This window comes from Rousettus aegyptiacus, unplaced genomic scaffold, assembly GCF_014176215.1.
Source record: "Rousettus aegyptiacus isolate mRouAeg1 unplaced genomic scaffold, mRouAeg1.p scaffold_m13_p_5, whole genome shotgun sequence".
NCBI classification, from domain to species: domain Eukaryota; kingdom Metazoa; phylum Chordata; class Mammalia; order Chiroptera; family Pteropodidae; genus Rousettus; species Rousettus aegyptiacus.
Genome location: NW_023416308.1, coordinates 41,711,935 through 41,783,433, shown reverse-complemented (window position 1 = coordinate 41,783,433; position 71,499 = coordinate 41,711,935). Strand labels below are relative to the sequence as shown.

Below are 71,499 nucleotides of genomic sequence, written 5' to 3'. Positions count from 1 at the left end.
CTTTTGGGTTTATGGGAACACATGCACATTTGATAAGAAAAAAAGTCCACAGCTAGAATGTTTCCTGACCCCAGAAAGCTTGAGATTTACTATCTGGAAGCTCCATTCACCCTTCCACCCCACTCATGACAGATAGCTCAAGTTCAGTGCTTTGTAACTCAGTGTGAATTTTGCCCTTTCAAAGCCCACTTGACAAGATTCCTCCTGCCTGGCCCAACACCTACGTGAATTTCAGGAACATGGGGCTTTGCCCCCTAAATCACCTCAATATCGTAGACTGGTAGTTCCCTTCCCCTGGCCCTGGCCTTAGTACAAGGTGCAGCCTCATCGGTCCACCAGGAGCTTATAGTGCAAGCTACGAGCAGCCAGGGAAAAATATGTCCTCTGTTTCGGTTCCTTCCCACCTTCTCTCTTTCAAAAGAGGGCCTTCTAGTGCATGGCCTGCCAGGCTCTGGGGGATCCCCATGGTGAGGACAGTAGATGCCACATGCATGCTGTGACCATTAGAGGTTAGAGGAGAGCCTCTGGTTACAGCAGCTGGAACAGGGAACCATGGTGAAAGTGGGGGTACCATGGAATCCTGGAGATAACATCTTTAAAAAAGATTCCATGAGACTGTTTGATTTAGCCAGTCATTCAAAAAATCATTTCGGTAGTATCTCCACTGTGCCTGGCATTGGCGACAGACGGACAGATGGACATAGCCCATCGGGTTGGTATATTTGTGATTCCCAGCTGATGTCAGAAGGGTTAATGACTTGTTTAAGGTCAAACAGCTGGTAAGCAAAGGAAGGGAACTAGGTAAGACGCAAGCACCTTGTCTTCTTAGTTTGGTTCAAGAGTTCACGGCACACGCCCACGTCCAGTAGCCCCAAATGTGACTCAGCAGGTCAGTCTCTGCCTCCTACTCTAGATGTAGCAAGTGACTGGGAGGGCTGCCTGGGAGTGGACAGACCCTAGAGTTACAGGTCTCTGTTCTGCCTGAGGCACATAGAGGGCTCCTGGCAGAGGAGGGTGAAAGAGAAGCCGAGAAGCCACAGCCCGTGCATGCAAATGAGGCAGCTGCATAATTAATCAACATCAAACAGTTTCATTAAGAGATGGAGCTTTGCGGCTGTTTGTCTTGAAAAAAGAAAAACTGAAACAGCAGGAAGGGGACAAGAGAAGGGAGGCTCAGACTGTTTAGTTCCAACTCGGAAGCTAATGATTCTGCCTGCTGGAGGAGACCAAGGATCTGGGGATGGCGACAAGAACTGTTGGGAGAGAAAGCCGATGGCTCCAGGATGGCTTTAGCCCCAAATCTTCATCTTGGGCTCCCTGGAGGTCATCTTATCTCTTCTGGACAGGGATGGTGTCCCTCAGCTATCAGCCCACTAAGAACTGTGCCAGCCACCTCCACTTCCTTCCGGGAACTGGGGTTTGGAGAAGGAAGGTGAGCATTGCCGGCCTGAGTTCAGGGACCAATCCCAGAGCGGGAAGACATGCTGCTTCTTAGAACAGAGACTCCTGGCTTCTGAGCAAGGGCTTTCCAGGGAAAAAGCAGAAGCCCTACACACACCAGGACTCATTGCCCAAAGTCTCCAAAGTGGTCTCAAATCACATGGGACAGAGAGAAGCCACTTGGAGAAACCGAAACAGAGGACATATTTTTCCCTAAACCTCCACCCTTAAATCCCCCACCCCGTGCCCTACACTCCTTCGTGTACTCTAAAACAGAAAGAGGAGGGCAGGGGAATGGGGAGCTCCCTGCCAAGCCTTCTGGGAGCTAATACCACAGGGCTGGCACCTCCCTAGACACCAAGCTGTGGAGTGCAGCCCCAGTTGCCCTGGCTAAGCTCCCATGGGAAGTCACCTCTCAGAAGAAACCCTACCAACTCTCCACGGTCTGGCTCTGCTTCTCTTTCCAGCCACCTTCTTGTCCTTATATTCACCCTGTGTTCCATCCATAGCAAAGCACTTCCCATTCTCCCAGCGCCCGGGCCTCTCATACTTCCATGCCCTTCCTTCGGCTGAAATGGCCTTCATCCTCTCGGTGTTACCTGCTTAATGAACGCCTCCTCTTCTATCTGTCAACGCCCGGTTCGAATGTCATCTCCTGTGAAAGCCTTCCATGACTACCATACCCTACGAAGTTAGATACTTTCTTCCCTGGGCTCTGTGTAATTTGTGTTGTAATTATTTGTTTACTTGACAGACTCTGGCCATGAAACAATGAGCTCCTGGAGAACACGGACCATATCTTTCTTCATTTTTATATCACTAAGACTTGGGCTACACTTTAAAAGTTTGCCAATTGAAGAAATTTTTTGAACTGAAAAGATCACAGATACTTACCTCATCTAGAAGCCTGACTCTTAAAAAATGTCTAAATTATCTTGAATGAGAAGTTTATTCTCTTCCTGAATATATGTCAAATCCCTGAGAAGTGACCCTCACACAGGAGGTGGGGTTTCTAGGATCATGGGACCGAGGATAAGCGACAGGTCCTAATAGATAAGATGCCTCAGGCTGAGCTCTGGACTACAGTGAAGGCCTAGTGTGCTGGGCCTGAGGTGACTTCATGTGACATGGGGCGTTTGTCAGGAATGTGGTGGGGCTGAAGGGGTTCCAGCGCTCCTGGACTTCCACAGAGAGCCCCCACCATCGGGAGCTTCTTCTGTGGGCCTGGAACTCTGGCGGGGAAGCAGGTGGGACAAACAGTTGTAGCTCTGCCCTACACCCGGGTCCTGTGCCCTCCCTTCTGCCTGCCCCATGTCCCCTTTCCTCCAGACCTGTTGATTCCTTGTGACTTAAGTCTTCCTCAAGATGACCAGAAGGGAGTGGATCTGTTTTAAATGAACAAGATTACTAGCAGTTAATTACCTGATGTATCATTGTAATTGAAAAGAAAAAGGGGAAAGAGGCTCATAAACATTCCTTGCTGCCCATTCTCTCCGTCACTGGGGTAGGTCGAAGGTGGGGGAAGGGAGCAGGGCCCCTCCCTCTCACTGGGCCTGCCCAGACCACTGGCTTTTCCTCCTCTCAGTATTCTTCCACATGCTCCACTCATTTTCACAGGGATATTGGTAGGGGAAACCAGACCCAATGAGCTGCCTGCCCCACAGACACTTCGGAGTTGCTGAGCAATGCTCAGCTGAAGCCATAAAGACATGGAGAGATTTATTTCACATCGAGGGCATTCAGAAAGGAGGCACAAATCTGAGGTTTGAGATCAATATTTTTAGTGATTTTTATCTCGGATTGTCCTCAAGTTAGCATGGCTGGCATATGTCATCATCATTGATTTCTAGTCCCAACTTCACTGCCACCAGAGCTACCACTGTGGTCAGGAATAATCTCCCTTCCTCTCCCCCTCAGCTCCCCTGCCCCTACCAGGGATAAAGGCTTCATGAAGAGGGAGGGGCATAGAGGGGACACCAGAGAAGCCCCCGCCCTCCAGCTGGCCGTGCTAACCCTAGCTCCTGCCCACTAACTAGATCCTAAGGCAGAGATGTCACACTCCAAAGTTTCTTAGGGAAAGGCTGTCTCCTACAGAAAACTCACCAAAGGCCGTCCTGTCCCTAATACCTCACAAAAGAAGCCGCAGACCCACAGACTCCTTGAAGCGGCTCACCCTGTGGGGAGACCCTTCATGACAGTCTTCCATTCTCACCAAATTGTTCCCTGTTTAAGGTAAACCAGTAAGAGGAGCATAACCTGAAATAGCTATGAATACCCCAAAACCCCTCCGGAGGCAAATGCAAATGTCCCTCAGTCCCTGGCCAGGGCCTTAAATGGGGCCCTGCTGGGTCTCCATGTGGAGAGCAGGGTGTGGGCACTAGCGGGGTAAACAGGTGGGCATGGGCTGGAAGGCAGCCTCTCGACTGCGTTAGGCCTCTGCTCCCTTGAGATACCCTGGGACTCCTATCACAGCCTCCTGTCCTCCTTCCCTTCCCTCAGCAAGGCTCTGTCTCCCCTGCCCCAAGCTAATCCCTCTCCCTTCTGTACCTGACACCCCTGAGCAGCATTCCCTGAGTAGCCAGAGTGGTGAGGAGCAGACTCCTCACTTCCCACCCAATCTTCGGGAGGCAATAACAACGAAGAGTGATAAGGTGGGGGTGGTAGGCAGGGCACATAGAAAGCCCACACAAAGTCACATGTGTATGCAAATATGATTGTATGAAGTATAACATACATACCGAAAAGTGCATATATGATTAGGGTTTTGAACACTTACTATGTAACAGGCAAATAACATTATTAGCCTCATTTTATGAATGGAGAAGTTGGGGTTCAGAGACTAGAAGTAGTACATCCAAGGTCATGCAGCTAGTATGTGATAGAGAGAAATATGAATCCAGATAGTCTGTCTCTAAACTGCCTAAACCCTAAACCCTCCGTTATGTGCCTTTCAGTGATGTCTGCCATGGTGGGTTTGGGGTAGGGAGGAAATAGTTGAAGAGCTGAGATGTATTAAAACTTTCCTCTCACCGTTCCACGTGGGAAGGCTGCTGCCCAGCCCAGGACCAGAGTCCTCCTCTCTTCCCCACCCCCAGGCAAGAGCAAGGGGTCAGAGCTCTTGGTGAGGGGACAGACTCCCCCACATAGAACCCTCAACCTCTGGCTCTCTGCCCTCCCATCCGTGCTCCCAAGGGCAGAGGGACCCAGCTGGGTCAGGGAGGGAAAGACCCATTCTAGTCCCTGTCTGCCTTTCCACCTCGCCGCCAGTACCCCTACCCCCACAGGGCTGTTCCCATCCCCCTCTCGCTGAGTCTGCACTGCCAAAGTCACCTTGTTAATGTTTCGAGTGCCAGGGAAAGCAGCCAGTGGGAGAGAAGCAGATGGGCGGCTGACGTGGGCAGCATGGAGGGAGCATGTACAGCTTGCTCGGGATGAGGGTGGGGCGGCTGATGCACGACCTGGAACCTGGTATTTGTGGCTGTGACCAGGGCTAAGGGCAGGCCCAGGGATGAGCCCAGAACCTTAGGCTGGCCCTGGAACTAGGTTCATCAGGACCAGTTTGGGAGTCTGGTGGGCGACTGGTTGTAAAATCTGGAACCCGAATGAACGTGTGAAAACTAGGGCCTGGACCTCACACCTGCAGCCACCTGAGAGCCACCACATTCCCAGGAACCAGCACTTCATTCCAGAGAAAGCTTAACCAGTCTTAACTCCTTTCCTTTCTTTCCTGGGAACTGATGAAACAAAGTAGCGGGGAAAGGAAGGCACCCGGGGCCCACCGCCTCCCTTCTGTATGATGGGACCTGCCTTCCTGGTTCTCTGCAGGCCCTGGACAGGCAGAGTGTAGTGGGAACCAACAGACCCGCCTTACCACTTACTGACCCCAGAAAAATCACTTCTCTGAGTAAGAGCTTCTATAACATGGGGTTTCTGTGAGTCTCTATAACCCACCTTGTGGTTTTGCACAAACAAAATGCCGGAGATGTAGTTGCCACTCAACAAATGTAGTTTCCACTCTCTTTCCCTTCCCTACCACCTTCCACTGGGGAACCTCTTTCCCTTCCCTGTGGCCAGGCCCAGGGAGCAGACGGACAGCAGATCCTCCTCTAGGCACCATCCCTAGCTGGCATTGGCGAGGGGTGAGGGGGCACTTTGGGAACTGATAGAATCTCTTAGAAATCCTGCAGGAACAATGCGATGTTGGTGCCATGTGCTGGTGCATTCTTGGGAACATGCTGGAATGTTCTTGCGGGAACACCAAGAGGCCATGGGCACTACCAGGAGCTCACAGGCAGTTTCAGAGTGCTGCCGGGTGCCATGGAAGTGGCCACAAGCCCCAGGGGCCTTACAGGAGAGACACTGGGGCACAATGAGAATGCAGGGAGAGTTGCTGGGGATATACTGGAAGATTACTGGGAATTCTCTGGGATGTCACTGGGAGCAGAAGACCATGCCTGGGTATAGGGCACTTTGGAATTACAAAGGACATAATGTCAACTGGGGCCCTTTGGGGATCATTAAAGGCTCCCTGTGGGGGCACTCATAGGTTTCGCCAAGTGCCACACTCTAGGCTGCTCTAGTTTTGACAAGGAGCATGGGTGGGTAGGGGTGCAGTCTGTCCAGAAAAGCCAGAAGCAGGGCCACACTGCCCTGGAAGAGGCAGTAAGCAACTGGCCTGACTGAGTAGCAACCACCCATTTGTCCCTCCCAGGCATGGTAGCAGCTTCAGGAAATGTGCAGTCTGATTTGGAAAATCATCCCTGAAGAGAGGAACAGCTCTGTCTGAACTCAGTACCCCCCCCCCCGCCCCCACCAAATCAGGCCCCAGGCCCTACCTTTGCCCCCAGGGTGAGGGGGACAGCCTGGGCACTGGGCAGGAAGGACTGTTGTCAAGAAGGACCCTCTCAGGGCTGAGGCAGTAAGACTCGAAGGGGCTGTGCAGAGGCCTCATCCACAGCAAGGCCTCCTCCATGGTCCAGGAGCTCGAGCACAGGGATTTAGAAAGGGCTTATAGCCAGTGCATGCCCGGAAGTACTCCACAGAGAATGGCCTTCTTCTCCATGGTAACTACAACCCAAATCCATGCCATAGGGTTATATGTGGGTGCTCCCCATCTCATAGGAGGCTATGGGGAGGTGATGAAATGCAGACAGAACTAAGTAGCAGAAGCACTAATCTCATAAAGTCCTACAAGCGGGCAGGCAGTGCAGATATCCACTAACCAAAAGGTTGAAAAGAGGAAGGTCAGGGTCAAGCTCCAGGAAAGCAACAGTCTCCTTTTCCAGACCCGGATAGGTCAGAGCGAGGAGACAAAAAAGGCAAGACAGATAAAGGCCCAAACTTGAGCATATTCAATATTAACAAGCAGGCATTCAATACCTACTACACATTGAGTGACTCCACCCAGTTTGGCCCTCACCCCCACAGGGTCCCTGGGCAATATCAACATCTCTCCTTCCCTGGATGTCTCTTCTCAGGGAATAACACCCCTCCATGCCAGAAACTTGGGCGTCATTCTGGATCCCACCCTCTCCCTCACCCCTCATCCCTCACAGGCACTCATAGGCCAGATCCTGCCTTTTCTGCCTCACAACAGATCTCTCTCCTCCCGTGACTCCCAGGCCACACTCTGTGGCCACACTTTGTCATCTCTCATGCAGATTGCTGCAACAGCCTCTAGCTTGGGACCCTGCCTGTAGCCTTGCCCATTTCCACACTGCTGGAGAAATGGTCTTTCTAAAACACAATTCTAATCATGCCTGCATCCTGCATAAAGCCCTTTCTTGCCACCTCAGAGCCCACAAATTAGTATCAAAATTCCATGAAATAAAAGGCCTGTCAACCCTATGACTCCCCCCACACAATCTATTCTCCAGTCATCCCAAACTCCTTGCCTGTTTCTCAACTCCTATTCCTCTGGGCCTCTGTACGTGCTATTCCCTTGTCTGTCTCCCAATGAATCCTTAAGACGTCCATCCACAGCTTAGCATTCCCAGCACTTGGCACAAAGTGTTGTCTCAGTTGAATGAATGAAGGACTGTGGGAAAGGATAAGAGAAAACTCTCATGAGGTTGTAGTATTTTCCCCATTATAACAACAAGGAAACAGATTCAGAGATTCGAAGCCGCTTGCCAAGGTCACAAAGAATTGGTGCCCATCCCACCACCCTCTGCTGCCTCAAATCCAGGAAAAGAGAAAGAACAGAGTAAGAACCCAGAATGGGTCCAGGGAAGCACAGGGCAGGAGTCAGCATGACTGGGGAGGGGTAGATAGAGAATGAGGATGTGGAAGGTCGGTGCCTGTGGCCAAACAGCTCACAGCGAAGGAGGTGGCTTCAGAGTCCCAGAGGTTTCGGGCAGACATCACTGGTGTCCCAGCAGGGAAAATCCTCCTCCTCTAGGAATCAGAATGGGACTAAAGAAAATTCTGGAGCTGCAGTGAAGAGAGACACCAGGACGCGGGGACAGCAGCCAGTGCTGGCCATGGTGACAAGGCTGTGTGCATGTTAACAGGGTAAGTCCCCGAACAGAAGTAGAACTGCCCCTCATCTCCAAACCTCCGCCAGGGGGAAAATACAACCACGTATCCAAGTCTCAGGAAGAGAAATTAGGGACACACGGGCTGAGCTTTGGCCTGTGAAAACCTCAGCTTCTTAACCATTGGTGGTAATGCCGTTAGGAAATCTGGGATCCTTGGGGAAAAGATAAAGACTTGAATAATGCTGTTGTCCCTATTCTCCACTCCTACCCTCTTTTCTGAGTCTCCCCACCCTAGCCCTTTCCAAAACCTTTCCCCATTTTGAGCACTCACTGCTCCTTTGAATGGCAAGAGCTCTTCCCCAGGCCATCGACATCCCTTGCATGTTCTATGGTCTCCTTTAGCTATGAAAGTCCATTTCTCTAAGACTCACGGTAAGTAGGGAAGAGCAGTGGGATGGACCAGCCACCTCCACCTAGGCCAGGTCCTGCCCTACCTGTACCTGCTCTAGGCTCAGGGCTCAGGGCTCAGGGCTCAGGGCTCAGGGCTCAGGGCTCAGGGCTCAGGAGTCAGGGCTCCAGGGCCTGGCAGGAGGCAGTTGTACTCTAGCTACCAGGCATGCTTTGTTAAGGAGATCACCGTCAGCTGCTACCCTGCTTCAGCGGATGGGACCCAGGATGGCTGCATGCTCTAGAAAGCACCTGTGGTCCTACTGGGCCAGTGGAGTTCAGCAACCTCTGCCCCCAGCCTTGAATAACCAAATCAACCCAAGCCAAAGCAGCTCCTGTGCATGCCCTCTCTGGGGGAAGCTTGGCCTCAGGTTAGACATGCAGAAGGCAAGCCACTAGGCTCAGGACACTGACTTAGTTTCTCTGTGGCCCCCTGGAGTCAGGGAGTCTTGGACCTAGGGTAACCACGAGGCCAGCATCATATACCCGTCTACCCTCACTGTGAACTTCCAGCACTGCAGTGTGCTCTGTGTGTCCCTTCACTAGACCTGAGGAATCTGAGTAGCTGAACAAGGACACGCCTACCCAGAGGCCTCCTCACCATCACCCCTGGCTCAGACCCAAACTGGGATAGGGCAGCGGAGAGCAACAGAGAAGCTTTGCACAGCACCCACCCCTTCCTGGGGGCTGGCCTGCCTCCCCTCCCCCAGCCCTCTTCCCCCTGGGCCTGGTTGTGCTGGTCCTCATGAGGAGGAGCAGGATCAGGGCTGAGGATCAGCACAACCAGGCCCACCCCTGGCCACCCACTCCTCCACCCTTGGTAGCACTGAGCCCCATCATCAGGTGCTAATTAAATCCCCCTAATGAGGAAATGAGGATGCAGGAGCCAGCTCCACCATGGCCTTCCCGGCCCACCGCCCTCGCCTCTCCATCGGACTTATCACTCGTCACAGGATGTTTACAATAATTTTTAATTTGTGCAATTATTAATCACTTTTCTATCTGCCTCATTTGCATAATAATTAGTCATCTCACTGTTTGGCATGCCTGTGAATGACAGTGTTTTAAATTGAATTAAGATTTTAATATTCTATTTTCCTGCTTTCTTCCCTCTCCACACACTAATCAAAGTCAGATTTGGCAGCCAGAGGGAGGGTGGGAGGAGGTTGGCAGGCACTGGACTTGGCTGGCTCTGTGCTCCTGAGAGCTGTGCTGGGGGAGGGCTTGTCTGGAGGAGGCAACAGCAATATCCACTTCCCAGCCACCCAGACCTAGCACTCAAGGGGTTAACCCAGCCTTGCCTAATGAGTAGAGAGGATGGAGTGAGGAGGGGGTGAAGAACTGGGGAGGAAGGGACCAAACTGGCTCAGTGGGCCAGAGATCAAGAAAATCACTTACATTTTCTTTTCTAAACAGACTGCACCTTGCAAAGAGAAGTTGGAAAGTACATCACAGGCCAGTAATTGATCCCTGGTTACTAGTCTAGGTTAACTTTGATAGTTCAGTGTACCCCAGGTAGAGAAGCAGGCTGGAGCAGTCTAAAACCCATGGTCATTCCTCAGATGGACTGAGAAAACAAATCTCCCCCCATCCAGAGAGATCTCTCCACACACCAGCAGACCGTCTGTCCAGTCCGGGCTCTTTGCAGACCCTGCCTGGAACTCCAGGTTTCCACTGACAAGGGGCAGCAGGCACACTGCCCTCTATCAGGACAGCAGTGGGTATCTCTCTCTCTCTCCCCCCTACCCTCAAGCCGGTCTCTGACCAGTTCAAGAATCAGCTGCAGCCTAGAACAGAGGCTGCTCCAGCCCCGCCTCCCCATAGCCTTCCGCTTGCCTCTGTGTTGCCATGGTAATCCTAGTGGCTGCCCTGGATACCCATTGCTGCTCCAGAATCCTCTGCTTGGGCAGGGTGGCTCTCTCCTTGCAGTCTGCTTAGGACACCTCTCCTTTTACCATCACTGAGGACAAAGGGTATGATCACTAACTCGTGGTCCACAAAGTCAGATACTGGCCTCTCCCCTTCAGGTGAGTAGAAAAGAAGGGAGGGGGAACTGGTGTGAGCCAGCAGCCCTAGGCCAGGCCATCACAGATGGGAACAGGGAACCAAACTCCACTGCAGGCTGGAGCAAGGGAAAAAACTCTCCCACTACAGAAATCTTTTCCTTCCACAGGGAGCAAGGTCTTCTACTTAGGGGTTAAAGAGGGAAGTCTCCTGGATGGGAAAGAAGGAAATGAGGTCTTGCTGCGAGAGTCAGAGCTGGGTGAGAGAAAGAGGGCTAGAAGTTTCTAAGAGAGCCCTCTCCTCTATGGGACTCCACGGCTGCTCTGCATCCCTTGCCTGCAAGTCAGTCAGCGAGGTCAATCAGAGAAGGTTCTTGGCATTCTTAGGGTTCACTCTGGCCACGAGGGTGTCCCTGGGCTGACTCAGGAGCCCTCCAGCCAAGTGCCTATCCAGTGAGGAAGGCAGCGGCCTCAGAAGCTGGTAGGACCAGGAACCACTTGCCCAGTCTTTGTTGAAGGGGCAGGACAAAAATTGTCAGGATTCAGGAGCACAATCCAATCCAGGAATTACAGGGAGCTTTGAGAAACTGGGCCCCAGGGCATTAGGCTGTGTCCCCCAACCCCAACCAGAAGGAGCACACTGTCTTTCTACCACCTGCTAAAGCAGGCCCTTAAGAGCCCAGACTTTACTGCACCTTCATTCAGGGGCTCCAGGCCTTCCCACACTCAACTTCACCCACCACACCCAGCTCTCTTCTCCTCTGCCTCTGAATAGCAAAACGAGCTCTTTAGACAGACCTGCACACATAGCTAGTGCCGCAGCAGCCTCTGCTGGCTGCCTTCACCTTCCACACCTTACTTAGGGATGAAAGGAAGACAGGAGCCCTTCAGAACTATGGTCACCAGGCGTTCTGGGAATTAACTTGGGACAGTACTGGTTTATACCTGTTTTCTCCGCATAATTATTAATGGCAAGCACACACTCGCACGCACACACCATTCATTCTCAGAAGTGTCCTGGTTTGGGGCAATGAACGAAATGGCCTCTCTAATCACAGACAAGTTCAGAGTCCCAGAGAGCCTAGGGAGAAGGTGGAGAAACACTGAGTATGGAGACAAGTAACCTCCTCTCTGCCCCCAACCAGAGGTGAAGTTACTCCCTTTTAGTAAGCACAGGAAGAAATTCAGAGCCCCTTGCTGTGAGCCAAAACAGAGGCATCTTGATAATACTGCTCAGCGAGAGAGGGAAAGCAGGTCTTTCCCAAGGTGGGAGATACCTAGCAGAAGGAACAGAAAGAAGGTAAAAGACCTGATCCAGCAAAAGGGTAGGAAGTCTGAAGGAAGTAAAGTGCTAGCTCTACATATGTCCAGCAGGTGGCAACACGGAGCAGTCCACCTGGGCCCATGCCCATGGCGGCCCAGCAACCCTATCCAGCTGATTCCCTGTATGGCTCTAGAGTGTGGCTTCTGCCTTCTGCAAAGTTCACCTAGATTGCAAAGCCTGTCTCTCTTTTACTGTACTCTTCAAACTCCAGGGTAGGAAGACTCCTGGATCCCTTCCTTTCTCACTGTTGCCTGGCTGATGCAAGACTCTTAGGGAACTCTTTCTTTTCCACCCATCTGGTTTGGGATTCCTGAGTACAGAGGTTAGAAACCACTGTGTTTCTTTGTGCAGTGAGAATGGAGTCATAGACATCCGGGAATTTCTATATATATATATATATAGTCATGTGAAGGAGTTAATGCAAACTAGCTGCAAAGTAATATATAAATGCATGCTATATACATCAGCTACCTACAGTTATGGCATTTTGAGGACTCAGACAGCAGCAACAGCCCCATCCCACAGAATCTGGTGGGGGGGGGAAGGGAGAAACCGGACTGGTGCACACAGGTTTTCCTGCAATGCCTTCCCACTCCCGAGTTCCCCTCCCAGGTGAAGCATGTGGCTAGGCCCTGCTGGAGGCAGAGGAAGTCACACCCTGCACTCAAGCAGCTCAGGGTCTGGCTGGCTGACCTTTCAGCCTTAGTCTCATGCCTCCACTATTTTTCCTCCAGCTGAATGTCAAGACTTCCCAGGTATGTGGCTGGGGCCAAATTGGGATTTTTATCCCATGTTTTGCCCATGCAGAAAAGGATTATTGTGAAAAGGGAAAATAAGGATCACAGAATCCTTAGAAAGATTTCAAAGATGCCCTACCTACACATGCACATCTCTTGCTGAGTTTTGAAAGCTCCCACTAGCCAGGTCTTACCTGCAGTGGAACCTCAATCTAGCATTTAGGTGAATTCAACAAATATTTATCGATTGTCTCCTTTAGGCCAAGTTTTATGTTGTATTCTGGAGACTGCGGTCTGTGCCTTCAATAAGTTCTAAGTTGGGCAAGGGGAGAGTACACACCACAATTCACTGCAATACAAAGAGACACTAGAGTCAGGTATGTACAAGCATTATGGGAGCAAGCCCAAAGAGAAAGCATTTAATTCTGCCATTCTGCCAATAACGACGGGGCCAGAGTACACTCCACAAAGAGGCTGGGCCCCGAAGGATGATCAAAGTTCTGCTACAGGGAAGAAGAACAAGGCAGAAGCAGCAGCTTAGACAAGCTCAGAGGCCTGAACCAGTAACATTTGATCAAAGGAGGTGAGAAGTCTGAAGAGTGCAGGGAAGGGGCAGATAGGCGAGGTTGAAAGGGACCTTGGGAGAATGCCGAGGCGACTAGACACATCCTGCAGCCAAGGCCTTCATCCTCCGTTTGCTTCCCATGTGACCCTGGAGAATGTTCCTGTCCTTAGTCTCCCCTGTCAATACCAAGATAATCATGCTTCCCCACCCTGTTCCTATGAAAGCCACAGCCTCTCTGTCACTGGGCCTAGGTTGACTGTCAGAGCCACTGCATGAATATCCGAGAGGAGGTCCATGTGCTAATTACTGAAGTCATGACAATCAATTAGCCCAGTTGATTAGAGACCTCCACCAAGGAGCTTTGGGGGCATCCTGAAGGCACTGAGCCCACCTGGGCCTCCTCTTATCTAGAATAACCCCGCAAGACTCATTCATTCATTTATTTGGATAAAAAGCATAGGCTTTGGTAGCTCTTGGGTCTTTGGCCTCAGTTGCCCCACCTGAAAATGGGAATATCAGCATCAGATTTGTTGGGGTTTTATGAAATTAATGCATGAAGAGTGTCTGACTCATTGTAGCTCTCAATAAATGCCAGCTATTCTGTGTGATGCCTTGAGCTAGGAGTTGGGGACTTGAAAATGGATAGGAGACCTAAATAAGAAAATAAGAAAATTAATAAGAGTTCTAGCCATAAGACCTCACAGTCCACACAATAGCATGATGAATGTTGGGTACAAAGTTCCATGAAAACTCAGAGAAAGGCTGAATATGTAAGCAGACCCGTCACTGGGAACAATAGCACATGTCTGCCATCTGAGTTCCTAAGTAGAATTAGACAAACATGGCCCTTCTAGCCCCTGCCACATAACCTGGGGGTCTCCCAGGTTGGTTGCGTGAGTTTGTCTTTCTTTGTCAACACTTTCTCTTTAGTCTACATCAAAAGATTTTCCAAGTTGTGACTCAGAAATGAAGTCCTCTCTAGCATGAGACCATGTTGGCTGGGCTAATCTGAACCTCAGGAGAAGGAATGGGCCCAGATGATCCTATTCCAACCTCTTCCTCACCTGCACCAAGAAAAACCAGGGCCAGGCCTACCATCTCACCACCCTGCATGTTGAGAAAGCACAGAAGAATAAGAAAGTGGGATTTCTAGAGGCTGAAGGTAATTATATTAGGTCCAAAACCCCAACTGCACAAGTAGGTGATGAAGGCAACATGGCTCTATCTCCTCTCATAATATGTATAAAGAAGCCATATGCACTTTTGACAATAATTAGCTCAATGTGAATCAGTGGTGGAACGTGGTCACCATGAAAGCTAATTTCATCCTAAATATGTTGATTGCAATATGATACCTAGCTGGAGGGAAGTGACAGTTCTATTGTACTCTGATCAGAACACCCTGAGTATTAGGACTCAAGACAGCTGCTGTACTTTAAAGTGGGCAGCAGCAAACTGGACTCAGTTCAGAGATGATATGGGACTCAAAATCATGCATTAAAAAGGTGATTGACGGAACTAGAAAAATGTCAGATGCGCTCAACAGCTTTCTTCTGATGTCAACATAACTGTGACACTACATCTTGATCATAAAGGAGGTGCCACAATTAAGATGGGAAAATGTCTTACTGTCAGCCACTTAAGCACAATGTATCTCAGAGATTGATCTCTCAGTTCCTGCTTCAGGTTCATGTGGCATATCCCAACATAGTACCTGCAAGATGGTAGAGTTCACGAATAGTTCCTGTGGCCTATCCAGTCTATGCCTGGGCTTTATTTATGACTCTAGGGCCATGCTTGAGACCACCCTCCAAGGTTCACTATGTGCATGCCTCCAGACCCTCTCCATTGATCACCTCAGTCCTCTCCTATGGTCTTTCATCCTTTTTATCCTGCTTTTTCCTCTCTTGTCAGCCTCTAGCTGGGCATACTTGGTAATGCTGCTGGATTGGGGGTAGAGGGAAGAAAAGAGACCCTATGCGAAGTGTCTATAAAACAATTAAACCCTCTATGTATGAAGATTAATTTCCCACTACCTTACTATCCAAAAGCTGACTACTTCATTTCTGGAATAAGTTTCAATACCAAACTCTCCTCCTATTACCTTAACCTTGCAGCTCTAGGAAGGAAAGCAAGTAGGGCATGGGAAGAAAAATTTATCTCAACACATCTAAAATGTCAGGTAGAAGAGGAGTTACTAGTCTGTTTTTGTAAGCCCCAAGACAAATAGTTCAGACAAATGGTGAAGCCATGGGAAAACACAACCGAAAATAACTAGAGCAGCCCAAGACTGGAGTACATATGGCCCAGGAGGTAGTATCAGGGTAGAAAGTGTTCAAGCATGGGTGGGAGTGGCATTTCCCAAAAATGTAATTTGGAGGGGATTGCCAGCTTCAGAGTGGGTGCAAGTAGCTGGGGCTAGTAAACTGATGGAAAATGCTTTTGAATTAATTGGTATGGGGAAAGTGTAGTGAATCGAAGTCCTTTAAGGTGTCTTCCAACTCTGAAATTCCTTGTTTGTGATTCTAGGTTCTGAAAGAGTATCAGCTACTGGCAGATCTATCCAGCTAACAACAGGCAACCCAGCCTTCTGTCTCAGTACAATGCCTGTGTGTTTGTATGTGTGTGTGTGTTGGGTAGAGATGAGGGCAGGAAAAGACAGACAACTTGGGTGCGCGCGCACACACACACACCCACACACAAATGCGTGCACACCTCACAAGCACAGCAGAGATCTAGAGTTGGACTTGAGGTTGGTGGCAGAGATAAGGCCAAACAACTTGAGGCCTGAGTGATTCCATAATTGCTCCTTCCCTAGCTGCTGGTCACAGAGTCTGTTGTTGGGGACATAGCACCTCCACCTCCTCTCCCAAAGCCAGGGTAGTAGCTTTCACATTTAATGAGCAGGACCATGGCAACGGGAGTCATCAAATCTCAGAATCAATACCAATCTGTCAAAGCACAGGAACTCAGTCAGGAGCTGGGGACAGAGGACAGGGCTGAGCAGCTACTGCCAACATGATGCAGATAGCCAGTGGGCCAAAGTGCCTGCATTCAGCCATCTCTGGGCTCTGTGGCTATGAGTGTCCTCTAGTCACCCCCCTACCCAGCATCCCCCTTCTCACTTCCCTGCTGTTCCCAAAGCTCCTGTTGTCTGCTTTTGCCCCTCTAATACAGGTTGACAAGCGGAGGATGCAGGACTCCTCCTACCCTGGGTACCGCTCCAGATCAGGGAGTGTTCAGCCCTCAGAGGTTCAAGGGCAGTCCCCTCTGTACAGTTCTCATTACTCACTCCCGACTATAACCATAGCCACGCCAAATCAACCGTAGGTAAAATGGCCCTTGACAGCTCCTCTCTCCATTCTGGAGGACACCACACACTCTACTCTGCCTCTTCCACGTTACACTGGCAGGTCAAAAATGATCTTACTTCACCAGACAAAAAAGCTGCTCCTAAAAGAGTAGCAGCCCTTCGTCTCCCAGTCTCCCACCCCTGAACCTCAAATGTTGAATCTCAGTTTGACCAGTGCAGAGGGCCACCCTTCTTCCCTCTCCCTGAGGAACTGGAGAGGCTTCCGCAGGTCCTGTAGGGTATGTCCGTACAGCTTTGGAAGCAGGGAAGGAACAAAACTCTTGGCTATGCTCTAACCCCCTTGTGCTCCTAGAGTCAAGTCTTTCTTCTGCCCCTTAGGAAACGCAGACATCAGAGCAACTGGCCCAAGCCCTTCTATCAGTGAGTCCACCACTAACCATCATCTTTGTAAGCCACTCCTCCCCCAAATGGCACTACTTTTAAGGCCCAAAGAAAAAAAACAAAAACAAAAACAAAAACCTGAAATGCTCATTAAAAATACCTGCTTTTGAAAATGTTATATGCCTTTAAATTCAGAGAGAGCCTACCCACCCCTAACCAGTTCTTACTGATCCAAATAAACTCAGTGTTGGATCTGTTTGTACACCCCCAGCAGCAGCAACCCACTTCTCCCCTCAGTGAGGTAATGGGCAAGTGAAGGCTGTCCTGAGGTGGATGGGGAAGTATCACTGGAATAGGTCCATCACTACTCCTCCTGCCCTAGACACTCCATCTCCTAAGGACAGAGGACCCTGCCCACTTGACTACCCTTCTTCAAACAGCACAGCCCTCAATCCCACCCAGCAATAGACACCGGCTCTCCAAACCCAGCCAGAGAACACCCAGCCTGGTGTTCGGGTAAGGTCAGGAGTGAGTGAGTGGAATCAACAGGGAAATATGCCACTGATGCAGATGTGCTCTGGAAATATCTCAATATTAACATTCTAAGAGAAGAAACTATTTATTAAGCACCTACTACATGCCAGGTACTTTTTTTCAGATCCTCTCAGTAACCTAGGAAGGGATGTAGTATCCTGATTTTACAAATAAGGAAATGGTGGCTTAGAGAAGTAACTTGCTAGAAGGTAGCACCTGCCTCATTTTGATGACCTCACTCTGGAAGACTGACTCCCACTGACTTCCCCTATTAACGAGGGGAAGATAAGAAGGATCCCTCTGAACACAGAGGCAAAAGTGAGCTTCCAACTACGGGGAAGCAACAGCAGGGGTAGCCCAAGGAGATGTCAAGTACCGCCTGGAGCTCCTTCCCAAGGCTCCACTTCTGATGCAACCCCCAAATTACTTCAGCCAGCACCACAGGCCTCGATGGCTCCCCTTCAGTACAACCTATGGAGGATGTTACAAGCCCTGGAAGATAGAGCCTGTGACTTACCACCGGGAGAAGTACTTCCAATCAGGGTGCAGGGGTAACAGGGGATAGAGCAGTAGCACTCTGCACAAAGTAGAAACTGAACCCTCTGCTCCCAACCAACCTACTTCGCCCTACCCAGGGGCACGAACCACCAACCCAAGAGGATACAATAAGAAGCAAGACCTTGGCCCTCTCTTCAAGAGCCCTTCAGGCAATAACTGGCTACATGGTCAGCCAGGACCCCATGGGGAGGAAATCATACCAACCACCCCATCCCAGACTACCCTCCTCCATTTGGGCTGAACCAGCTATCAGCCCTGTATTCCAGGCTTTCAGAGCTCAGGTGATCCAAAAGGGGCTGGGAAGCCATATTGGGATTCCACACTAAAGACTCTTTCATTCTGGTCTTAGGGAGACAACCCTAAAGGTCAGAGTGGTGGAAGAGGCAATGCCGATATATTTTGGGTCTGCTATTCCCATTATAAAAGGCTCAGGTGAGTAGAGCCAGCCATGCAGGAGCCAAAACCAGGGCCCTAAAGCACAACTTTGATCTCATGACTTTCCCAGAGAAGCGGCTCTCCACGTACTGTCTCACTACCCTTAGGTGGCAACTGCATGACCACTACTCATCAGACTTTCTTCCAGAACCCTCTTCTTGGTCAGTCAATGTTCCCAGTTCACATTCAGGGCAGACAAATAGCACCAGTAGTCTGTCCGGGGCACATGGAGTGTTATCAGTCAGTATCAGAGGGACTTCCAAGCTCAAGGATGGAGTCAAGTCCTCGAACCTGACCCAGATAAGAGCAACCAGAGATTGAGTGAGTAACCAGAACTGTCAGCAAGCTTCAGCGTAACCATGAGGGAAGAGGCCAGAGAACGGCCTTATTTCCCAAGGTAATAACTTTGGAACGCAGTCTTCCATCCATTTCAGAGACATAACAATAGAAGGTAACAGAGCAAAGGACTGATTGTTTTAGAATCTTGGATCTCTGTCTAATTTAGATTTACTTAGTCCTCTCCCCTCACCTAAGCTTTAAGCAAGAACAAACTACATGCTGTTCATAACTGGGAGTCCGCCTCTTCCCCTGTGCATCCCTGGTAGACATGAACTCTAATTGCAGGCCAGGAGGTACAGGAGCCACGTTTCTCTCCTACCCATGAAACTATGGAGAATCAAGCATTCCGCTTCCTGGTCCTTGTCCTGGCTTCTCCCCTTTAAAGCCTGATTCCCTTGAGGCTCAGAATGGCCCCCTATGTCCCTACAACTCATCCCTGAAAGGTTAGAAGGCCCAGCTACTACCCCAAATCAGTCACATGTACACAATGTTACACAAAGGTTACAAAATCCACAGTCCTAAAGTGGTAGATAAAAAATAACCTTCACCCCTAAGTGACCAGAGACACCAGCAGAGTAAAAAGAACAGCTCTTCTCCCCGCAGCAAACACACATCCAAGCTCCTCTTTCCTGTAACCACATTTTATAGGCCATAGCCCCTAGCTGCCCAACAAGGTGTTTAAGAAATTCTCTCCATTGCCTTAGCCTTTAGCTGCAGATATCACAACTTCTCTGCTGGGTCTTGGCATAACTGGGGAGTGTGAAAAAAGCAGAGATAAATAAATTTTCATTTTCAGAGACAAAAAAAAAAATTTCATTTGAAATTATCTGAAATACACTGTCTACTTTAGGCAGACACACGAATGAAAGGCAAAGTAGGTGTGCAGATTTCACATGCCTGGGTTGGTTCACAGGTATTGATTCTGACTTGAAGAGAAAGTTTTACCTCATGCAGCAAACATATCCAGGACACTGCCCCTGGCAGGCAGCCCACTGTGAATCAGCACTGGAAGCCAAACTGGCTGTAGCAGATGACTATCCTGGGCAGGAAGAGCACTGCCAAGTCTGATGGAGACACAGTGACCAGGGTAAAGTACCCAATCTCTCTGTCAGGAGGTCATCAGCACGAGGGTCCTAACTATTTCCTCAATCCAATGGCGAAGGCAGGGAACAAGAGAGTTTACCCTGCCAGAACACCCCAACCCCACTTTTCTTGGGAAATTCAGAAATTTGGCTTTCCCAAATCTGCAGCCACTTAGATTCTGATGTCTCCCTGACCCCAGAGATGAGGTATGTATGCACTTAACATATGCTTGATGGATATATGGTAAGTACATAACAAAAGATAGCAATTAAAATCATTATTTCCCCAGACATGCATTCCTCTCTTCCCAGATGTATTATCTACCTCCTCCCAAATCTCTAGTAAAAAGAGTCAAGGGTAAGTGACCCTCTAGCATACTCAGGGTCTTCAAAGCCAAGTTCCGAGCTGAAACTCCCACCAAGCAATTCTTCTAGGACTGCAGAACTCAGCCCCAAGTGCACTATGGAGACCCTCATTACAGAGACTATGAGACGCTCTTGGTAAGAACTCCTGCTGTGGGCAAGGAACAGTCCCCTAGACTCTCCCTTCACTTCTCACCTTCCTACCAGGGTGAGGATGGGTAGGGGGAGAATTGCAGGGATAAAAGCCTGATATTTAAATCCTTGCTCTTTTCCAACTCAAAGTGTTCTGAGCAAGTTAACCTCTTTGCACAAATGTTTTCTCTCCTGCCAAAAGAAAAAGAAAAAAGAGGCCCTGCTTACTGAGCTCTAGTTTACCTGTGACTCCTTGTAATTCCTTAGCTGACAGAGGGTGCCAAAGGTAACAGGCAGGGAGGGGAAGATGTACTCCTTTTTCAGGTGACTGCACTCTGTGTCCCCTCCCATGAGTTTGGGTTCACAGGCACCAGCTGAGGATCAAACTACTACCAGGCCCTCCTACATGCCCTTCTTTTCTGAAAGGGTAAAACTGTATAAACCCAAGGTCAACAGTATCAAATGTGAGGCAAACACAATTTCTCCACAGAGAGAGGGAACACAGGTACAAAAGAGAGACTGAGCCATTCCCAGATACAGTGATGTCATTTCCATATGGCAATAAAAGCCAGTGTCATAGGAGAGAGATGACTCAAATCCGGCCTGATCCCATAATCTCTCTGCCTATTTTTACAGGCCAGTCCAGCTGCCTAAAAGCCAGCTCCAGAAGTACTTATGCCAACGATAGGCCTCAAAACTAAAATAAAGAAAAAAAGTCAGGAGAAATGGACCAAATAACTTAAGCTAAAGTGTATAGTTCAGGACATACATCTCCTAACCAGCTCTAATTTAAAATCCAGTTCTCAGAATAGCTACCTCACAGCCTAGATTTAGCTTTCTCACTGGGATTTCTTGGCCACACCCTCACCCTAATCCAGCTCTTTAACATTATTGAGCAAGGGTAAGTAACTTCTTTAGAAAGGAGTGATAGGTACTCTGTGTCCTAGAAGGTCTGTGTGTTTCAGCAAACCTGAGGGAAAAAGAGGTCAGAGTATTTCCCTCTTACTAATGAATCAATGGCAAAGCATCGAGGCTTTTTGAGTCAATACCATCAATTATATTCTATTTGAGGTACAATATCTGCTCACTGCTTTTTCTCTTTACATTTTTAAATTGAGATAGAATTCACATACCATAAAATTCACCCCTTTAAAGTTTTTACTACTGTGCTCTGCTTAGTAAGTTTAACCTTAGCATGGAGAAGGTATAAGAAAGGAAGGAGAGCAAGACAGTCTGAATTTGATTAAAGGGAAAAAAAAAAACTTTCCATGTAGAAAGAGGTTTCTAAAGCCCAAATATAAGAGATTATGATAGAAATCTAAATACCACGTCTCTGTCTTGAAAATCTTTACCATATTGACAACAGAATTATGGATATAAAGGAGGGATAAGAAATGGAGAGACATGCAACTGAATTTAGCCACATATATTCTTCAGATTGTAAGTCTTATTATTTTGATAAATGTGCACAGACCTAGGACCCTGCTTTGCCCAGTCCAGAAAAGGCAAATCACACTGCCCTCTGGGAGCCAGGCTAGGAAATAACAGTCAGCTCCAACCGAACAGGTTTGGAGGTCTCTGTCCTACAGGATATGCTGTGCTCACACATAAAGAGAAATTAGAGCAAGGAGGGATTTATGACTTTTCACTGATACCTACTAAACACAAAGCTCACCTGAAATAGAATGTTTCCCCTTCGCCACAGTCTCTACTTGAAAACAAAAAATAAACTTATGTTAAAAAAAAATTGTGGTTTGATTTCCAAAGCATCTGGGCATCTTATTCCATTTGTACTGCTGATAACAAAAATACCATAGACTGGGTGGCTTAAACAACAAATATTTATTTTCACAGTTCTGAAGGCTGGGAAGTCCAAGATCAAGGCACCAGCAGATTTAGTGTCCAGTGATGGCCAACTTCTTGCTGTGTCCTCACATGATGGAAAAAGAGCAAGAGAGTTCTATGGGTCCTTTATAAGGTACCAATACCATCACATTGAGGGCTAGATTTCAACATAAATTTTGTGGGGATAAAACAGTCAGTCTATAACAGCCTCTTAAAGTGAGTTGTTCCTAAGAAACAGTGTGGAGCCCACAAAAAAATGAAGTTGAAACCTGAACTCCTATGGAAATAAAACCCAGCTGTGTATGAGACTTATGACAATGGCTAGTAGTTGAATGTACTCACTGCCACCTCTGGCAAAGGAAAGAGACTGGCTTACAAACTAAGCTTACGAAAGTATAAATTCAAAACTAGTAACTTAGACTAGGATCCAGTGTCCAGAGCCTATATTCCCTGGAGACTTTTTAAAAATAAGTTTGTTCTTTTTTTTGAAAAATTTTTAGATTTACATAAAGTCATGAAGACAATACAGAGAATCTTGTTATTGTTCACCCAAATTCCTCAACTGTTAACTTCTTACATAAAAATGTTACATTTGTCAAAACTAAGAGATTAACACTGGCATATTTCTATGAACTAAACTCTACATTTTATTCAGATTTCACCAGTTTCACCACTAATCTTCTAACCTTGGGCCTTTTAAAAAAATGTTTACAGCAAGAAACCAAAGGATGAGACAGGTAATACCCTGTAGAACAACACTGGGTCTTAGTCTCAACTCTGCAACATGCTAATGTAGAACCATAGAGTTTATTTCCTGAGCTTGTTTCCTCCCTAAAAGTACTTCTGTCTCACAAATGCTGACTCTAGACATGATTCCAATTTACCCTTTGTCTCTCTAAGCTCCTCTCAGACAACCATCAGCCAGAGTTAGGGAAGACGTTCCTGACTTGGTAGTGACTCCGAGACTGTCTAGAGAATAGAGTCCCTTTGAGATTTTCAGATCTCAAAATTATTTCAAAATCCATATATGTCTCAAATGGCTGGGGGATGGGCAGCCTTTCTTTAGGAATCGAAGTGCATTCTGCAGCAGAGACAATAGCTATCCAACAACATCCATTTTTCCCTTTTTCCTAGGTGTGCATTACATTTCTTAGGCTCCCTTGCATTAAGGAAAGCCATGCAACTAAGTTGTAGCCAACAGAAAGTGAGTGGAAGTATGTGCCACTTCTAGAGCTGGCTCATAACACCTGCCAAGCAATTCTCCAGCTCTGCTCAACTCACTAAAATGGCAAAGCCCAAGTAACATGGGAGGTCATGTTAATGTTGGGACCAGTCTTATCCCTTAATGACTGCATGGAGTAAAGTATCTCCACTCCCACTGCCCCAACCTGAAACTACCCTGGACATTATGAGTGAGGAGGGAGTAAAACACCTTCGTTGTGGTAAGCCAGTCCATTTGGAGGCTATCACACCAGCTTAGCTCATCCTAACACAGGAACTAAATGTCAATTCTGTTAGTGCAAGATCTTGCTTCTGTAGCTATGCGTAGGGCCTCAAGTGCTGACAGCTGAGGTGATAACATATGTCTGAGTTCAGGGCACACTATCATATTCGACCATACAAGGCCGCTCTCATTTTCCTTTCCCTCCTTCATTTCCCATTCTAGTCCCATTCTGTTTCTTCCCACAGACCCTAGTCTACTGAGTTAAGGTACATATATATATATATCCTCCTTAAAAATGATGCTGCTCTGTGTGTTTCATTTACTTAGCCTATGCTTGTTGTAAATTTCAGTGTTCCTATCTTCCTCACCTGGAGTCTAGTGTCACTAAGTTCCTAATTGCCTTCATCTGACTGCTTTTTATACTATTCCATCATAGGCATATACCACATTGTATTTATCATTTCCTGTAGAGAAAGACATTTAAGTTGCTTCCAGTATCTTGCTCCCCAAACTATACATAGATAAAGATCCTCGTACATAACTCCTTGTAGATTTGTGCAAGTTCTCTGAAAGGAGTGGAACTGCTTTGAAGTAAGGTATGTATGTACTTAACATATTTGTTATCTATTGCTATATAACAAATTACCTCAAATCAGCAGCTTAAAATAATACCCACAGAATGAGAGAAAATATTTACAAATCATATAACTGATAAGAGAAGTATAACCCAGAATATATAAACAATCCTATATAAGTATATATATGTTTGTATGCATATATAAATGTGTATATATGAAAAGTAACCCAATTAAAAAATGGGAAAAGGATTTGAATAAACATTTCTCCAAAAAGATACATAGAGATATTCAACATCATTAGTCATTAGGAAAATGCAAATCAAAATCACAATGAGATACCATTTCATACCCACTAGAATGGTTAAAATCAAGACAGAGAATAAGTGTTGACGAGTATATGAAGAAATTGGAACTCTTATGTACTGGTTTGGAAGTGTGGTAGCTCCTCAAAAAGTTGAACGTGGAGTTACCATATGACTGAGCAGCAGTTCTATTCCAGGAAAAATGAAAACCTATGTCCATACAAAAACTTGTCCATAAAGGTTCACAGCATTATTCACAATAACCCAAAACTGAAAGCTACTCAAATATCCATTAATTGATACATAAATAAAATGTGGTATATCCATACAAGGGAATGCTATTCAGCTATAAAAAGAAATGAAGTACCAATACATACTACAACATAGATGAACCTTGAAAACATTATGCTCAGTGAAAAGAGCCAAACACAAAATGCTATATAGTATATGATAGTCCCAGTCACATATTATATGAAATGTCTAGAACAGGCAAATCTATAGAGACAGAAAAAAAAAAAGAGTGGCTGACTACAGCTGGGGAGTTGGGGAAAAGTTGAGAGTGACTGGATACAAAGTTTCTTGTATCCCTAGGGTGATCACAATATTTTAAAATTGTGGTGATGACTGGACAATTCCGATACCTCAAAACTACTGAATTACATACTATAAATCGGTAAACAGCTTAGTAAATGAATTATATCTAAATAAAGCTGTTTTTTAAAAAAATAATAAACACTTATTATCTCACGGTTTCTTTGGGTTAAGAATTTGGAGTTGGGTAATTCTGGCTCAGGATCTCTCATGAGGTTGTGGTCACACTGTTGATCAGGGCCACAACACACATCTTAAGGCTTGAATGGAGCTAGAAGATCCACTTCCAAGGCAGTTCACTTACATGGTTGGTAATTTGATGTTGTCTACTGGTGAGCCCTCAGTTCTTCTCCACATGGGCCTCTCCAGAGGGCTGCTTGAATGTCTTTTGTGACCAAGCCTCAGAAGTCACACATGTCCAGTACACCCTATTAGTTACACACCTGTAGAAGGGGACTACACAGGGCTTGAATATTAGGAGTCAAGGATCACTGGGGGCCATCTTGGAAGCTGGCTATGAACACTTGATAAGGAAGACAATAAAAACAGCTAACAATTCTGAGACAAGTACTATGTGCTAGGCACTATTCTAAGCTCACAATAAACCTATGATGTAAGTACTATTATCTCCATTTCATAGATGAAGAAACTAAGGCACAGAGAAATTAAGTAGCTTATCAAGGTCACACACTTAGGAAAAGACCTAGCTGGGATTCAAACTTAGGCAGTAGCACACCAAAGCATACTCTTAAAAACTATGTAATACAGCAACCCAGATATTTCTTTATTTCAATTAAGTGCTTCCTATTTGTACTCTAGAATGGATGCACCAGTTGGAATTCTCACGAGTTTTCATTCACCATGAGAATTCAGTCTCCTGCTTATTTTTTCCAAACTAATAACATAGAAACTCATGAGTATTCTCATTTGCCTTTCTCTAATTACTGGTGAGGTAACATACTTATTAGCCATTCTGGTTTTCCCTTTAGATTTTACCTACTCATACTTTGTCCTTTTTATATTTTGTTTTTTTCTTCCCAATTTGCAGTTGTTTTATATTTGATCCCTTATATAATGCAATCCCCTTGTCAGTTTAGACACTGCAAACATTTCTCCTAAACTATATCCATCTGCAGCCTTGACTACAGGATGCTTTACTGACTAGAAATCTTTAATTATGAAGTCATCAAAGCTATCACATCTTATGAATTGTGCTTTGGGGATCTTAAATCTATCTTTACCTCAAGGTCACAAAGACATAATCCATTTTTCTTACTAGCTTTAGCATTTTACCTTTCATTTAGGTCTTTAATCACTTTGGAATGTCTTTTTTCTTTGTGGTTTGAGGTAGGGACCCAACTTTATTTTTGTCCATATAATAAGCCAATTTTCTGAGCACCATTATCCATCTCTTCTCCACTAATTTGTGATACTACCTGTATCAGGTCTCTAAGTAGCCATGTCTATTTCCAAGTCCAGTTTAGCACTAACTTTTATTTTCTAAGAGGACAGCTCTATTACTGAAAAGGGTTCACTGATCCAGTAGTCCCCCCACATCTGCAGGGGATTCCCCACTGGATACCTAAAACCATGAATAGTACTGAACTTTACAACACTTGATTTTTCCTATATATAAATACTGTTTCACTTAAAGGAAGCACTTCACAGCTTCACTTTGGCATATTCAAACTGCCAGCATCCCTTCTCTTGTGCTTTGGAGCCATCATTAGGTAAAATAAGGGTTACTTGAACCACAAGCACTACGATATTACAACAGTCGATCTGATAACCTAGATGGCTACTAAGTGACTAATGGGTGGGTAACATTATAGCACAGAGATGCTGGACACAGGGATGATTCACATTCTGGGAGGGATGGATCGGGACAGAACAAGATTTCATCACGCTACTCAGAACAATGGGCAATTTAAAACTTATGAATTATTTCTGGAATTTTCCATTTAATATTTTCAGAGCACAGTTGACCATGGGTAACTGAAACCACAGAAAGCAACAATGCAGATGAAGTACTACTATATAGCGCTTTTTGGATTAATGAAAAATCCAACTATCACCATCCATGATCCATGGGGGTTCAACACTAGCTTGCATTCTTTCCAAAACAGAATACTCAGTTAATAAAGTGATTTTAAAAAAAATAAATGTATGTTTATTAAAAAAAAAAAAAAAAAACCCTAACCATGAACAAATCCTGGGACACTGAGAAATCAATGCTTTCTCTGAAAGCCAGCAACAGCCAGCATTAACACACCTGAGAAGTTACAGGTGCCTCTGTCCAAACATCAGGGGTCAAATCTTCTCAAATGCTAGTAGTCAAAACTGGTATTCAACAAGTTGCTGGTCTGTGTGGGCCCTGAATATTAGCATAGACAACTGTTACAGCTGGATATGTGGTTACCCTATGTCCACAACCACAACCACCCTTCACAGCCTCAGAAAAGTTACATATCCTCAACACTCCATTTGTAGGCAAGTTCCTCCACCGCCTTCTTGCTGGCAAGCCTGGCAAAGCGTTTCTGTTCAAATCCATTGGATCTGCAATCAAGAGATAATAATCAGCCAGAATCATGAACTGGACACTTATTTTTGAAAAAAAGAGAAGAGTTCACAATCTTATAAATAGGGAAGAAAAAAAGGCAGTCATGTGAAAATATTTAAGGAATATGCAATAGAATCAAAGGGGCAAAATATATAATTCATCCTTTTATTAGACATTGTTCAGACCTTTTTCTCAGTCTTTGACAACTGGTTCAACCATTTGCCACTCTCTAAAAGGCCAACTCACTCTCAGTCGATGTCTACATCTTGTATTTTATCCGTTCATTACATAAACATTGAGAGAATTCTATTACATAGTAGGCACTGTGTCATGAAAATGAGTATGACAGAGCATCTGTTCTGATGAACTCCAAGATTAGTAAAGGAAACTGACATTTAAACAGATAATTCAAACAAAATGCATAAGCCATGATAGAAGTATGCATTGGGAGTCACAGAAAGAGAATGGAGATCTTACTCAGCTTGGGAGGGAGATGGACAATAGTCAGAAAAAGCTTCATGGAGGTGGCCCCTAAGCTAAGTCTAAAAAACAGAATTAGCTAAAGAGTTGGAGGTGGGGAGGGCTGGAGGAATTCGGAGGGTATTTCCAGACAGAGCACAGTATGAGCAACGAGAGCAAAGGCACAAAAATAAGAAATAGATTGCTACATGCAGGGAACCAAAAGCAAACTGGTATGGAGCCTAAAGTATGACAAAGGAGTAGCACGAGACAAAGTCAGAAAGATTAGGCAGAGGCAAAATCATAATGAACTTTGTAGACCATTATAAAAAGCTTAGATTTCATCTCGTAGGGATAGATTTAAAGCAGGAGCATAAACTGCATTTCAAAGAGATCACTCTGGGGATGGGACAGGAAAGTTACTGCAATGGTCCGGCCAACAGATGATGAAAATAAGGATAAAGAAGATGGACAGAAAGAGAGAGAAGACATAGTACGAATTAGTGACTGATTAGGTATATATAAATGCAAAGGAGAAAAAGGTAAGTTTGACCCCTAGGTTAATAATTTTAGTGACAACTAAGTGAATAAAGCTACTACTAACTAGGATAGAACAAAAGAGTAGGAGTAGGTTTAGAGTAGGGGAAGTTGATGAGTTCAGTTTGGAATACATTGCACTTAAGTTGCCTTAAGTACATATCAATAGAGAAGCATAATGCACAGCTAAATAACACCAGATTGAATTACAAACACAGATTTTGGAAAGTATGTACATTTAGGTGGTAAATGAAAGTGACTAGATAATATTTGGTCAGAAAGAGTACATGGAGTTGAGAACAGTTAAGGGTTATAAATGGAACCCTAAAACATTTAAGGGGTACACAGAGGAAGAGAAGCTTTTAAAGGTGGCCAAGAAGAAATGATAAGAGAAAAAAAAAACAGAATAGAATGTCACAAAAGTCAATACAGGGATGAATATCATGGAGTGGATGTCAACTCACTTCTAAAACTGTCCATCTCTCTGTATCATATAAACTTCTTGAAAGAGCCTGCATTCACTGTACTTACTTTTCATTCACTCTTTAACATGTTAGAGCCTGGCTTTTGTTTCACTATGCTGCAGAGTTAGCTCTCTTTCAGGTCATCAGTAACCTTCCTTATTGTCAAATTTAGTGATTTCTCCCTTTCCAGGAAATCAGTCACCAAGTCCTGCCATCTTATCCCCTAAACACTTCTCAACTTACAAGAGTAAGTCACGGTACAGACCTTAATCACCTGTATTCTGGTTTACTGCAACAGCCTTGTATAGTGTCTGCTTATTTCCAAACCTGTGCCTTTCAATGCTTCATATTACTGCCATAACGATTCATCTAACTAAAGTGGAAAAATGCTGTTAATCCTTCAATGGTTCCCCTTTGTCTCTAGGATAAAGACCAAGCTCCTCAGAAATGCTTCCAAGGCCTTCTGATTACCTTTCCAGTCCATCTCACAGAACTCCACACGAATGCTATCCAACAACAGCAATCTGCTTAAGACTACTCCTTCCCCTATACCACCAAGATGTTCCATATCCTTACGACTTTGCATAAATATAATCCTCTTCCTTACACATCCTTCCTTTCCTTCTTATCTTGGCTGGTAACTGCCATCCCTTAAGACTAAGCTCCTGTATCACCTCCTCTAGGAATCATTCCCTGGACAAACTCTTCCTTTGTATGCCACCTTTGTATGCACTCTGAAAATCCTCTATAATAATACTTATCAAGTAACATTGCAATTATTTACTGCTTGTCTTCTCCTCTACATAGAAAGTGAGTTCCTGGGCTCAGGGACTATATCTCACTAGTTGTGAGACCCTGGCACCTACTACTTAGCCGCTTAAAGTTATAACATGTATGCTAAGTGTTACTTGGAACAACAGGCTTCCCTCTTTCCTAAAGCCTTCCCTAAGGGATGAGTAATGGAAGGCTTTGGGAAGAAGGGAAGTGTATTTGAATGGCACCACCTCCATCTTTAAAAGCATCCGTGGTATTCCAGAGCACCAAGGAAATTATTGTTTTTTTTGCCTTGGGGAATAAGTACTTAAGAGAATCAGCACTAGTTTGATCACACGGATAAAAGACATATGAATAATACACCAAACTCTAAACAGAATCAAAAGCAAACTGCAAGAAAACTCACACTAGAAAGAGCTTTGGACTAGAGAATCATGAGCCCAGGATTCTATTTCCAGCTTTATCAGGTGAGCTGAATGACTGTAGGTAAGTTGTTAAATTTATCTGGACATCGGTTTCTCTTTTAAATAATGGGAGTTGGCTTAATTAACCTTATGGGTTTTTCCAACTGTAACACACTATAGATTTATTCTAGAAATATTCATCTGCAGTGGGCCAAAAACCAAACTAGAAAAGATGATGAAAGAATAAATAATCAGAAAGAAAGCAAGGATGAAAAAGGGAACCAAAAGGAAAAATCTAGGAGAAAATAAGAACGAAAAGTGGAGGAAAATTTCTGGGAGAGATGGAGAAAAATTAGACATCAATAAAAAACTAGGTCAGGGAGAGCTCTTAGTTTTGGGTCCAGGAATTAAAAAAGAATACTCATTATAGCAGGGAACATCTTTAGGATTGTGGATACAAAAATATCTGCTTCTGGTTATCTGGTAAATCAGTTTTCTGAAAAATCTTCCTGATACCAAAAAAAAGAGCCTATATATAGTGAGCTGCAAACCAAAGCAGGGAGCTAGCCTGAGAGGACAACCACCCTAAGAACACCTGTCACTATGAGGAACCAGAGCCTTGATTTTTGATGGCAGCTTCAGAGACAGAAGACAATGCCTTATACCCATATAAGGTAAAGCAGTGAATTCCAATCACAGCAGAGGAACTTAATAGACTAACGTACCCTCAGACAGCAATTACAAGATCTAGACAAAATATAAAAATACAAGCATTTGAAAGTTTTTCAAGGCTTGGAGGGTGACCAAAAGCAGGCAGAATCAAGATGGGAGTCTATATGTGGAGAGAGATTTGTGTGGCTTTTTGCAGTGGGACACTTGCTACCCTGCATTGCTAAGGAAGACAGAAAGCCACAAGCTTATTGGCTTGAGGCGTCAGTGCAAAAGGGCAGAGCCGCAAAAGGGATGAAGCCCCAAGTCTGTGTATAAACTGCTCCCAAATCCTCGGCTACCTGCTAAACTGTGCTTGTACAAGGGAAACGCCATTAGGACCGATGAAAAAGCAACAGCTAGAAATTAAAAGAACTGACCAGAATTTTTAGCTGCTGCCCACTGCAAAGGAGAAAGAGTTTGGAGTTCAAAAACAGCCAAGTTAACTGTCTACCAGAATAAAAATCAACACACTTCAGAGGAAAAGGACAGAATTCAAAGTCTCTACAATGTATCATTCATAATGTCCAGTATACATTTAAAAATGACCAGATATCCAAAGAAACACTAAAATGTGATCGAACTCAAGAAAAAGTTATTAACAGAAAACTAATCAATCCTGAGGTAACCAAATGTTGCAATTAGCAGACAGGACTTTAAAGCACTAATTATAAATATTCTCAAGGAAAAGGAAAATGTCTCAATAAATAAACAGTTGAGAAATTCAGCAGAGAAATGTAAACTACCAAATGGAAATCTAGAGTTGGAAATACAATAAACTACCTTAAATGAAAAATTCATTTATGGGTCTAAAGGATTGGAGATGGCAGAGTCAATGAACTTGAAAACGGATCAAGAGAAATTATCTCATTTTAAGAAAAGAGAGAAAAAGAGAGCTCAAGAACCCAGGCAAAGTGGCAGAGGTGATAAACGCTTCGTTCATCCCCTCTTGCGACCACATCAAAGTTGAGACAGAAACACAGTGCAAACAGCAAACATTGTTGCCCTGGGGATCTAGAGGAACAGAAGGCCTACAACTAGGGACAGAAATAAGAAATCACCCCAAAATGGTTGGAGGTAGGAGGGAGGAAGATGCAAGACTGGCTGAGTGGGACCGAGGCTATAGCAGCCACCTCTTAAAGGGGCCGTGTCTGCGAGCAGACTTTCATGGTGACCGAACTGCTCGCTCTGAGCACCAGCACTAAGTGGGCTGCTCGGGTAACACCAGAGACTTACAGGGGGACACTAAGTTGTTGGAGCAAGGGCCAGAGGCAAGGCTTTCTCCCAGGTATAAGTGCTGGTGGTATCCATTGTCTCTCTGTTGAGCTCTACCCCACGTCCCACTGTGCAAACATAGCACTGCCATAGCTGAGATGTCATCAAACTAGATAACAGAGGTCATTCTCACCCAGAAGAACTGGGTAGGAATGAAACTTTGCCTCCCCCAACTCACAGCCCTACCCAAGCCATATTCAGTTGTGTCCTCAGTGACACCTGTGCCACTTGCTGAGCAGCACCAAACCTCACACTGGTAGCAGCTGACCTTGGTTTCTAGTGTGACTTCTTGAAGAAACTACAAGCACAGCATCTGTGTAACGCTTGCTGAATCTTAACAGATGGCCCCAGAGGGGCACAGGCTGTGGCTAAACTTGGCCTACAGCTGAACCCCTCTCAGGACTGTGCCACTGGACACCTACCACACAAAGCCATGCTAATAAGACCTGGAGACTTAGGAGCTTTGATTAGTACATAGACACAGACACAGAAAGGCAGCTAAAATGGGAAGACAAAGAAGCAGAAACCATATGAGAGAAAAGAACAGAGATCCGGGAATAATGGAGTCAAGCAATCTAACAGATGTAGAGTTCAAAACACTGGTTATAAAGATGCTCCATGAAATTGAGGGAAGTGTAGATGAACTCAGTGAGCACTTTAACAAAGAGATAAAAAGACATAAAAATGGAAATGGAAATTATGAAAGGGAACCAGTTAGAAATGAAGAAAACATTATCTGAGAGGAAGAGTATATTAGAGGGAATCAATAGAATGGAGGAAGAAGAGAATCAAAACACTGATATAGAGGATGGGGAGGCCAAGGACACTCAATCAGAATGGCAAGAAAAAAAGTAACCAAGAATATAATAATTTAAGAAGCCCATGGGACAAAATAACAGTTAACAACATTCGTGTCACAGGGGTACCTAAAGAGGGAGAACAAGAAGTTAAATATATATTTGAAGAAATAATGATGGAAAACTTCCCTAACTTGGTGAAGGAAATAGACATACAACCCCAGGAAGCTCTGAGAGGCTCAAGAAAGAGGGACCCAAAGAAGTCCACACCAAGACACATCATAATTCAAATACCAAAGCCTCAAGAGAAAAACAGTTACTTATACGGAAAACCCATAAGATGTCAGCTGTTTTCTCAAAAGAAACTATGCAGGACAGAAGGGCTTAGCAAAAAATATTCAACAGGATGAAGACCCAAGACCTACAACCAAGAATGATTTATTCAGCAAAGCTAGCATTTAGAGTCAAAGGACAGATGAAAAGCTTTCCAGACAAAAATAAGCTAAAAGAATTTATCACCACCACGCCAGTATTACAGGAAATGTTGGAGGGACTTCTTTAAGAAGAAAATCATGTCACAACATGAATAAAGAATGGTTAATAACTACATTCCTATCATGTACCTCAAATTTTCCAGAAAAGAATTAAGCGCTCCAACCAAAAGATAGAGAAGCTGAATGGATAAGAAAACGAGACCTCTACATATGCTGCCTATGAGAGACTTCCTTCAGATTAAGACACTCACAGACTAAAAGGAAGGGGATGGAAAAAGATACTGCCTAGAGGGTATTGTGCTCAATGAAGTCAGGAAGAGAAAGACAAATACCCCTATTTCATGTACATGTGGAATCTAAAGAAAAAAATAAATAACAACAAGAAGAATGAAAATAAATTCATAGATACAGAGAATATTTTGAGAGCTACCAGACCATAAGAAGGGTTGGAGGGGGTAGGGGATATGGTGAAAAAGGGCAAAGGAATTAAAAAGTACAAACGGATACATACAAAACAGTTATGGAGATATATATAAAGTGTAGCATAAAGAAAATAGTCAACAAGGTAAAAAATATGTAAGGAGGAAGAGGGGTACTTGATTAAGTGGTGTGACCACATTGTGAGTTACATAAATCTCTAATTGCTATGCTGTACAATTGAAACTAATATATTATTGTATGCCAACTATAATTGAAAAAATATCACTGAATTGTACAATGTAAATATGAGCAACTAACTGCCTAATTCAATAAAGCTGGGGGCGGGGAAGAGAAAAAGAACTGAGATAAAAACAATGAGAGAAAAACAAATAGGACTTCAGAGATCTGAGGGATAATACCAAGTGGTAGAAAATAGTGTAATTGGATAAGAAGAGTGGTTCAGAAAAAAAATAATTGAAGAAAAAATAGCTAAATACTTCCCAAATATGAAAAACATAAACCTATAGATTCAAAAAGCTCAATAAGCCCAAAGCAGGACAAATTCAAAGAAAACAACACCTAGGTACACCATAGTCAAACTGCTGAAAATCGAAGACAAGAAGAAAATCTTGAATGCTACCAGAGAAAAACAATACATTACAACAAGGAGGTGGGGGTGGGGTTAATAATAAAACAAATGAGGACTGAGGGTTGACTTCTAATTAGAAACAATGGAGGCCAGAAAGTGATGAAACATCTTTAAAAGGCTGACAAAAATTTGAGCTTCCAAGTACTAATTAGAATTTTGAAAAATGTGTATCCATCACCATGAATTCTTTAACTTCCTGTTCAAGATTTTTGTGATGAGATCACAGGTACTGTTAACAACTACAAGATCATCTGATATTGTATAATGAAATATGTCAACATTTGGAAGGTGTGAAAAACTCAGCAAAATATCTTCTAAATGACTAGTGTGCAATATTATAAAATCATGCAGGGGTAAAAGATCCATCCAAAGTAGAAAAAAAAGCCACCAGTGGATTTTAATGTAATGGTATGAAAGTTTTTTGATATAGTTTCAGATTCCATATTACAAATAACCTTTAAGAAACTATAACTTGTTGAGTTCTTGTTCTGTATCAAAAAAATATAATACGCCTTCCTTTTCTAACTACCTATATATAAAGTTGAATTTTCTTCCTATTCCTCAACTAAATATATTGCAACAGACTAAATGCAAAATCCTGCTATCTACTAGTAAGTCAGATATTGAGATTTTCAAAAATGTAAATTCTATTGTTTTGTTTCGAAAATATAATTATTTTTCTTTTAAAATATGGTAATTATGATAATGTCATGGCTTTATTATTTTTAATGAATTAGTAAATGCTTTTTAAACTCATCAGTTTAATTTTTAATATAGTAAGTATTAAGGTATAACCCACATAAATAAAAGTTTTGGGAGATCCTCAATTATTTTTAAGAGAGTAAAGGGGTCTTGAGATCAAAAAGTTTGAGAATCATTGTGCTTGATGCTAGAACAACGTCCCTTAGTAGGCAAGAAGAGATGGGATCCAACATGGAAGTAGGGGGACTGACTTTGGATAGAAGCACATATAGTTCATCCATGATAACAGATAAGAAGTTAAGAGTATGTGGATACAGATCAGGCAGATGAATAGGTAAGGTGGTAGGAGGTCAGTGAGACATTACAAGTAACTCACTCTTAAGATGATTCAAGGGCTACATTTTAGATACAACATACAGAAGGCTCCAGACTACCAACCATCACTCATCCCCTCTAAACCTTAGAAAATGTCAGTAGAAGTGACCAATATCAAAAACAAAGGGTGTCTGTCCTTTCTGGACCACCTGAGTTGTTTGTCCAGAGCCTTCTAAGCTTTGAAAAGGAAAAAAGAAAGAGGAGTGTTCTAAGCACAGGAAATGGGATTTGAGGACCTCATAAATAGAAGTGAGCAAACTACATATTACTAACACTGTGATTAGAGCAGAGAATGAGGCAGAGTATAGAGTGATTTACAGTTAGGGAAGGTTAGGGTCAGATATAAGAGAAAACAAGTGTAAGAAAAATTAAGGCTTACCTGTCCACACCATCCCAGCGATATCCAGGCCAAATATTAAATCTGTTGGGAGGTGGTGCTGGGCCAGTGTAGCGAGGTCTCACTAATGAGAGGAGAGAGAGAAAACAAGACAGTTATCTGTACGATTCAATACAGAGCTACCTGGCAGTGGAAAAAATTTTTATTTAGAACTCTCTATTGGGTTGAACCTGAACTCCCAAATACAAGAAACATAGATTGTATGGGAAAGCCTTCTTTGCACATAGCTGTATTATCATCACCCTAGTGATTCTCTCTTTGCATAAGTCACCTCCATCCCTGATGATTCCCCAAAGACTCACCTTTCTTATTCTTGTTCTCTTTAGCCTTACTCTTCTTGATAAAGTTGGCCATGGGGTCCCCCTCTCTTTCTTGTTCTCTCAGCATCCGATCCAGATCTTCATCATCAATATAGCGGGCCAGAGGCTTTTGCATTTCCTTTATTGCATCCTCCACATTTTGTTGCTGCTGCCGGCTCTGGGCAAGTCTGGGCAAAAAGAATCAAGACCGTTTGCTATTCTGTTTAACATTTCTATTCTTATGCTAACATGGACCACACTGCTATATTTGGAGAACCTCCACTTTCTAGCAGCCTAGGTCAAATACTGAAAAGGGCAAAATTCTTAGACTACCAACTGGAAGTGTAGACGATATCAATATTTAGGAAGAGTGAGTACACTGAATTTCCCATTCCTGAAAAGAGCTTTAAAACAGAACATGAACTAAATGATCCGAACAGGAGAGAATGACTTTCTCCAGTCACCACAGTCTTGTTTTACGTTTCAGTGATTTCCTTACCCTTTTCCCCACTTGGCATACATCTCATCTCTCTTCAAGTCCTTCTCTGCTTTTCTCCTTTGCTCTAAACGTTCCAGTTTCAAATTCCTCTTACGACCAGATTTATCTCGAAATACGGTTTCAGCATATTGGAATTCAGCTGCAAAGGAAAATTATACTTTTAAAAATAAATACCAGGTATCGAAATCAGAAATAATATTTTGATACCTGAAATCAACCACTTGGGATCCTGATGTTAATTAAGAACTTTTGCAGCCAGACTAAAAGTAGTTCCTACTAATGTCTAAGTATATATTGGTGATGATCCTGAAAACTAACATTTTTCAAGAAGGAAAAGAACCAGTTGGACCCACTAAGAAGTTGAAATAATGCATAAAACCAGAGCTGAAATTTGATAGCAAATAAAATATCAGATACAATAAGCTACGTTGACAACATAAAATGAAAGCTACATGAGCCTCGATTTGTCTCTGCACTTTTACATTTTTACCTTCAAATGCCATGGTTTCTTGGTCCCGTTTCTTGAGTTCCTCCTGCTCTCGCTGTATGTCAGTTAACACCAACCCAGTTCTAGCCCCAGAATACATGTGTGCAGCCTATGCAATGGAAAAGGGAGCATCCAACATTAATGAGACAATGTAGCAGTAGGCTCCATGGATATACACAGTTAGGTGCATTTTTGTTTGATGATCAACAATAACCAAACTAGAAACTCTAGTTTTATATTCTTATTATCAGCCACAGGATTCACAAAATAAAATAATAAAATTGAATTTCATAGAAAATTAATAGTACTATCAAGGTTAAGAGTAAACACAAACCAACAAGATATTAAAGGAAAGGCTAAACATCTGTATTCCTGACTTTTCAGCATATAAACTGCATACATGAAGACTCACTCTCCAGTCACCTGACCAGAAACCTGTATCAAGCTCTAAGTTCTCCAGTAGAGACCCACACTGATAAAACATTCCATTTAAAATACAAACTCAATCAAACATTAGTTCCTTAAGTTGTGGATATATTTCAGGATAATGAAAAGATAAGACCAAATCAAAACTTTTTACTAAGCTCCACCTTGTATCAAGATAACAAACCAACTCACAAATGGAATACACACCATATCCTGATATCCTTAAGTAATGTGATAAATTTGATTAAGACAAATATTAAATTGTCATGGACTAAACAGATACATAAAATGTCAAGATCCATCTGAAACACAGACCTCGCTTTGTTCCCAAAAAGAGAAGAACCCCTAGGTTAGGGACAGGCCGCTCTACCCTACCAGAACCACGTGGGCTATAGAGAAGACTTACCTGAAAAGTCTGTGTTGCAGAGAGATGTGCACACCACAGACTCTATCATCTGTTTCTTAACCAACTCACTGGAATAAGATTCCTTCACTAGAACTGGTGTTCTTTAAAACACAATTACTCAGGGTTCATGTGGATTTGTTATTGTTGTTAATTCAGGCTTCAACATAGTTTTAAAATAAAACACTGACTTCCCAGGTGATATGATTTCTAAAATAGTTTTATATTTTAAGTACCTCTTTTTAAGCTCTGGAGACAGAGACCTGCGGTCCAAAAATAATAAGTACTTACACTAAATACTTTGTCTCAGGCACTGTGCTGAGAGTTTTACTTACGCTAACTCATTTTATTCTCACAATAATCTTTAAAATATGCACTATTATTACCCACATTTTACAAATTAAGGAGCTGAGGCTCAGAGATACTATGTATCTTGCTCGAATTTTACAGATTACAAGTGGAAGAAGTAGGATTTGAATATGGGATCTATTTGACAAAAAGTCTGTGCTCCTAACTTCACTCTGTAAACTACAGGTCTGTTTACTCCTAAGAAAATAGGAAGTTTTTCTGAACCTATTCAAATGAGATTTGTGGGATTAAGAGGATATAAAGGCCGAAGCTACTTAGAAAATCTGGTATTTGTAAATTCACCTGGGTTGGGTTACAGGCAGTCCTGCCTTCAGAGAAAAGGAAAGAACTCTAGAGGTCCTTTGTGCTAGATTTACTAATCCAGCAAGATCTCCCTCCTCCTCCTCTGGCTTGAACCTCTGGTACTTGTACAGAAGGCAGAAGTCTGTCTGAGAGAATATGGTTCCTGAAAATTCCTACCTTCTTTCCCGGAGGCTGAGTCCTTCGAGGTGGAGACAGATCGGAATCTGAAGACTTGGTCCTCTGTTTCCTCCTCGGTGGAGACAGGTCAGAACTAGAGCTCTGGTGTCTAAGTCTGTCCCGTGGAGGCGACAGATCTGAATCAGAGTCCTGATGCCCTGAACTTTGTTTCTTCCGTGGAGGGGAGAGATCTGAATCAGAGGCTTTCAGACTGCCACCTGGTTAGGAAGAAAAGTCCAACATGTGACTCAGATGTCTTCTAGGTGAGAAACTTGTATGAAATTTCCTATGGTTGGGTAAACAGCCTAGAAATTAAAGAATAAAATCTTTAATCCCCTTGTCAGAATTTAAAAAAGAACATACCAGGCTAATGTCCAACATTCACTGAGTCCTCCTGTATCACTAAGTTAAATACAAGCACAGATGACAAGGAAGAAAGGCAAAGTCAGTCAACTTTTAAAACCAACAGTCAGAATGCAGGGTTCTATTCCCAAGTTACTAGTGACTGTGACTAGTATGTGAGATCCCAATATACTCATCTGTGTCATATGTATCTAGACACAGAATGAGTAAAACAACTTGCACTCAGATCTCAGTAGTGTGGTTAAAAAATATAACCACTTAGAATATATTCTGATGTCTTCAGACTAAAGGATAACAACGTTATCTGAATTTAAAAATTAAAACAGTAACTAGGGACAAAAAGATGAAGTAAATTTCACCAAACAGGCCTGCATTGTAGACACATGCATCACAGATCACCTTCCAAAAAAGCAATCAGCAATATGTATCAAGTCTTTAAAATATACTACCCTCTGACCCAGTAAATCAATTTCTACTTAGTTTCCCAGTAAACATACCTAGAAGTACTTAAGTTCCAAGAAATCTCTCTAGAAATAGACAAAGAAATAATCTGGCACAGCAACAGTTTATGTACACAGAATTATGAAAGCAAAATTTAGAAAGAACCTAAAATATACAATATTAGGGAAATGGTTAAGTAAATTTCCCTAATATTTAGGAAATATTACACCAATAAAAATTACATTAACGAAGAAATGTTTTTATGACATGGAGAAGACAATGTTAAGTGAAAAAATCAGGCAAGACCATACATGTAAAATGTATATACTGCATAGCCAGGGCTCAACTACATCAAAAATGAATACAGAAAAGACTACAACTCCACTCTCATTTCTAATGACATAAATACCTAATAAAACAAGTTCCAAAGAAAAGCACCTAGAAAATAAGTCCCTCTCACAGACAATCGATGCTCACCTTTAGAATCATGCTGTTTATTTCCAAAATGGGATTTTGCCTGCCTTTTTCGTGGAGGAGAGAGGTCCAAGTCATATTCATGTTTGCTGTTCTTCGGGAGTGATGGAGAACTTTTGCTAGAGGCTCTTTCTGGGGCTTTACTGCTTTTGGTTCTAGGCCGTGAATGAGGAACATTAGGACCCAAATTGGGGGAGTCACGATGGACCTTCCTGACCTGTGATGTGTCCAAAGAATCAAGAGTCCTTCTAGGTTGAGATGTTTCAGGGGAGCTGTTATGGGCCCTTCTATGGGGAGAGATATCTGAGGAACTGTGAAGGGCCCTCCTAGGAGATGAATCTGGTGTGTCATAATGGGCCCTCCTAGGAGGTACAGCTGAAGAATGACGATGAGGCTTCCTGAGAGGAGAGGGATCTGGTGAATCATGGTGGGCCCTCCTTGGGGGAGAAGGATCCGGGGTGTCGTGACGGACCCTCCTAGGAGGTGAAGGATCCAGGGTGTCGTGACGTGCCCTCCTTGGTGGAGAAGGATCCGGGGTGTCGTGACGGACCCTCCTAGGAGGTGAAGGGTCCGGGGTGTCGTGACGGACCCTCCTAGGAGGTGAAGGGTCCGGGGTGTCGTGACGGACCCTCCTAGGAGGTGAAGGGTCCGGGGTGTCGTGACGGACCCTCCTAGGAGGTGAAGGGTCCGGGGTGTCGTGACGGACCCTCCTAGGAGGTGAAGGGTCCGGGGTGTCGTGACGGACCCTCCTAGGAGGTGAAGGGTCCGGGGTGTCGTGATGGAAATGTCCATGTGAAGGGAGATCTTCACTGTGACCTAAATACAAACAGCAAAGAGTCAGATTCCCACAAATACTATGTTCACCACTGGTACTCAAAGTTTCAGAAGATGTCCCAGGAACATACATCTCAAAACTACTCAGAGCAGAGCTTCCTTGCTTAGGGGCAGCAAATAGCATTCATAAACATCTTTAAAATAATCTCTCTTATTTGCCTAACAAGTCATAAATTTGCAAAGTATTTTAAATATATTTTCATATTATACTTTAAAAGGAAAGCAGGGAAGGTATCGTATTTTACAGACATGAAACTAGAGACTAAGTTGCTGAATGGTTTCTTACCTAAGGTCACAGCTACCAAAATGAAGAGCCAGACCAAAATCCCAGTCTTCTAATTCCCAACCCAATGCTCTTCCCAAAACCTATTTGTCCAGAGTTCTCAGTCAGAGGCTCCTATGATATTTAGCCTAGGTAATTTATAGTTTGTACTCACTCTTCTTTCAAAAAGCTATTTGACTAAATCTGTGCCAAATCAAAACGAATGCTATTACTTAATCCCATGTCACTGTGCTCCTTATTAGAGGGGAAGAGATCACCAAAAAAAGAGAAGAGTGAGCATTTACTCATCACCTCTACATGCCAATACTTTATATAGATTACCTCATTTAATTCCCACAACAAACCTAGGAGATAAATATTATCCCAATTATACAGATAAGAAAGTCGATACTCAGAAAGATTAAATAATTTGATAAAGTCATACTGCTAATAAGTGGAGTAAATAAATATCCAAATCTAGATCTGTTTCACTCCAGAGTCCACACGCAATCTTTAAAAATATGTAGTTGAGGAAAAAGTTTGAAACTTTCAATTTTCAAAGGGCTAACTGATAAAAATGTTTATAGCAACTCAGAACATTTCCAAAACACAGTTTGTCCTCTTCCTCCGTTTCATGTCATTGAGCCTTATGGCCTAAATACAAAAAAAGCTGGGTAGAACCCGATGAATACTTGTTGAATTAAACCAAGTCAAATCCTTTACTTTGAGGACTAGGCGTATCTGATTAGAATCCACCCCTCAGAAAAGTACTGATATCTGTAGGGGCCCTGAGAGTAAATCTACTTCAGGAAGTTAATAAATTCCGTATTTACTAAAAAGAAAGGAAGGGTCACAGATTAGTGAGGATATTTCTACTAACAAATGGGGATAGAGCAGTGAGAATGAGGCAAAACAGAAAGAACTATTTGTGTGTGTGTGTCTGTGTATGCGCACGCACGTGTATATGTTTATCATTTCCTAGACTTACAGATACAGAAACCAAAAGATTATCTCTGAGAAAAGGATTATGGGAAAGACTAAAACACAATTACAGGACAAGGCAGAAAATAATGATTAAGAGTAAAACACTTAAGAGTCTAACCACTATGCCATAACATCTGAAGCTAATGTAAAAGAATGTCAACTAATCAAAAATTTTTTTTAATTTTTAGGTAAAACTGGATTCTGATAAAATACTAATAAACTTTTCATTTTTAAAACAACAATAATGCACTAAAAATTAACTGACAAAATGGTGATCACTATCCTATAGCAAACTGTCACTTTTGTTATGGATTTTTTTTCCTAATCAGAATTGCAGGATAATTAGCCTTAAGGCACAGAGCATAACAGAGAAAAAAACAAATCCTGTTTAGGAGTTAACTCTTCAACGCTCCATGTGTGAAAAAGGAATAAGTATCAAGGGTAAACTAGAGTTAAAAAACTATCAAGCAGCAAGATTCTTGTTTATGAAGGAATGAAAACAGGCAGTAAAAAACCAGCACACTTCCACTGGCCACACAGAGCCCGAATGACTGCTGGAACCACAGCTATGACTCACTGGGACTAAGTATTTCACAGTCTCTGTCTCTTACTAAGTATGTACGTATCAGGTTTTTGGAAGAGGGGAAATGACTATTAAGACAAGTGATGGTTTATCAAAGAGCAGTAGGCTGCAGGAATCAAATACCTTTTAGCAATTCAATAACTCATCAAATATTTATTAATGGTACCTCCTTGTAATAGCCTGGGGGAATACCAAGACAAATAAGACTAGGTCTCGTCTCTGTTCAGACATGACAGACAAATGCCCTTTGTCCAAACCAAAAACTCAAACATTTTTTAAAATAGGGAGTTAAAGTATTAGCCTAAGGAGAAGGTGTAGAATTGGCTAGTGGAGGATAATGCACTGTAAAATACCAATACTTAAGGGAAGAATAAATAAAGATTTACTAATATAAAGGACAGAAAACATTAGTCCTTGAACTATACATGAATTGCTTCATTTTGAGGACAGATGTTGCTCAAGTCTCTAAACTCTTCCTCATATGCCTGTATACTCTTCCAAAGTCATACCTATGTACCAAGTGCTTGTGAGGAGTCGGTCCTGAAAGGCTCCCAAATGAGTCACTTCTTGACCTCAGTAACACTAATATCAAAATGTAAGAGAAAGTGGGATACCTGGTCTCACAGTTCCCACATTTTACTACCTCTGAAGAAGTTCTGAATTCTACTTCACACTATATTTTTCAGGATAATTGACACACTAAACAAACTATGCACTCCTCTAAAAAAAAAAAAAAGTATATAAAAGAAAAAAAGGCTTTCCCTATAAATGGTTAATTTATATTTATCTATTATTGGAACTCACCTCCCAGAAGCTTCCATTTGGCACTAGAACGAAAGGTTTCCATTTGCTTTACCTCTTCCGGCCGCTCATCCACAAATTCAGCCACCTAAGGGAGTGAGGACATGGTATTGAGGAAATCCACAGGATCCAGCCAAGAAGCACTGTTGTCTCAAGAACCTGAAGCTATTATCATTCCCATTGCTGATATACTTGGCACACACAGCCCCAAAACAGCCTTGAAAAAACACATAGTGGTCCTCGGTTCTACCTCCTCCATAAACATCTGATTATCACTGGATGGTTTAAGTCTAGATCTTTCTCTGACTAATCAATTTCCTTCCAAAAGTTAATTTTTTTCATTACAAACCTTTTTATGAACCTCCCAGGTACACAACTGCCACTTGTAAGATACAAGCTGAATTCCTTCTACCTTTTTATTTTTACCTCTTTATTTTTATTATACTGCATTCAGAGTGAAAATACAGGTGAAATCCTTGTCATGCTATCACTCATCAAGGGTTTCGGGTTCCTTATGAAACTTTAATTACTATAGGTAGTCACAATGACAGGTATTCTTGAATCCGATCAAAAGATGTCATTAAGATATACACAGAATCATAGAATCTTTGAGAGAATATCACATTTCATATCATCCCAAGTCCCAAATATGGAATCTTCTCTATAGCATCCTTGATAAATGATCACTCGTCCAGTCCCTCCCTGTCAGGAAATCAATTCAGGAAACTCATTTTGTTATAAGGCAGTCCACTGCAATTTTTTGGGCAGTGCTAGAAAGTGCTTAGTTTTATCAGACCCATATCTACCTTTCTACAACTTCTTTCCATTGACCCTAGCTCTGACTTCTGATGTAACTGATTCTCTTTCCACATGACAGACTTTCAAGATGACTGGCATAATAAATTCTAGTTACAGAGCAGCAACTATGTGCAAGGCACTTTTTGTATTTTACGGTCTCACTCAGTCCTCACAATAGCAATGTAAAGAAATATTCCACAATATTAAAGAGTAAACTATGATTCAAAGTTAAGTAACTTTCTCAATGTCACAAGGTAGCAAGTGGCAGAACTGGAATTCAAACTAGGTCATAATTCCTTTCTACTTCTCTTCTCCCAAGATCCTACCATCATTCCTCACATAACCTAGTTTTGAGATCTCTCACTGGGCATTAAAAGCACAGGCTTTCAAGCAATATAAATTGAGATCTAAATCCCTAGTTCTGCCAGTTAGTATTTGTGTAACTTTTGGCAAATTATTCTCTCTAGGCCTCAACTTCCTCATTTGTAAAAGTAGGTTTCAAAGGATTGCTATGACTCAGTGAGATAATTCATGTACGCTCAGCAGTGCTAGGTACATGGTAAATGCTCAATAAATTATACCTATTATTCTTGTGCTGTCATTGCTATTGTGGTTGTCCTAGTGATGGTCTTCAAGTAACAAAAATGAATTCAATTCTGAGATCTGTTTTAACTAGTGTAGAGAACAGTGGATCTTCCTTGTTTAGATTTTGGGACAATGACAGGAGCAAAAGACAATATTATAAAGGAAAATTAATAGACAACTGCATAAAAATTAAAAATTTTTAATGCCAAAACTATTATAAATGAAAAGGCAAATGACAAAATATAGCTATAACATGTAAAATATACATTCTTATATAAATATCAAATAAATCAATTTAAAAAATTAGAATTGCAAATTTTCTACAAAATGGACAAAATACCAAAAATTCATTAAAATACAAGTGCCCAATATGAAAAATTATTTATTTCACCATTTTTCAAAGAAACTGGATACCACTGTTCACCTGCCAAATTGGCATAGGTCTGCCATGGTTTTTGTTGTACTTAATAATGTTCTAGTATTGATGAAGAAATGAAAAAACTGGGATTCTTATACATATCTAGTGACAGTGTAAATTGGTGCTATCTTTTGGAAAGCAATATGGAACTACAGCTCAAAAGGGATATAATTTCATACCATAGGAATAAATAACGGATTCCTATAATGATTTATGTATGTTTATCAAAGCATTATGATATTCCAGTACAAGAAACAACTTATGTGTCCAGTAATAAGATATGTTAAATTAATATATATGTATGAACTACTATGTAACCATTCAAGATCGCATTCTCAAAGAATATTTAAAAGTCTTACTAAAGTATTGGCAACATATTAAGTGAAAGAGCAGGCTCAAAACCCATAGGTACAGTATGATCACAATTATATTTGAAAAAATAATTAAAAGTATGTATAATCTATTAATTAAAGAAATATGCATCCAAATGGTAGCAGTTGTTACCACCAGATGGTCACTGTATAAGTGATTTTTATATTCTTTTTAAGACTTTAAACTCTTATAATTACCAAATATTCCATAATAAATGTGTATTGCTTTTATAAAATAAAAAATAAATAAAAACAAATGTTGTAAACATTAATTAGGTTTGACTGATTCTGACTGAAACTAACTGGTTCCTCATGACCACTATTTCCCTTATAATTAATAACAAACTACCTTTCGAATAATCTACTACAGAATATGCTGGGGATTAACATTAACTGTATTTGTCTGGAATTCATCTTTACAATTTTCTACCATAATACAGCCTATCAACAGTTCTCCTTTTCATCTGTTTCTCAGTTATTCTCAGCAAAGGTTCCATGATTATACTAATGCTAGGTTATCTGCCTATGCTTTAACCCAACTGGCTCTTATCCTTCAAAACTTATTTCAAATAGATATTTACATTCTTCATGGAATTTCCCAATGGAATGGAATAAAAAGTATGCTACCTCCTCTGTGCTCTAATAACATTTGGTACGTATATGAAATATAGCTCCAACATTATATTGTTGAAATTATTTGAAACCTAGTCTCCCATTTTAGGGTATAAACTCTAGCATACAGACACTATGTTCTATTAATCTACATATCTCCAGTACTTAAGCAACAATATATAAATTTTTAAGTTTAGTTCAATCAATGAATAAAAGGAACAAAGAAAAAGTTTCCTATAATTGAAGCTGAACATTGTTTTTAAGGTAAATTCCAACAAATTGAACCTTGCTAATTCTAGTCCTGCCTCTCTCTGTGATTAGTTCCCATTTCTAGACTGATGAGGCCTTCCATAAAAAAAGAAGACAGTGTATAGGCATCATCAAAGAGGGCTATTTTAAAACAGCTCTTTGGAAAGTGTCACCTCTTCTCTGACTTCAACTTTCCCTCTTACAAATCTGCCCTGCACTGGGAGTAGAGACTGAGAGGCTTGAATTTCAAAGTCTTCACAGCCTCAAAATATACATACCACAGGCAAATCTCCATCATCTTCCTCTTCCTCCTTTTCTGCTTTAGTGGTGGAGATAGATGTCCAGCTCACATCATCATCCACAATTCGCATTCTAAATGTGAAAAATAAAAAGATCGAAAAGAAAGAAACATTCTTATAACAATCTATGAACACTATTTGTTTTAAGATAAAGCTCAATCCAGTCTTTGCCTATATGGCCAACTTCATCCTGAACCACTGCCTCCTCAGTTCACTACCGCACTGGTCATCTCTCGGTGCCTAGAATGAGCCAAATTATTTCCCGTATCAGTTTTCCCATACTCAATTCCTTCCCTCAGACAGTCCTACTCTTCTCATTCTTTACTTACTCTCATTCTTAAGATTGTAGCAACTTCCTTGAACATTAATTCCTGACTATTCTCCCTTAAGTCTCCTAACTAAGAACCCCTGTTACAAATTCTTGGAATACTTTCATTGCATTTCTCACACAGGATATAAATCAATTAGCTGCATAATTAGTTGTTTAAAGCCTGTATCTCCATTAAACTATAAGCTCCATCAGAATAGGGACAACGTTCTCATTCAGAGTGGTATGCTCAACACCCTGCAATAACCGGCATAAGTATTCCATAAATGTTTGTTGCACAGATAAACTGTGGATGAGTCCCAAAAAATAACAATTACTACCATGATATGAACAGTTATCTAAAAAGCCAAGATCACATTATACATTTCTAATCACACAATAATCATTTAATATAAGTGCTATCATTCAGTATTTCTCTCATTTTAAAGATAAGGAAACTGAAGCTTAGATAGATAAACTGTCTTGCCCAAAGCCACACAGCCCATAAAGTGGCACAGCTAGGACTCAAACTATATGTAGAGCTGCTCCAAAGCTCAGGCTATTTTCACTACATGGCACTACTTCCAAAGAATCCACACACATCAAAGGGCCAGGAAGACAGAAGGCAAGAATCCAACCAGGAAAGGATATGGATTGGTTCTTTGGAACTACTTGACTTTACTGGGTGTATCAGTTTTCTAAGACAAACTGGGTGGCTTAGAACAACAGGAATGTATTTCTCTCACAGTTCTAGAGACTTGGAATCTGAAATCAAGGTATCTGTAAGGCAATGTTCACTGGGCTCTAGGGGAGACTCTTTCCTTGATTCTTCCAAATTCTGGTAATCCGAGACAGATCTTAGCTAGTGGCAGCCAGGCCAATCCCAGCCTCCATCATCACGTGGTCATTCTCCTTCTATATCTGTTTCTGTGACCAAATTTCCCTCTTCTTAAAAAGACATCAGTCATATCTATCTATTAGATAGATAGATAGATTGCCAAATAATGTCACATCCAGAGATTCTGGGTGGACATGAATTGGAAGGAAGGGCCACTATTTAATTCAGTACACTGGGCCACAAAAATTTCTTCATCTGAAAAATGGGGATAACAACACTTACTTCATGGTATTGTGAAGCTTAAATAAATTCATATATGTACTTAGAACAGGGACTGGCACATGACAAGAACCGTGTGTTAGTTGTTATTGTCAGTAGTAGTAAGAGTAACAGGAAGTGAGTATAGGTCTCTGACTCAGAGTCCTTGGGATTGGAGAAGGTCCACAGACAAGTTCTGGGCCCTATAACACCTAAGCACCGAGGCTCTTAATTAGCTCCACCAATATTCTCGGGGCACAATATTCATTCTCTACAGGAGAGGACAGTCTACAAAGGCGGGAAAACAGTAAGTAAAGTTACAGCCTGGCTTGAACACATCGAAGACAGGGCTCGGGGGCGCGAGGAGCGACCAACATGGGCTCTGAGCTCAGGAAGAGTCCCAACAGCTTTCAGAGAGCGAGGCCCAACGGGCGTTGATACTGGAAGAGCCGGGCGAAGGCGGAGTTGGGGAAGGTGAGGGGTGGCAAGCCGTCGCAGACCCTGCCCCTGCCAGGACCAACTCACCCCTTGCCTCCGGCCCCGCTAGGCTTCGGCCGCTTTTTGCGACGTTTGCGACAAGACTCGGAACCCCCAGTAACGCCGGCATCTGCCCCGGACAAGTACCGCTTCAAATATTCGGCCTTGGAGAGCGGCGGAGCTGCCGCCATGGCAGCAGTGAGGGCGGGGCGACGGCTCGGCGCTGAGGGCAAAATTCTCGAACGCAAACGTACGCTGGTGGAGAGGTGGGGCCAGAACCGGAAGTGACGAGTGCGTTCAGGACTGCGGGGGCTGACAGGTGAGAGCATTTGCAGGCTTATGGGGAATGTGCATTCGTGTCGCCTAGTCTACTATTCAACCTTGTGACGGTGCAACCACGTTTCTTCTGTTTGTTCATCCACCTGCTCATTCAGCAGACTACGCAGTAAGCCGTGGGGCTACAGCTACGACCCAAAGATCCCCCAGCACCTCCAAGAGGACCATAATATAGTGGTTAAAAAACAGGCTCTGGAGTTGCATGACTTCCTAGCTCCACGACCTTGGGCAAGTTATCTAACAAATTGAGGATAACAATGACATGTAACTCAGTGGTTGAGAGGACTGAGATAATACTGTGTACGGTGCTTAGGACAGTGTCTGGCACATAGCATTATGTAGGTTATTTTTATTAGTGTTTGTTTAGGTGGGGAGGAATCAGCCCTAATAGGCTTCCAAGTACTATTCAAAAGTTAGAAATTCCAAACCAAATATAAGTACTTTGGAAAATGTGGAGGCCTCTAACCTGTGCAACTTCCCTGTATTTCATATTATTGATAGTCCCTGGCTATCTTTTGTAAAGAGCCTTTCCAGTGAAAAAGACTATTTTCAGCATAGCAAAAGAGGGACCCTAGAGAGATTTAATTCTAATACATTTAGGGGGAAAAGAAAAGACTTTTCTCCTTGTAGACATTAAGAGCTTTACTTGAATTATCTCATTTAACCCTTACACTCCTCAGATAGTTTTATTATCTTTATTTTACAAATAAGAAAACTGAAGCTTGGAAAGGTTAAGAAAGTTGCCCAACTTCACACAGCCAGCCAGAACATGACCAACACTTGGGAGCAGAGGCTAGCAAAGTGGATTGCAAGAGGCAATCCAAATTTTTTTAAATATTAGATTATTTTTACTAAATCATGTAGAAGTTAAATTTTTGTCACTGTTTTAAAGTATGTTAGTCAAGAAGGTATTGTTATACCTCATACACATGTTAGGATACATGTTCCAAAATACACAGAACAGGTTTGGTGATTACTGCCCTGTAGCTTGAACTTTTAACCACTAGGGTATGCTGAATGGTCACAGCACATGCCCAGGGGAGGGAAAAAAAGTGGCTGGGTCTCTGAGGGCTTGCGAGAAGGGGACACTGGATCAACAGGACTTTACTAGCTGGAGGGCCCCATGCAACCCTACCTTGGCTGCCAGTCCACTTTGATATATCTCAAAATGAAGTCCACAGCCCCGCTTCTCCAGCCTGGTGTCAGCAGACTTTTAGAAAAGTCTCACATTTCTGCTCCAGTGAACATTAGCAGTATAGTCCTCTCAGCCCCATCAGCCCATCTCCTGTCCTTTTCTGTCTTCAATTCCACTCACTACTCAGTACCCAACCTTAAGCTCATGTCCCAACCCTGTCTACCTCTCAGGACAGTTAAGCAGTATTGCCCTCGCTCTGCAAGTTGCATCTAATAAAGCAAGTGCAATAATTATGGACTTGACCTCAAAATGCTTAGAAACTCAGGTTTTTGATTGACCTGGGTTTGAAGCTGCCTATTCGAGCTTTAATTCCTTCTGGAAGTTACCTAACTTCTCTGAAAATGTTTCTTTACCTATAAAATGGGGATGTTATTGATAGCTACTTTTTCCCAGAAACGGTTTAAAGCAGAAACAGACACTTTAGAATTTTTGTGATATGAGAGAACCTAAGTCTAAGAGCACTTCACAATTAACTCACAAATCCTCATAAAAACCCTATAAAGTATATACCATGATTATCCCCATTTTGCAGACCAGGAAAGTGAAGCATTAGAGGTGCCAGTATTAAAGGGCTTCCTGAATCCTGAGGTGAACACATGGAACCAGCACTGGCTCTTTTCTCTTCACAAATGAAAACACTATTTTCCTGTAGACGAAATACAAATAAAGCCAAGTGTCTTAAACATCACTGCTCTAAATTTAAGAAGCACCACTCCTTCCAATGTGCAATAGGCAACATGCCACAGATGTAAAAAGAATGTTATCTTACTGAACCCACTATTAATACTTTGAGCTAGCAAGTCAATTGCCCTTCATACTTAATCCCAGTGTTCACCTCATCACGACACCGACATACATTCAATGCCTGTGTGTTCCCAGTTCTAATGGCTAAACACGGACATATTTAACATGCTTGAAAGATGAGGTACCCTTGCAAATGAACTTTTCCTTAATATACTCGCAAAACTTTCCACTTAAATTTTATCCTGTTTGTGAAACTCAAGCTACGTTCTTGGGCTGGTGCTTTACCGTTACCTCTCCTGGCCTTAGAGCAGGACCCTTCCTACCATACTTTGTTACCTCCATGCTACCTCCAGTGCCCTAACAAGGCTCAGTCCAGAAAAGAAGAATCATGAGCATCTGCTGAGGATTATCATGTAACAGATTTTTATATGCTGTATGCTAGAGGCTGTGGGGTAAGATGCAGTTAGATGAAAACTCCATCCCTGTCAGGTTGTATGAAGTGATATTGGAGTTGGAGTTAAGTGTAAAACAAGGCTGCCAGGACTTGGCCCTATCAGCAGAAAGTACCTTAGCTGGGTTACCCCAATCAGGTACCTTCTCCTGTCTTTGCAGGTTCAGAAACCCAGGTTATCATTTCCTAATAACTGTCTGAAGTCTAGATGATTGCCTCATACCAATCAAACTCACAAGGCTCTGTAATAAATGAATGCCATTTTTTCCCATTACAATGGAAGATGAACCTGACACCAGGGCCCACTTTCTAAGCACAACCAACCCATATGGAAAGTCACTCAAGAGAGCAAATGATAAATCAACAGGTTACCTGGTGAACTCAGACCCTCAAGTCAATTGGAAGTAGATCTATGGACAATCTACTAGAGCAGAACACTTGGTTAGAAGTCTATTCAAAATGTTGCAGCTTTATAGTTTGTCAGTCATTTGCTAACCTTAGTCTCCAACTTCTTAAAACACCTTACTCTTGCCCTCACAGAAATTAGAGAAACAGGTATGGGAGTCAGTCCCACATGAAAGTAGTTAAGATGCCAAAGAATTCAGTATGGAGAGGTATCTGAAAACAGAACCTTTGAAAACAAATACATTTAAGAGGGAGGAGACAGAGATTTCAAATAAGGAATGCACAAAGTCAAGGGGGAAGCAGGAGTGCAGTAGTAAGAAATGGTCCCCTGTCAAATGTGACAGAAATAAAGAACAGAGAATGACAACATTTTCCAATTGGAAAATCCCACCTGTGATCTTTGAGAACAGTTTAATAGAGCAGTGAGAGTGGATGAGTGTGATATACTAAGTCATCTTTAGGCATTCAGAGTTCAGTTTGTAGCACAAAGCACTGAGGTTTGCCATAGTACCTCAATTAACAGGTGTTTATTGAACAAATCCCTGCAGCCAGCACTGCGGGAATCATCAGTGTTTAATGCAGTGCAAAGAGCACCAGCTGGGGAGTCAAGGGCCCTGGGCTGAAATGCTGACTGGGTCATGCAACTATAAGCAGACCTCTCCCTCTCTGATTATTTCCCCATTTGTAATTGAGAGAAGACTTGATGATCTCAAATACCCACAACTAGTTAGAATGTTTTCCAGCCTCAGAGCTTTTGCATTTGCAGTTCCCTCTGCCTGGAAAACTCTTCTCCTAGCTATCCACATGGCTTATTCCTTACCTCCTTTTGAGCTTTGCCCAAATGTCAAATTATCACCCTCTTAATATCTTCCTGACCACTCTACTTGAAACACCTGCCGCCAGGTGTTTCATCCCCCTTCCATGCTTTCACCTTCCTCCATAACACTAATCACAGTTTGACATAACTTTACTTTGGGTTCATTATCAATCAGTTTTCCCCACTAGACTTGAAGCTTCATGAAAGCAGCGCTTTGTTTCGTTCACTGTTCAGTGGTGTGCCTGGCAGAAAGCAAGCATTCACACATTTATGAGGAATGAATGAAATACCAGCTCCAAACTCCAAATTACAGTGGCCACACTGGAGAAAACTTTCTTCAGGAGACTGAAATTTTACCAGCATACTGAACAAGGAAAGTGAATTCAGAAGCCAGTGCTATTTGAAAGCCATCATTTTAATGAGAACGTCTTCGCTTATGCTGGACTCTCTCCTATCAGAAGACTTCTTTCTTGGTGAAAGTGTTTTATACACCCCAAACCAACACCTCAAACTACAGCTGTAGCTGTCTGCAACCTTCTTCAACTTCAGAGTTCCCACCTTAGAGGAGAGCACCGCGTGGACGGAGGGTAAGGAATTGTTGGAAAAAAAGTGATAACATTCCCCATGGTTCGTTTCTGGTCTTTTCACAAGCCGATTCAAAACCTAAATAAGGTCAAATAACCCAACAGGCTTGTACTTGCATCACAAACTGTTTAGAAAGTGTGCCTAGATCTGACTCAGACCAGGTGCCCTCCTCACATAAGCAAGGCCTGGTGGGGAGGACACTCCCAGTCTTTTCCAGTAGTTATAAATAACCTCTTCAGTCTGAGCAGTGCTCTGCCCACTGCTACCGCTGTGGGGCCAGGCCTGTTACATAACCTTCTGTCCTCATGTCATTGAGCCCTAGCTCCTCATCTTGGTCAAATGTGCGCTTATAATGTTCCACCTTCATCTCAGGATCATCTTCAGGTGCATACACATTCTGCAAGGCCAAGGACAGATAATCAGTACCTGTGCCATCCTGCTATCCTTCTTCCCTCAGGTAGCTCAACTTTCCCAAGAACTCAATGAGTTCTTTATTCTCTAAGCACTGCCAATTCCCCAGGATTCAGCTCAACTAGTGGAAAGCAATAGAGCCCATGTGGGCCAGGAGTGGGATCAACCAGCCCCAGGCAGAATTAGGGGAACAGCTTGCCTAGAATACTTTCTATCTGCACCTTCTTATGAAGCGTATAGCAACATCCTTAATCGCGGAGAAACCTTAAAAAGTTTTGCCTGACCCATAATAACTACTCAGTAAGTGCTAATGTTACTGTCAATCACCAGAATATCTCCCTAAATCAGATTAAACCCTCCTAGTTTCCCTAACTGGGCCTCTGGACAAGGCACCATTTCTCCTCACTCCACAATCAGATGTGAAGAATGAAAACTCTATTGCTGGACTTAGAACTGGGTACAAGAACTAAAATACAAGAAGAAGCAGCTTAGATGTTTGTTCCCTTTTTTCCCTCTTGACACACAGTTTTCCCTTTTGTTCCCACTTCAGCTAAGAAATTCCCTGATAAAGAGCAGTTCATTTAGAACCATGTCTCTCAGTTTCTGGAGAAATGATATTCAAGGAAGGTCAGAAAATATATCTCCATGAAATATCAGGGAAGGTCTACTATACCTGCAAGTAGCTGTTTCCTGCTGGATCATTCATAATAAAGTGGGCCTTCATCTTACCCTCCAGGATCTAAAGAAGAGAGGATATATGTAAATTTTACATAGACAAGACATTTACATCACAATATGCCCAAAGTTTCACAAACTAGTGAAATAAGGTACCTTTAAAAGTGGAGTAGAGAGGACCTAAAATAAGAACTGTCTGAAATCTATTCAAGAAGCAATTTGACATCCCCAATCTTATCTCCCACTCCAAACACATGTGGAGAAGTTACCACAACACATTATGGACTGAGGGCCACTTACCCAGTTGAGAGTACAGGGAAAAGAATCAAGAAAACAGAATAAAAGAAGCACCCTTGTTGGAAACAAACAGACATACTCCAGCCCTCTTCCCACACTCAGCTCTCAGAACACTGCCAGCCAAGCCTTCATGCTCAGGTCAGGAAACGGACACCCACTGATGGGAAGCTGACTGGCGCAAGACAAAAGACCTAAAGACTGTCATTGAGAAGACTGAGTCCCCTTGGGCTTTGGTGACCCCCATCACTAGGGACTGTTTGATGGTTGATTTTGCTGTGCCAGATACTTCCATTTGCTATCATTTTGTAACACAGATATGCTGACCCTTTTCCTTCCCCTTTTCCCTCGGAAAATAAAGACTTATTCACACTGGAAAAAAAAAAAAAAAGACTCTGGCACTGGGGCTACCTTAACAAAATGACTAAGCTAAATCCCCCCACAATAAGCCCAATATTAACAAGACTCACCCCCCTCACTCAGGTTTTTTAGCCCTCCACTTTTAAACAGAAAATCAATGATTACCAGACATCTGAGCAAAACCCCTAATGCTGAAAGACATAGAAGAAAAAAAAAAGAGGAAATAAAAACAATGCAATGAAAATGGAGTGTCAAAAAAAAAAAAACAACATTAAAATTCTGAAGAAAAAATGCTATTTCCTTAAAACAACAGGATGCTTTTTTTTTTTAAGGCAGAGGGGGAGTATTCAAAGACTAAAACTCTTGGAAAATGAAAACATGCTAGTGGAAATAAAAAGCTCAACTGAAGGGTTGGAAAATAAAGCTGAGGTAATCTAAAGTAGAGCAAACACAAAGAAACTGAAAACTGGACAAAGAACAAGTAAATTACAGAAGACCAGAGTGTCAGTCTAATATTCTAAAACACAGGAGTTTCAGAAAGAAAACAGAGAGGAAGCAATTCTCAAAAGAATAATTTTAAAAATCATCTTGAACTGAGCCACATGAGTTTCCTGATTCGAAGGACCCACCAAGTGGTTGGGTAGTTGAAAACTGACCCACACTGAAGCACATCCTGAAATTTCACATCACAGGGGACAAAAAAGTATGTTAAGAATAGGTCACGTACAAAAACTAGGAATCAAAATGCCTTAAGACTTCTCAATAGCCAAACTGAAACGTGGAGGACATCAGTGCAATGTCTTTGGAATTCAGATGAAAAATATTTCCATCCCAGAATTCTACTCCCAGCCAATAATCTAGTGTGAAGGCAGAATAAAGACATTTTCAGACATGTAAGGTCCCATGCGCTTTCTCAGGAAGTTACTGAAAAAGAGGCTCCAACAAAGGGAGAAAGCCGAGAAAGATAATATGGGATATCAAAAACCAGGAGAATGTCCAACATGTTTAAATGTTTAAAAGATAGTAAGAAATGGTAGGTACCCTCTTGTTCACTGGAGCCCCAGGACCACACAGGTACTGACCAGCCAGAGCCCTCTCACCTGGTCCAACTTATGGCTAAATTCCCGTAGTTTCTCCGTCTGGCCAGGATTGGAACTGTCACCCAGTGTAAAAGGATTCTTGGTCACCTGCAATAAATGTCATCCAAACTACTAGAATACTGGCTCTGTGTTTGATAGGTCTGACCATAAACCTAGTGGGGGCAGAAGGGGGCGTCCAGTAATGGAAGCTTGGTCTCCATTTATCCCATACCACTTTTCTAACCTACGCAGCTACTCCTAACAGCATATGGACTGATCTGCCAAGACAACAAGTAATGTGAAACAAACTATAAAAAAAGTGTTCTTACAACATGATCTCTAGTCGTAATTTTAAGAAGAAATACAAAGTATAATTTACAAAAAAAAGACGCCTGACAACTGAGAATCGATTAAGTGAAAAGATTCATCAGGAGGCTAAATATAAGGGCTAAGCCAACACACATATGTCTATGTTGGGGAGTTAAGTACTAAAAGGATTCTCATCCCTCATTTTACAGTGAACATGAAAGCCACACAATCTATCCACATTGTCTGAGAGTTAAGGCCTGGGAATTTCCATTCAGAACTTCCCATAAGTTTATCATCACAATCCAAAATAATATTTAAGTCTCTTAAATCAGCTTTAAGGCGAAGAAACCCCTAGTTATCAGCTCCAAAAACTACAACATCGATGTTTCCAGCCTTTTCCCCCACAGCTGCACTGAAGCAGCCATGCACTATACACGAGTGACTCACCAGTTCCCGGATGTCTTTCAGCATCCCCTCCAGTGTGGTGAATTTGCCCCCAAGGACAGCCATTCCCAGTTCAAATTCCAATTCTGGGATCTCCACACTACACGTCTCAGACTGTGAGATGAGAGATTTAAATCAGGGGTCACTAGGGAAAGCTAAACAGAGTTCTTTTGCCAAATTAATATCATCAATGAAAGTCTGGGGACAAAGTCAGCTATCCCGGTTTTCTGACTCTCCAGTTAAAGCTAGTCTCACTCCTATCCATGTGAACCATAGGAATGGAACTGAACTAATAAAGGGACACTGAGTCACGGCTCTAAGCTGTCAGGTATCGTCATCAGGGACAAGAGACAAGAGTACTTTCAGACACTGCAGGCAAATAACTGCCCAGTATCAGAAAGAGCTTACGGGTTGCCTTCTGAATCTGCATGTCCTACCAAGGATTAACTTTGCTCAGGAATCATCAAACCCATGGAAGTAAGGAAGTACCTACCACATAGTCCCAGAATATAATTTAAAAAGACAATTTTTCCTAGATAGAGACAAGCCATGTAAGGACAGTCACTTTCCCAAGCAGGTTGTTACCTTGAGCAAATCTCTGGTCATATCTGAGGGATCTGTGATGTGCAGGCTGATCCTGGTGCCCAAGGGCTCTACTGCTCCTCCAGACTTCACCTGCACAGATGACAGTAGTCAGGAACAGCAGAGAAGACTCACTTGGTGCCTGTGAGACTTCAGAGGGTAGGCCTGGATATCCAATCAGGTCCATTAACAGCTACAGAGCTTTCTAAACCAATAATAGTAACAGCAATCACCCAAACCAAGTATACCAAGACCTGGCCAGGAATAGAGTGCTCAGTACCAGCAGCCTGCCAAAACTCACTGCAAGTTACCACGAAACTCTGAATTTACCTTTAAAAAAATAACTATTGGGATTGAAAGGGACTTTCAACTGCATCCAACATGTGGATCCCCTTTATAATATTCTGGTTTAAGAAAATAAACAGCTTATGCTTGAAAAATACATTCAAAGAAAGGGAATTTACAACCCTCCAAGACAGCACATTCTATTTTCAGATAGATCTAGAAAATTTTTATTATCAAGTCAAAATCTGCCTTCATGTACTCCCACCCCTCAGAGGTGTGGGTCAAAAAGTGGGTCTCCCCATTCCGTATAATCGAGCTTCAAAATCTCTTAAACAAGACATTTTCTTCTAATTTTTCTTCCCTAGTTCCCAGTTCCTGAAAGGGCTCCTCACCCTATATTAAGCCTAAGACCCAACCCCCACCCCCTAATCCCAAAGCAGATTTAGGAAGGATGAATATTAAACAGAGGTTACCCTCAAGCTAGTCTTCTTCCCAAATAGAGCCCACTCACCTCATTGGTCCGATGGCCGCAGTTCTCGCAACTGGTAGCCATGATGATAACCTCCTTAAAGTGGGGAATTTCTGTAAGATGGAGTTAAGGAAATCTGCTTCCAGGATAGCAAGATCACCCTCTGGGGAAGAACGAATCCAAACCCAAAACACACAGGACTGCAGCAAACAGACCACAACAAGCAGCCCAATTTAGTCCTCCGGAAGAGGGCAATGTCACAACCCATAGTGATCCCTGTTCACAAATGTTAGCAGACATGGCTCAGGCCACACACAGGAGCCTAGAGACCATGGCCTAATTCTCTGAACCCAAAAGCCAAGGTGCATAGTCTTATCAATGGCAACATCTTCCTTATCACTTGGAATAAAATATGTGCTTTCCATGAAGGGAGTATTCCTCAGCTTGAATATAATCTTCATGCCTGAGTCAGATGAGGAACAACCCAACTGCCTGACAAAAGATACGAACTAGTTTCATGTTGGTCTGAGCCGGAGCATTGCATTCCGGGCAGTTTGTGTTGAATTGTAGCACCTGCAACACAACATGGGGATGTAGGGTGAGCTCTCCCAGGCAGATGAGCCCTGTCAGGCTAAAGACATTGAGGTGATATGTTGGTGGTGGAGAGGAAGACAGCCACTGAACAGCATCAGTCTCAGCCCACAACTCTGCTCCTTCCTCCAAAGAAGCCAATGTGACTCACTTCATTTCTGAGATCTTCCTCTTCTGGCTTCTTTTCTGGTGCTTCTGCCTAAAGCAGCAGAGATGCAAATCATATGTTGGCACATATACCTCAGCCTCCCCAACACCCTGCCCTAGAGCAAGAGAAAATGCTCTGGCTTGCGTCTGTCATCTGCCACCTCATGAGTTTAACAAGAAGCTAGAAAGCAAAGCCCCAATCAAAAGAAAAACAGAATTTAAAATCACAGCCACTGCCAAGCTTTATTGTAAAGTTTATCCTAAGTCCTTGACATGACCTAGATAAGAAGCACAAGTATTCTAAGACAGGGTACACATGGCAACAGCAGCAAAATAAGTTTTCACTAACTCCAAGCATTCTTCTGGCTTCTTCAGTTCACTTACCTGGAGCCCCAACATCTCTTCCTGTTGTGGAGTCCGGTTATAGTGTGTGATCACCAAGGCATCATCCTTCTGGGGAGCATGTGGGTTTTCCACAAAGCTGTTCCCCGAGGGGTCATCAATAATCTAACAGAAGGGTGCAGAGTGATTACAAGAAATCATGTACGATCCTCCACCTACCATCAGACCAGACACTACAGTAGAAAAATCCCAGGCAGTCTTAATGATCTCTCCCTTAAATTTAGGACACCTAGATTCCCTCAATACTCACCAGAGTGAAAGGAGAGGCCACGTGCTTTAGCTCTCTCAGTTTGACAATAAACTCATCAATCCTTTCCGCTATAGCTTCTTCATTTACCTAACATGAATAAGGAGTGAAAGAATTAGCCCTGCTGACAGATCTTATGCCCCATTCCTTGTCATGCCCACGTCACCTCCATCAGGAAGTCACTACTAGTCCTAGGATGAGTGGGAACTGAAAAGTCTGACTTCGCTCACAATAAGATGTAGCAAATAGTATGAAATTTAGGGTGCTGCCAGGTGGGCCTCATTTTCTCTCATTCATTCAGCTCTGGCACTCTTGCCATGTTAAATAAATCAAAGAGTCCTCTCATGAGGCTCTCTAGCCAGTTAGGAAGACAAATAACTAAATATGCAATTATGTTATTTGTCATAATAAATGTAAGGAAAATGGAACACTCTAAAAGCGCAAACCTAAAAGGATTATAAAAGGCTCTTCAGAGGTAACATTCTCTTGTCTGAGATGAGGCCTGAATAGAGGCTGGGGGAAGGGAAGTGGAAAGGACAGTAGTCACACATGTGCAACTTCCTGGAGCTATAGCATCACCATGTGCTTCACCAAAAAGTTCTCCAACATTCAGTCAGAGACAGTTCAGCTACTTGGAAAGCTGAATATTCTATTCAGACACATGTAAATAATTATTCCTTGAGCTGCTGCAATCAGAAAATCCCAGCTCACCCTTCGTGTGGGCTGATCCTGTTCCAGGCCAGAAATAGCTCGGCTGATCAATCCTTCAACAGTGGTCAGAGCTGGTGAATAAGAACAAAAGACAGGTGAGTCTTGGCTCTGTTATCAAGTGCCTGTATAACCCTGGGCAATTCACTTGACTCTCTGGGCCTTGATTTCATCTGTAAACTGAGATGGCTGGGAACAAGGTTCCATTCAGTTCTAATAACAGTGTTGCTAAAACTCTGTAATAAACATACCACAGTCTTACTATCACTGTCTACTATCTCAAGCTGTTTTTCTTAGGCTTTCTGCTAATATTAAACCAAAGTAGATCATAATGATTACATGGCCGAACCCATACGCAGCCAGTAGACATGGCACCAGGGATCTTGCAAGAAAGTAAGATTCCAGCTGGGCATGAAAAACCCATACACCATGATCTTAAACTTACCTCCCTTCTGGCTGAAGGCAGGAATTTCAAAATCCAGCTCTGGGATCCTTGTGGTAGCAGAGTCAGTCTTCACTACTTCTCTGTTCATGTCCTACGCAGAAAGAAAAACTCAGGCCAGAGAAATCAGCAGTACAGCTTCTCCTCAGGAAATACAAGCCTGTCCCTCTCCTTCCATCAGACGCTAGCACAGCTATTTCTTCCTCTCTCCACTTTAGGGAAAGGGAATACTGCAGAATACATGTGGTGTGAGCCTGGCTGCCTAAATGGTGAGAGTTCTCTTCATAACACCTACTTGCTCATTTGATACCGTGGCAAAATTTACAAAGCACTTTAACAAGTCTTATCTCACCTGAGCAGACAACAGCGCCAACATCATTTTATTAAGACAAAAACTGAGACTTGGACACTTAAGGAGATCTATTCAAGGTCCCACCGCCTGGAACAGAGCTCTGGCTCCAATCCTCAAGCTTTCTCTAGGACACCAGGGTACCTGCTCTGGGCTCCTCTCACCTCCGGGGCCCTGACGTTCAAGGAGTACCGCACTCCTTGGTCCTGGATCCTGCCTGCCGACTGGATCTCCGTGTTGTTCCAGCCACAGTGCTCGCAGGAAAAAGAGCTCACGATTATTTCTCTGAAAAATGGTATCTTGGTGAGCAGGAGGCGCGTCACACCCTAAAGAAAAAGAAAAGAACCAAATAAAGAACCAACGAAACCCCAACTCCCCGTCTAATGACCTCTAGGCGTGCCTCGCCTCCGGGTCCCCAACGGGCCCACCTAGACTGGCGCTGACCCCCGCCCCTCACCGCCTCAGCCCAACTCTCCCGCTACCCCGCGGCCGCACCCCCGCCTCACGTTGCGATAACAATTCATGCACAGCGACTCGATCTCGGTGGGCTGCTGCTCCTCGTCCTCGGCGCTGATAGGCCGGAACAAGCGTCCCGGGGCGGGAGCCCGGGCCGAGGCAGACGAGGGGGCAGCAGCAACCCCCGAGGGCCCGGGCTCCACAGCCCCACTGGCCGACATCTCAGCCACGCGCAGTTTAGGCCGCAACTTCCGGCTTCCACTACTCTCGTGGCACCACCTCTTCCTCTGGCACCTCACTTCCGGTAGCTGCCTCACTGCCCTTCCTTAAAGAGGCCGCAGACTTTGGGTCTCTAACGGTGAAGGATTTACCTGTTGCTAGGATTATACGCCCTAGGCTTCCATAGCCAGCCAGATTGAGGCTTTGCCTCCACCTCATTTCAGGCGTCACTTACCCCAGTCGTCCTCCCAGACCCAGGGCATTGCTTTGCTCCTTTACAATAGCACCATCGCACAGGGTTCTAACTATTGGTTCTAAGTCTGAGTACAAGAGCCTTGACAGCAAGGCACCCGAGTGATTGAGAGACTGAAGGACTAGAGCCGAAGCAGCATCTGGTCTAACCGTGCATTGAAGGAAGCCCAGGTGAGGGCGCACTCCTCAGTGATGCTGAGGGACAAGCCTGGTCTGTGTTATCTATCAGGGAGTGGGGTGCTGAGAACCCTGTGTAGGGCTAGCTGAGCTGAGAGGAAAGGGTGCAGGACAGGACATTCTCATGGTTCTGTGCAGGGTGTGTTTACCTTTTCCCCTTACACTCACTTTACTCACTCCCAATTTCAGTTTCCCAGGGGATCTAAGAGTAGCTTCATTGCCCCCAAGTGAATCTGTATGTGGGGAATGGGTGTTTAAGAGTTTGGGGGTCCCAAGAAGAGGGTCAGTGTCACAAAAAAAGAACATTCAAACTCTGGAACAGCAGGAACAAAGGGAAGAGGCCATCTCAGGAGCCTGAACTTCATGCCTACTGTTCCATGATGAGCAGGCAGGTGAACAATGCAGGTGCAGATAAAGGTCTCTAACCCAGGCCCACTCCCAGGCTTGACAGACAGCTCTCTCATCTAAAGCAGAGCACTGCCAGCACCAGGCCCCTTTGACAGACCTGGACTGGGAGGGGATCAATGAGAAAGAACAGTGAGGGATTGAAGTGGCTGATGGATTTGTTTTCGGGATAGTGGTGAGGCACTGCTTTCAGACATGGTTCAAATGACCGTCACACCAGAAAAATATGCTTCCATTGTAAGCATCTATTAATTTGAGTCACAAGTCTAAACTTCAGCCTTGGAGTCAGGAGGGAGGGACCAGAGATGGAAAGGCATACAGTATGTTCCCCAGAGGGTTTAAGAAGTCCCACAGTTTGGAGAGTTTGGTCAGCTGTTTAAATGTAGAGCTATGTAAGGGAATATGAGTTCTGCTCTCTCCCATCACAACTCCCACCATAGGTACCCACCAGCATCAGAGCCAGCAGGGACACACACACACACACACCATCACATGCTCTCCTCATATTTTCCTCCTTTCTCCTTTCTCTTTCCCCAACAGAAGCTGTCATGGAATCCCTGGGGAGAAAAAGACCTCCTCTCTGCGGACCTGCTATAGCAGTAGCCATCAGAGGGCCAAAAGTGATCAGAGTCAGGCCCTGGCATGAAGAGGCACAGGCTTGCACTCGTGGAGTGCCTCTCTCCCTTCCCACTCCCATCATCCTGAAATGGAGCAACCCATGGGGATTCCCAAATGAGCACGAGAAGCGGGGTTTGCAAAGCCTGGTAAGTGTAATGAATCTGGATTGGGGAATCGCAGGAGGCTGGATATGCAGTGGACAACAGCCCCTTCGGTGGCCTCAGCTATCCTGTGCAGGAACCTCCACCCCCTGCCCAATAGGCCATTGTCAAGGACTGAGCCATGTTAGGGGATCAGGTCCTGGCCTCCTCAGACAAATCACTGGGAAGTGGGCCTGGGCATATAGACCCTCAGGGCTCCCCCAGATGGCCAAGGCCATGGTCATGAAGGTTGTAGTTTATGTCTTCCCGTAGGTCATCAAGACGGGCCTGCAGTTTGCTCCAGACCTCACTGCTCTCCGCTTGGAGGAACTCTGGGGCAAAGGCGCTGCGCCTGGAGGGGGCGGTGCCAACTGCAACTGGACCTTCTCGGTCTCCTTGTCAATGGTGCGGGTGAAAGATGCAATCTGCAGGAAGGTGTCGTGGCGGAAAGCCTGGAGTCGCTGGTGCACCTTCTAGGAGAGCACTTGGGGGTCCGGGTCGGCCCTTTCCTCCGTGCCGTCTGTGCCAGCGCGGGCAAAAGCGCTGAGCTCTTCCCGCAGCTGGTCTAGGTTCTGCGGGATGCATGCAGGGCCTTGGCCTTGAGTGTGAGCTTGCGTGAGAGCACTTGCACTGAGCAACTGAGGCGCACGAGGGTGGCTGCAGCGTGCGGCACCACGCTGCGGTGCAGCTCCTGTATGTGGTGCTGGATGCCGAGCATCAGGTGCTTTACGTAAGGGTGGAACAACGCCTTCATACGGCTGGTGTGGCGCGCTACGCATTTCTGAAGTTGCTGCAAAAAGCCCCGCACCTCGTCCAGGCCCCCCCAGCACCTGGGTCTTGGTGTCCTCTCCAACTAAGCGCAACTGCTCCTGCAGCTTCTGTACGCGCAGGGCCACCTGCTCCATCAGGTCCGTGGTGTAGGGCTTCAGCTGCCGCCGCAGCCCCTCCAAGTTCCAACCCACCCGCTCGTACATGTCCACCCTGTAGGGCTCCAGGTGCGCCCTCACCTCCTCCCGCTCTTCTTGCAGCTGCTGCCGCATGCCCACCTGGTCTTGTAGGAGTCTGGGAGGCTCTCTTCCCTGCTCACTCAGAGAGCCCAGCTTTTCCGGGAACCTGCCCATATTTTTGAAGTCTTGTTCACAGCTGTCTTTCGGGCTCCTGGGCAGGTGAAGAGATCTCCAGTTCGTCAGAATGCTAGCGCCCATCATCTGCTGTGACCTGGAGACATCGCTCACTGATCCTCTGGGGAAACCAAGGATGTAGCTCAGGCCAACCGCACTTCCTCATATGGGAAGTACAAACACATAGCATATGCAAATCCAGATCGACACTGCCCACGGAAGCGCAGATGCACCTGGACTCTCACACAATCCTTTCATTCTGGAAGCCGAGGTGGGGTCGGTCATCTCAGGTCTTACTCCTCAATGGGTAAGGGGAAGACAGCTATGGCGAGGCCGGGGCGGGGTGGGGGCGGGGAGAGGGGAGGTGGGGTGCTGCCGGTAGAAGGCGCGGAACAGTCCAGGAAGACCAGAACCAAGGACAGAACTAGCATTGTTCTGTCCCTCTGTCCCAGTGAGAGGGACAGAGGAATCAGAGGCAGTGCATCATCCCACTGCCGGGCTGTCTCCTCCCTTCCCCCGCACCCTTTACCCTGGCCACTCACACGGACTCCCATGCCAACTTCTGCTGCTGGGTCTGCTCTACCCTGAGTTTGTCCCCACTGCTCTGTCTGAGGTCGTCCCAGAAGCATTTCTGTGCCTAGGAGGCTGAAAATGCTGTGGAGAGGGATGGATGATCAGGGGCTGAGTTCCTCCTCCAGGGTGGACGGGTCTCACAATCCAGCCTGCACCCTCACTTCCAAATTGAAGACCCATCTGAGAGGAGAACCAGCGCCCAGGTCAGAACTGCAGCCATGCTTGCCATTACCTACTCTGAGAAGGAAGGCAAGTGGAGGCCTGGGTAAGGTGAAAAAACAAAGGAAGGGACATTTCCCAAGGGATTTGCCCCAGGGGGCCCTGCTCCAGGGACAACCTGCCTCAAATCTGTGAACCCTTCCCTGAGTTGCAGGGAGCACAGAGCTGTAGAAGCTCAAGAGGACTGACCTAGGTGAGTGTGGCTGGGAGGAAAAGAATGTCTTCCTGGGAGGGCAGGGGCCTCCTTTTTCACCTCAATTACATAATATAGAGTGTGGAGCTCAAACTGCTTTGTAAAGGTTCCCCCATTATCACTCTCCCCAGGTCCAAGAGAATGCTCCCTAGGCCGTGTCTGCCTCCCATTTCATGGCTGAGAAAACTGAGGTTCCCCAAGGGGGAAGAAGTAATTCTGCCAAAGTGCTCCAAGACAATGTCCTTAGTTCCCACCCCAGCTCTCTCCTGAGAACCCTGCAATCCCCTCCTTTAGGGCTCTGACCCGCATCCCTCTGCCCCAGCTGCTCACCTGCTCAGTTCTGGGCACAGAGAACACACATTCTACTTTATAGTCCAGAGGCCTGGGCCTCTGGCAACAATTGCTCTGAGTAAATACCACGTGGAGGTTCAAAGAAGGATGACCTCAGCTGCCTCCCAATGCTCACCTCCTGCCCTTTCCTGGCACCCACAGGGTTAATGAGTGCCTTCCTAACAGGGGACTGTCCCGGTAGAAAAGGGCTTCCTAGAAAGTTTTACAAGGAGTTAGGCTGAACTTCTCCTCCTGTTCCCCCCAAGCCCCATGACCTTCAGCCTTCCCATGACCTGCTGGGTTGCCCACCAACAGAATCAAGTCTGTTAGTTTGCTGAGAGCCCTATTCTTACTCAGCTGCACAGAGGCACCATGTCCCAATCAGACAAGGACAATGTCCAGTTGCCAGCCAGAACCTGATCATCCCTTCACAGCTCTACCACAGGCTACTCAGGTAGCATGGGAGAGCCAGTGTTTATAGGGTTAAAGACCCACCTCCCCTTCATGAAATAATCCTGAAACAAGCTGGAAGTCAGAGGGGGTGAAGATGAGATGGTGTGAGGCAGAATATAGACCAGGAAGTCTGGACCCTAAGAGTTGGAGCAAGAGGAGGAGTCTTCTCATGGGCAAAGGCTGAGCTCCACCCACAGAGGGCCTCAGAAGAGGGAAAGCCAAAAAGTCCAGTCCTTTCTCTGATGGCGTGCCCACTCCATATACTTAAACACACACATTTATATGTGTCTCGATTTTTGTCCTTAAATGTATCTTGAATTGATCCCCTCTCCCTATTTCCACCATAGGTCACATCACAGCCCCATTTGTTTCTCACCTTGATTACATCCATGGCCTGTGGCCACTTTTTCTGCCACAGCCCTGCCTATTCAGTCCATCCTCTGCTGTAGCTCATCTCCACTCACTTCCAGTCTCTACCTGACACACAAACCCTTGGCATTCCCTGAGCACACCACCTCTTTCAGAACTCTGAGCCTTTGTGCATGCAGTTCTCTCTGTTTAAAGTATCCTATTCCTTGAGGAACTTATATTCATTTTTTTTTCAGACTTAGTTTATATTAGTTAGGATTAGGCTCAGCTGTGACCGAAAAAAGAAAAAAAGAAAAAATAGCTTAAACAAAATGGAACTCCCCCCCCCCACCACCACCCCCTTCTCTCTTGCTCACGCATATAAACATAAGTCAACCAGGACTCCTTCTGTCTTATTGCACTGTCAGCTTCAATAAGACACTCATGTTCAAGTTTTAGCTGTTCCAACTTCAGCCATCAAGTCTACCTCCAAGCCAGCAGGAAGAAGGAAAAGAAGGGTATGTTCACTCTCTGAAGACACATCCCAGAAAATTTTCTTATCACTTTTACTGACTTCCCATTGACCAGAACATAGTCAACATGGATACACTTAGTTTGAAAAGATGCTGGACAATGCAGTCTTTATTTGGGATAGTTTTATTCCCAGCTTTAAAAGAGCTGTGCTACTCAGGAAGAAGAAGAAAATGTCCCCCCAAATGGGGGGGATAATTGTAGGATCTGCTGCACAGCTCCAATATCACTTCAAGTACCTTCTACTGCCTTCACCCTTTTCTGCTCTGGAGACAGACTGATTCCATATTAATCACAGTCTTTTTTACAATTAGGCTGGGGCCATGTGACTATTGTAATTAGGTGAGCTTGCCACTTACAGGTAAGCGTTGGAAAATCAGGCCTTCAAGTGCAAGCTGAGATGTCAGTCCTCTAGTCCTCCCAACAGTTTTATAAACCTTTAGTTTTCTACATTAAAGACTTTCACACTTGAAATACATAGAGTGGCTTCTGTTTTTCTGACTGAAACCAGATTAATATAATAGGTAGATGCAAGACACTCATGCTTTACTGGTTGATATCTTATAGGTTTTGTTTTTTAAATGTTTGAGTTGGTTGGAGGTATATGTGTATGTGTTATGTACTTTGGTGTGGAATCATTTGAAATAATTGCAGACGGCATGACATTTCAACCTAAATACTTCAACATACACCTCCTAAGAATAAGAACATTTTTACATAAACACAATACCATTTATCACACCTGTGAAAATTAACATAATTCTTTAATATCATCTAATATGTACTACATATTCAAATTGCCCCTGTTTTCCCAAAATGCCTTTTATAGATGTTTTCTTCTTGTTATTTTCTTTTTAAATTTGGGATCTAACATTTTTCATCTGGTTGTTATACCTCTGTCTCCTCTTTTCAGCTAAAACAGTACTCCCCAACCCTTGAAATGGACCTTCTTTGAAGAGTCCAGGGAGAAGTTTGTAAAATGTTCTGAATTTGACGGTTTCCTCATCATTAGATTCAGGTTAAAGATTTTTGATTCAAGTCTTTGGATTTGAAAACAAATTCCCTGAAAGCTCATACTTAAGAAAGAAATAGGCTTATACATGTAAATGGAATGATATAATTTTTAATCACTATTTTGCAACCCTAAGGTAATATTTGATTCAGGGAAAGATCATCAATGAATGCTAAAAACAATAGGTGAAAATATTGGGAAAGGACAGGTACATGCCTTCAAAGTATTACCCCACAGATTACTTATCAATTACTAAACCATTAAAAAGTAAAAACAATGGAGGAATCTGGTGGATCATATTAACCAAGTGATCAAACTTAGCATCACCAAATAGAGGGACAACCTGATATTTTGTACCTCTAGATGCGGCAATAAGAAGGGCTAACTAACACCTATGAAGTACTTTGAACCAGATTATTTCCCCATGTACTTGCTTGTGCTTCCCTTTTCTTCACCGTTTTCTCTATTGCTTGGTATCATGGTATTCACAGACAGCTACATTTTTGAGAAGAGAGTTACCCATTCAAGTTTTTTAATCCAAGAATTGATGATATAATCTGATGTAGAGTAAAAAGAATTTTAAAAGGTGTATTTGTAAAAATTAAAAGGTACCATACTCTAATGAAAAGGTAGCAGCAGTTTTGCTATAAACACATGAATTAAACAAGTGTATGGATCTCAAATAAAAACTCAGTATGCACCAAATGAGAAGACCTCCTAGACAGTCTTCTCTTGTGAATATTCTTTAAAGGAACATTAGTGACTCCTTATTCTAAATAGTAAGTAAAATTTGTTGCAAATTGTTCTCCTGCATGCTTACCTGCCAATACCTCGGGTGTAAACAGTGATGCACCAGTCTTTACTCGGTGTGGCAGCAGTTCCTGGATTCCATCTCAAAACACACCAGCGACATTGGTAGAATGTAATAACTGTTTATTATGGATCTACTCTACATTGTTCATACTTCTATCACCAAGCCTTCATGGAAGTCCATTTTTTAAAAAAGACAAATGTACATTTCACCTATACTCGAAAAAAAATTATTTATACTTAACACAGCATTAAAATATCCAAGCAAGTTAAGTAGTGACCTATGTAATCATTTTGTTTGTTTTGAAAAACTATTTGCATTACTTGTCAAAAAGAAAAAAATAATTAAATAGAAAATCTAGAAGTGAAAAATATAGTCATTGAAATAAAAACTCATTAAGCTATAGTTGGAGAATTAATAAACTAGAAGGTCAATCTGAGAAAATCACCCAGAAAGAGTTATAGAAATAAAAAATAAGAAAAATATGAAATGGAAGGTAAGAGACATGGAGCATAAAATGGGAAGGTCCAATATATGCCTACTAGAGTTTCTGCAAAGAAAGGAGATTTTGAAAGAGGCAAAATTCAAAAGATGGTGGCTGGGAAATTCTGCAAATCGAAGAAATATGTGACCTGAATCCTCCATTGCAGGAAGTATCCTCAGTCTTGAGTAGGCTACATTAAAACAAATTCAAATCAAGACCCATCATAGTGACTCTGTAGAACATCAGAGTATCTTGAAGTCAACCAAAGAGAAAAGACTAATTATCTACAAATGAAAATAATTAAACCGACAGCTGACTTAACAGCAATATATCTTCAAAAGACTGAAGATAAATTAATGGCCAACCAAGAATTATGTTCAACAGTAACAAGTTAATTTAAAAGAAGGACTGAGAGGCTGAGAGGGCGTATCACTCGTAAACACTCACTGAAAGAACTACTAAGGCTCTGAACAGGAAACAGAACCCAGAGAGGAGTGGGATACAAATAAATATGAAGCAACAAACAATAAAATTAGTAAGTGTTTAAGTAAGTTGAAAAAGCATTAGTGATTTTATATGTATTTATATAAATATGTGTCTATATATTTAAATATACATATATTTAAACCACATGAGATTCATTTTTGTAACTAAAAATTGGTCAAATAATGGCAATTTCATATAATTCAACCTAACGTAAAATATTTTTATATGTAGTTTGGTCTGTCTTATTCACTGCTGTATTTCCAGTGCTTAAAACATTGCTTATCACATGGTAGAGAGCTTCAATAAGTATATATCGATGAAGGGACCACTTTGTAATAAGTTTTATAAACAATAAGGAACTAAGATATTAGACCAAAGTAGGATGGGAAAGGAGAGATTAAAGTTAAAGCATTCTGCAGAATTTGCATTATTCAGAAAGAAATGAGAACATTGATTATCTTTAGACTTTTTAAGCTAATTGTTATGGATAACCCATTAAAAGAATACAAAGAATGAATAACTTTCAAACTAGTATATGAGGGAAAAAGATAAAGAACATCAGACTGACTTCTAATAAAGGATGGAGGATTGATTGCATGCATTAGCCTCTGCTCTTTTCTGAAATCCCAATAAAATAGCATTAAAGTGCAGTTTTAAAAAAAAACACATAAATACACAAAGAGGAGACAAAAGACATTTTGGAAGCTGGAAAGCATCTGTATGGTAATAACTGGACATACCTGAGAAGATGAATTTTGAAGTAGCAATGGAGAAAGCCAATAACCCTCCCGATTTGTACAGCTGAACTCCCCAGAAGCTCTGACATTAGCAGCAACAGATTCTTCTGGAAATTTGGGTGACGGTGAGGATAAAAATGTCTACTGAGCATCTGTTTGAGAAGCGGATGTCCTCTCCAACTGCACCTAGCTGGGTTGTTGTCCATCCCCCAAAGGAGCAGGAAACTAGAAGTTTATTCTCTGGAGAGAGGAAAAAAATGGGTCTCTGGCTTGGGGAAAACAAGTTGTTGCTGGTGGCCAGGGTTTTTGTACTCAAAAAAATAGGATTTTTTGAGTAAAACTTTATAAATTAAATTATGAGGCACCTCCCTCCATCTTTCGCTTGGCTAAAATGTTAGCCAGTTAGACTTCATCCTCCAGGAAAGAAACTGGATGGAACATTTTCTCTGAGAAATTTGACCAACCCAAAAAAGTAGACCTAAAGAAACACTTTTAGGGGTTCTTTGTAGTTGAGATGGTCCATCCTAAAGTGACCCATGGACTCAAGGTTTCACATCTGAGTCTTTTTTTCCTTCTAATTTACTATGAAAATTTACAGACATACAAAAATATTGAAAGAATAGTACAATGATCACCTTGTACTCACCATCTGGGTTTCAGTAATTGTTAATATTTTGCCATATTTGCTTCCTCTCTCTCTATATATATATATGTTTTATATGTATGCTTAACCTTTGGAAGTAGCAGATAACACGCACTTTTCCTCTAAATAATTTCAGTTTTATATCCTAAAAAATGAGGACA

The 71,499-nt window shown here is 43.2% G+C and overlaps 3 protein-coding genes across 4 annotated transcripts; all 3 read right to left on the bottom strand.

The window, feature by feature from the left end:
* Positions 1–26,228: 26,228 nt before the first annotated feature.
* Positions 26,229–53,021, bottom strand: BUD13 (BUD13 homolog). Of its 2 annotated transcripts, XM_036220888.1 has the most exons (11): positions 48,852–53,021; positions 46,903–46,996; positions 43,595–43,679; positions 40,873–40,943; positions 40,131–40,833; positions 38,850–39,067; positions 37,196–37,301; positions 36,706–36,844; positions 36,210–36,394; positions 35,890–35,971; positions 26,229–27,448 (listed from the first exon to the last, which is right to left on the bottom strand). In XM_036220888.1, the coding sequence occupies exons 1-11, from the start codon at positions 49,130–49,132 to the stop codon at positions 27,355–27,357; spliced, it is 2,058 nt and encodes a 685-aa protein (XP_036076781.1). In that variant the 5' UTR covers positions 49,133–53,021; the 3' UTR covers positions 26,229–27,354. The 2 variants fall into 2 exon arrangements, with proteins under 2 accessions (XP_036076781.1, XP_015990408.2); XM_016134922.2 differs by having other exon boundaries at positions 40,131–40,943.
* A 127-nt stretch (positions 53,022–53,148) lies between these two features.
* ZPR1 (ZPR1 zinc finger) lies at positions 53,149–61,843 on the bottom strand. Its single transcript, XM_016134923.2, has 14 exons — positions 61,637–61,843; positions 61,295–61,456; positions 60,785–60,875; positions 60,343–60,413; positions 59,635–59,721; positions 59,367–59,489; positions 58,987–59,034; positions 58,751–58,817; positions 58,287–58,357; positions 57,494–57,583; positions 56,912–57,022; positions 56,177–56,263; positions 54,421–54,486; positions 53,149–53,733 (listed from the first exon to the last, which is right to left on the bottom strand). The coding sequence occupies exons 1-14, from the start codon at positions 61,805–61,807 to the stop codon at positions 53,599–53,601; spliced, it is 1,380 nt and encodes a 459-aa protein (XP_015990409.1). The 5' UTR covers positions 61,808–61,843; the 3' UTR covers positions 53,149–53,598.
* A 1,741-nt stretch (positions 61,844–63,584) lies between these two features.
* Positions 63,585–66,064, bottom strand: APOA5 (apolipoprotein A5). Its single transcript, XM_016134925.2, is given in 5 exon segments — positions 63,585–63,747; positions 63,750–63,980; positions 63,983–64,220; positions 64,222–64,639; positions 65,061–66,064. Coding segments are annotated over 4 exon segments (993 nt in total). The 5' UTR covers positions 64,606–64,639; positions 65,061–66,064; the 3' UTR covers positions 63,585–63,607.
* Positions 66,065–71,499: the final 5,435 nt, after the last annotated feature.

Excerpts from the sequence above, each read along its gene's own strand:
- BUD13 (XM_016134922.2), bottom strand. The coding sequence starts at position 49,132 with ATGCTCTCACCTGTCAGCCCCCGCAGTCCTGAACGCACTCGTCACTTC. Across the intron at positions 46,997-48,851 it reads AGCGGGGCCGGAGGCAAGGG|AATGCGAATTGTGGATGATG; the intron begins GTGAGTTGGTCC and ends TTTCACATTTAG. Across the intron at positions 27,449-35,889 it reads CGCTGGGATGGTGTGGACAG|ATCCAATGGATTTGAACAGA; the intron begins GTAAGCCTTAAT and ends TCTTGATTGCAG.
- ZPR1 (XM_016134923.2), bottom strand. The coding sequence starts at position 61,807 with ATGTCGGCCAGTGGGGCTGTGGAGCCCGGGCCCTCGGGGGTTGCTGCT. Across the intron at positions 59,490-59,634 it reads TGGCCTCTCCTTTCACTCTG|ATTATTGATGACCCCTCGGG; the intron begins GTGAGTATTGAG and ends CCCTTCTGTTAG. Across the intron at positions 53,734-54,420 it reads CAGGAAACAGCTACTTGCAG|AATGTGTATGCACCTGAAGA; the intron begins GTATAGTAGACC and ends TTGGCCTTGCAG.